Below are 72,089 nucleotides of genomic sequence, written 5' to 3' on the forward strand. Positions count from 1 at the left end.
CCTGACTAGGAGGTGTTGCCTGTCAGGAGCAATGATGTGCGACAGCGGAAAGGTGTAGAGTGATCATTCGTGGTGAGAAGTTTGTTGGGATTAAGGCCAAATGGGAGGATGTGTGATCGGTATGGTGCATAGTTTTGACTTGGAGTGTGGTGTATAAGCATGGTGCGTTAGACAGGATGAGGAAGAAGGTGAATATGTCAGAAGCCTGTCATGAGTTGTCACTGGGTGGCTTGGTTGTGAGTCATAGCTTTTAGTTGGTGATTTAACTCCGTAATTTTCAATACTGAGGAGGGCATCTTGATGAGTTGGATCAGTTTGCTTATTAAGGAATTCTTGTCTGGGCTAGGTCGTGTTGGGTGGCGGGCCAGTTTCCTTTGGAGTCTGGCTTTGGCGGGAATACGCTGCAGCTCAGTGGTTTTGTGGCATAAGATACGTTGTGGGGGCACTTGCCCTCGATGAACCTGGCGAATTTGTCCTGCTCCGCATGGGGGGACCCAGGCGCTTTTGCACGGAAGCATCTCGGATTGGCCCAGTAGGGAAGTGGGACCCTCGCAGCGTTAGTGCGTCTAGAGGGGGGACGTGTCAGTCGTTCCCCGAGTATTTGAGCAAAGTAAAAGCTAGAACTGAGTCTGCAGCGTCTTTGCCACCTTGGTTAGGTTAATTAATTATAAATAAAAGCTGTGACCTTTTTAGCCAAGCTCTTGTTGTCTGTGTCGTTATTTATTAGTTTAAGTTAAGTAAGCTAGACAAGGTTGTTAAGGGTTAGAAGCAATAAAGCAATGTATATCTTAATGTAATCTGATTGCTAAAAATATGTGATAAATGGGGCTTGGAGTAGAATTTTACAAATTCTACTCCAATTGCCCTTTAGTAAATTTAGGTGAAACTATAATAATGTGAAAAGGGTGTGAAAATACCATTTTTCACTTTATTTATTAACATTATTTTTACTAAAATAGAGCCCTTAGAAACTTTCTTTTTTGGAAAGGTGAGCACAGACGGTGTCATGGGTTCAATTCCCACTTTGGCACTAACTGTGGCATTTGTATATTTTTCCTGTGCTTGCGTGGGTTTCCTCTGGGTACTCCGGTTTACTCCCACACTCCAAAAAATACTGGTTGGTCAATTTTGTGGGGAGCCAATTAACCTTAGTGTGTATGTTTGTGAGCATGTGGTAGGGAATATAGATTGTAAGCTCTACTGGGGCAGGGACAGATGTGAATGGTAAAATATTCTCTGTAAAGCGCTGCGGAATATGTGTGCACTATATAAATAACTGGTAGTAATAATAATAATAACAATAAATGCTGAAGCAAGAACCACAAAGGATTTCTTTCTTCTTCAGGGTCCATAGGGATCCACAGGGATACCATGGGGATATTATGGTTGGAGACCAGGCACCAAACAGATAAAGCTTCAGCTCCCAGGATGCCTCGGGGTCCTCCTCCATATATACCACGCCACTAGCCATAGGACTTCAGTTAAAATAATTTAAAATCACGAATACCTGCGCTTGACTTAGTTCTCTGTAGTCAATATAAGTAATGTCAGTTGAAAAAAAAACCTTGCTCATATTGAAATGTGCACTGGTGACCAAGGTGATCATTAAAAATGTATTTATTATGAGTACATATCTGGTAAATAAATATAGCAGATAAATCTCTGGTTCTCAGGATAGTTACAGTGTTACCTTATCTCTAATGTATCTTCAATGTGTGGAATATTGCTGAAGGGGGGAGGGGGGGAGGAATGTAGGGGTATATAGGATTGTGTTTAGGGTTGAATTCCCTAATCGGAAGGTGGTATATTTATCCAGGGGTTAAGTGTTGAACCACTGATGGTGTAAAATGGAATGGAAAGAAACGGTCAGTCACTATGTTCCAAACAAATTCCTAAGCGGAAGATGAATATCTAGAATTCATGTGAGATCTGAAAAAATAAGTAAATACAAATGTTCCGGGTGTTGCGGTCTGGAGAGGCGGCGGCGCGTGCTCTCCGGTCTGGCAACTTACCCTGTCGTCCTGATGCTTGCTTCCCTCTCCGCTGTGTGGCTCCAGATGGATGGATGAATTGCTCTGCTGCCTGCCGGAATCACCATCAGCGGCGGGACAGCTCAATTCCCACTCTCCCATGAGGTCACGTAATCCACCGCCACTGTTTGGTGGCTCTACTCACTCGGGAGGAGACTGGTCCATGTGGAGATGATCTGGGGTGCCTGCCTTGTTACGCCCTCCGTACAGATGCTCAGTGCAAGCTGGGAGCGGTATGCCACATACAGTGGGAGCGGAAGAGGAAATTGGGTATGCTGGGAAATGTAGTCTACTGTATATGCGTCTAACGGGTAGCTGCCTCTTTTACCTTCTAAAGGGAAATATGCAAAGGTGTGCTGGATGATGTTTTACATAGGGTGGTTCTGACATTGTCAATTAGGAACCTTTTTCTGTAGTCTATGGGGGATTTTTGGGATGGTATAACTCTGGGTAGGGGGCAAATTTAGACTTGGGGTTTGTTTTATTAGCTAGCTATTGTGCCAGGGTACGTGCTTTTGGGGTTCAGGTAAATTAGAAAGTCACCATTTTTAAACTATTACCTCAAGAATGCGCCATTATAAAGTTAGGACTTTTCAACTTGTTGCTCAGCAGATGTAGTCATGTGGCTTCACTTGGGTGCAGCAAGATTGCCGTCATTTGCGGGCAAAGCAGCGACGGGGACGCGGATGCGGCAGTGGGGACCTCAGCGGCGGGGGATGTGGGTGTTGGCGGTGAGGGCATTGGCGGCGGGCCTGGACCCGAGAAGATTCAGACCCCGCCAGGCAGCAGCACCCATTTCAAAAATGGCACCTCAGCGCTATTTCTGAAATTCAAAGATGGCCGACGCTAGCCAATCACGGCTCGCGGCGGCCATCTTTGAATTTTAAAATGGGCGCCACTGTCGTACTCGTCAGAATGGCTGGCAGGGACTAGATCCAGGCCCGCCACCGACACCCGAAAGGGTGCCGGTCCCGCAGCTGCCGCTGACTATGATGTCGCAAGCCGTGATTGGCTCGCTGCAGCCATCTTTGATTTTCGAAGATGGCCGGCGCGAACCTATCACGACTCGTGACATCATTGGAGGTGGCGGCCCCTGCAGAGGACCATAGAAGCCCTGGGTCAGTGGCAGCCACCCCCCAGGTGAAGACTCCAGAAGCCCTGGCGGGTTGGCGCCCGCCAGGCAAAGACACCAAAAGTCCTAGTGGGTGGCGGCCATGCAAAAGAGCTGACACAGGCTGCTGCCCACTAGGTGAAAAGCCCGAAGCCCTGGCGGGTTGGCATCCGCCAGGTGAAGATGCCTAAGTCCTGGGGTGGCGGCGGCCACCTTCCCCCAGGTGAAGACCTGTAAAATAAAATATTACAACATTAAAGTGTGTTGTTATTTAAAAAAATTTTTTACAGGTGGCAGTGGGCCTTAATGCCCTTCATGAATGTGCGGCCGCCGTGCTCCAGGTGAAGACTCCGCAGAAGTCCTGGATGTGCGGTGGCCGCGCAAAAGAGCTTACTGGCTGCCGCGCTCCAGGTGAAGGTCCCGGTAAATAAAAGATTTAGAAGACTGCCTGTGTGTTTTATTTGAATATTTCTTTTGCAGGGGTACTATAAGTGTCAGCCGGCCCTTACTACCCTGCCTGCTGGTACTTGTGGTTCTCCAAGTACAAGCATGCGGGGGATGCCTGCTGGGATCTGTAGTACTATTGCAAAGGACAATAATTATATTTTCTTATGCACCACACTATACATAATCAACCCGGCACCCACCGCCCAGGGGTGCCGGGGATAGCCCCGGGCTATCAGCCTGGGGTGCCCTGAGGAGGGTGATCCCTTTATTGGGGGGGTCCCCAACTCCCCAGGGATACCCGGCCTGTGCTGACTAGCGGTCAGGGGTGATGCTGCAGCTGGGGGGCCCGGTGAAAGGGCTCCCCTGGTTGTGGCATCACCCCCCCCTGCTAAACAGAGTCTGGTGCTGGTTTTGGGAAATACAGGGGGAGTCCTATGCATTTTTTTTTCCCCCTGTATTTCCAGAACCAGGACTGGCTAAGAGCCCTGTGCTGGTTGCACCTAATACAGTGAACCCCTATGTCATTTGTCCCCCGTATTTTGGCAACCAGGACAGGTTCTCAAAAGCCTGGTGCTGGTTGTGCTTAATACAGGGGACCCCTACGTCGTTTGTCCCCTGTATTTAGCACAACCAGTACTGGGGCTCCAAACCCGGGGCTGGTTGTTTTCTATTGGGGGTGGCTACGCTTTTTTTTTTTTTAACACATTCAATTTTTAACATAAATGTGTAGATCTCACTGCTGCATTCGTCCATCTGTGACTTATTGATTTTATTTTCTCAGGTGTATACTCACTACCAGTGAGCCCTCTGTCGCCCACTAATGCCCCTTTTGCACTGCACCGCTGCCACTGCTCTGCACCACTGCTGTTGCCGCTACCCCACACGCCTGCAGTCATCTCGCACTCTGCACTTCCCAAACCCATACCTCCCAATATTTAAAGATGTTGAGGAGGTACAGTTCGCGCGCCCAAAAAGTGGGTGTGCCTTACTGTAAATCTGATCCTTGTGGCTTCCCCTGTTTTCGTCACTTTGGGGGCGTGCCCAGCACTCTCCGAGATGCTGGGCAGCCCCCATGCTCTCACTACACAAGAGAACAGATGTGCATGGCATGTTCTCCTCCTGGCTCCCCCCAACTCCCCCCCCCCCCGCCCCCCCCGCCCCACCGCGGGATACTGCGGCCCGCAGGGTGGGACAGTCTCAGAAAAACAGGACTGTCCCGCTGGGAGCGGGACAGTTGGGAGGTATGCAAATCAACCTCCTGTGTGTGGTCCCCTTTTCCACCCTCTGTCGCCCACTGATGCCCCCTTTGCACTGCACCGCTGCCACTGCTCTGCACCACTGCTGCTGCTACCCCACACGCCTAGAGCCGTCTCGCAATCTGCACCTCCCAAACCAACCTCCTGTGTGCTGTCCCCTCTTCCACCTGCGTTAGTGTACCATTTTGTTGCCCTTCTCCCCTGCAGGTAGCCCGGTTTGCTCATCCAAACCCTGATAGTTAATACATTTTAAAAAAGCTATGAAATTCCATAGACAAAAAAACCTTATGGTTTCACATGTCCCATTAAGGCTGCTTAGACATGATCTGAAAATTCACAAAACCTATTGATTTTCTGCTACTCAAACTCCAAAAAGCAATGAAATTACGATCATTAAGGCTGACTCTTTAATGGACGTGTTCCTTGCGCAATACAGATATGGTATGCCATCACACCCTGTGGTTAACGGCAGATTCAGCACTCTCACAGAATGAGATTGCTGTCACACAAAATGGTGGAGCTGCTAATTCACAGAATTGTGTGCTCATTGGAATACACACATGCAGTCTATGCAACTGAGGTTTGAGCAGTTATGTGGCTCCCACATCCCACTCAGTGCCCACAATCTTCCCATTTGATCACCAAAACAATCTCACTGGCTTCCAACATCCTTCTCACTGCATACATTTATCTAATTTAGAATACATACTCTGTCTATGCATGTACACTTTTTTTCTCCTATATGCCTCCATGCTGCTATATATTCCCCAATCCCTACTGCTGTGGTCTCTCAACTGTGATAGTATGTGTTCCCTCATCCCTTAACCACAGGGTGTGATGGCATACCTTATCTGTATTGCGCAAGAAACACGTCCATTAAGGCGTTGGCCTTAATGATTGTAATTTCATTGCTTTTTGGAGTTTGAGTGGCAGAAAATCAATAGGTTTCGTGAATTTTCAGATCATGTATAAGCAACCTTAATGGAACATATGAAACCGTAAGGTTTTTTGTCTATGGAATATATAAAATATATATATATATATACTATGTGTGTGTGAATATATATAATATATGAATGACTCTCACGGTCCACGCCCAGTGCGCCCTGTAGCTGTTGGTCTCAGGAGAGTTTGGGTCAGTCTCCCTGTTTACCTCTCCTTTGGTTAAGGTATTTAGTGCTCTATATCCTACCATTCCTTTGTGCACTTGATTTAGAGTAGATTGTAATTCTATTACATATGCATTATATGTGACTATTTGCTATCTTCTGTATTGACACTGGGCCTGATTCAGAGCCGGACGCTATTTGCGCTCGCTCGTTCAGAAAAAGGGGCTGGCTATTTAAATTGAGCGCTCGCTCTTTGCGGTCTGTTGACGCCTCTATGTCTGAGCAAGCGTCCGAAACATGTGCTCGCTATTTTGTAAAGACGCCACTTGGCCGCTCGCATCATACGTCATCTCCGCTATTTATTTGATTAATCGAGTGCATCGAAAGGCATATGAACTGCTCGCTATTCTTGTGGTAGCATTTTCCTACCGCAATCATGCGAGCAGTTCAGGCTAAAAGTCAACCAAGTGACGTGGTCGATGACGCTGCTTTGTTAATTATGCACACCCTTAAAACGCCCATTTTGACCGTTTGGCATGCCTGCGTTCGGATCTCCACTGCCCGTTTTCAAGCACCTTCCCCTGTTACCACCCACAAACGCCTCATCCTGTCACTCAAATTAGCAGGCACTCGCTATTTTGCGAGCACACTATTTCCAACCGCACTGACTGGTTTGCGCGTGCGCATTACAATCCATGCACAGATGTGCAAACATTGCTCGGAGCGAACGAGTGGCCGCTTACGAGCGGCTCTGAATCAGGCCCACTGTCTTTTATTAATGTCTGACAATTATAACTATCACTGTTATTTTTCTCCATCCTCTTGGGGTAGAGGTTTTTCATTTAGATTTTATGAAGCCTGTCACATAACATTGCAAGTATTGACTTTACTGAACATGTCAAAAGATAAAGGGATACAGGAGGGGGAGCCCTCTGTGCTGGTTTCATGTTAAGCATGTATGACTTTTGTCCTCTCAGGACATTAAGGATGATTTGTGTGTTGTCTGTCATAAAGAGCCACCTTACCAGTCCAGTTTACATGTTCCTGGACAAGAACCTTCTTGGGTAGCCTCTTTTTTCCCAGGCAACAAAGCAGTTTGTGGATCATATGGCTACACCCAATATGCCTCCTTGTATGGGGTGTCCACAGCATGCTATGTTTGCACCACCTATGTATTTTTCCTGGAAGGATGTTGATAGCCATTCTAGTCAGAGTATGGCACCATCTAATGCTCATAGCAGACTGGTAGTTACTAAGGCGCCTAAGCGCAAGTTAGCTGTTTATCAGTCTGCTTAACATATGGATTCAGACGCATCATCAGAGGATTCAGATGATGCGCATAGTTCATTTGCAGGGTCTAGCTTGGGGGAGGAGGACCATCTGTCTACAGTGGATGTTCCTTCTTTAGTTAAGGCAGTTAAATCAATCCTAGACATTCAGGATGATGAACCAGCTCATAGTAAGAAGGCTACAGTGTTTAATCACCACTGGAAGGTGATCAAAACTGAGTTCCCTGTATCTGAACAGCTCACTGAGCTTATGGATGAGGCATGGGGTAACCCTGACAAATGTTTTTATGTGAATAAGAGAATTACATCATTGTATCCTTTCCCGGCTTCTGTATGTACTAAGCGGGAGGTACCTCCTACTGTAGATGCTCATTTGATGCATTTGATCAGAAATGCTACTGTACATTGCCTATTTTGTCGGCATCTTCCCTGAAGGATTCCACGGGTCAAAAGATTGAAGCGTGTCTTAAGACTATCTTTTCATTATCTGGAGCCGTTACTCATCCAGCTATGGCTGGAACCTGGGTAGCCAAAGCTGTTGAAGAATGGATGGGAGCATCCCTACCAAATGCTACCAGAGAGCAAATGATTTCCATTTCCCATATATGGGAAGCGGCTTATTATCTGGGAGGAGCTGCTGTAGATGCTGGAATTTTATCTTCTAAAGCATCAGCAGCTTCAATAGTGGCATGCAGGGCCCTTTGTTGAAGATCCTGGAAAGCTGATACAGGATCAAAGAAGGCGCTGTAAGTTTTACCTTTCTATGGAAAAGTACTTTTTGGAGCAGAGTTGGATAAAATAATAGCTACTCTAGTAGCTTCAAAGTCAGCAGGTCTGCCATCTACGGCGACTATAAAGTCTAGGCAGGTTTCTTTTCGGTCCTTTCATTCTCAGGGAAGAGCAAGGGAACAGCCTTCCTCTAAGACATCTATTTTTCGCAAAATATCAAGGCGACAAACTAAGAGGACTGGCCCAGCAAGACATTCAGCTTCTAAACCGGACCACAAACCCTCTGCCTGAGGGGAAGGACTTCCTCCTGTGGGATCCCATGGTGGGAGGCCGACTTCTTCAGTTTGCGGATTGTTGGGGTCAAACAACAGATGCATGGGTCCGAGAAGTGGTCTCTCTGGGGTATGCCCTCACTTTCAGGAGGCATCCTCCCCAGAACTTTTAGTGCACAGATCCTCAGATGCAGGAAAGGCTTTGGCCCTTCAGGTAGCCATTCACTCTCTGCTGCAGGCAGGGGTAATACCCAGTGGGTAAGTCCCAGTTCCTGTGTCTCAACAAGGAAAGGGTTATTATTCCAACCTGTTTCTGGTTCAAAAACTGTATGGGGCCTATTGCCCTATGCTAAATCTAAAAACCCTCAACAGGTTTATCCATGTACCCAAATATCGTATGGAAACTCTCTAGTCAGTTAGTTTGGCAATGGAGCCAGGGGATTACATGGTTTCCCTGTATATTCAGGATGCATATCTGCATGTTCCTATTATGCCATCCCACCAGCAATTTTTACGGTTTGCTGTCCTTCAGCAGCATTACCAATTTCAGGCACTATCCTTTGGCCTATCTACGGCTCCACGGGTATTTACCAAAATAATGGCAGTCATGACGGCCTATCTCAGGCGTCAGGGAGTCAGAATTCTGCCATATCTGGATGACCTTCTGATAATGACACGGACTCCGGTTGTTTTACAAAACCATCTTCATCTGACCATAGCCTGTTTACAAAAGCACAGCTGGCTCATCATTTGGAAGAAATCATAATTTTCTCTAACACAGCAGATGGTACATCTGGGAGCTCTTCTGGAATCCTGGGCACAGACTGTATCTCTGCCAGAGGACAAGATTGTGGCCCTATCATTGTGAATATGCAAGCGAAGGGTATCCATACTGTTAGCGATGCAGGTCTTGGGATCAATGGTATCCACCTTCGACATGGGGTATGCCCAGTTCCATTCCAGGCCTCTGCAAGCGGGTCCAGACCCAGTTTGAAAATGCGACAACAGTGGCCTACCTCAATCATCAGGGAGGCACAACAAGTTACACAGCAATGAAAGAAATGACAAAGGTTCTGATTTGGGCAGAACGTCCTCTTCAGGCCATATCGACAATATTCATACCGGGAGTACTCAATTGGGAAGCAGACTTCCTAAGTCACCAGGACATACACGCCGGAGAGTGGTCTCTCCATCCGGGAGTGTTTCCGCTCCGGGTAAACAAATAGGGTCTACTAGAGAGAGATCTCATGGCATCATGTCACAACCACAAGGTCCCCAGGTACGGGTCCAGGTCCAGAGACCCATCAGCAGCCATTGTGGATGCACTGGCAGTAAGATGGGACTTTATGCTGGCGTATCTCTTTCCTCCCATCTCCCTCCTCCTAAGAGTTCTCAGGAAATTCAAGCAGGAAGGCGGAACAGTAATACTGGTGGCTCTGACATACAGAATCAATAGACAGTCCGTATCATCTTCTTCTATGGCATGATCTGCTAACACAGGGCCCCTGCCGGCTGTTAGGACTGTGACTATCTCAGTACGTAAAGATAAACTACATTTGCCAAAGTTCCATTGTGGTCATTGGAGGAGTTATCCTGGTTGCTGGCGTTCTCCACATACAGGGGATAGAGAGTTAAAATGATCATCTGTCTCAAAGGTGTTGTCAGGTTGTGGGATTTCTGATTGCTTATTATTTCAAACTTTATTCCATTTGGGTCACATGATCTGAACTTCCTATGGATCACAGACCCATAGTATAAAGCCTGTTACTAACTGTGTCAGTGTCTGTGCAATGTTACTTTCAGATCTTTCTTGGACTCCTGCCAGATCCCTGCTGTGCCTGTGGTTTTCTGTGGACTTTGCTATATCTCTGCCCGTGTTCCGGTTAAACTTCTGATATTGGTTTCCAGCCGCACTACAGAGCTCAGCATTGCCATTGCCTAAATATAGTTATTCTGCTCCATTGCTGCGGTTACATCCCCTGCTGGATTATTTACTCTGCCTGTTGTATTCTACTTCCATGGACATTGAACTCCCCTTGACTACAGTTGTCAACTGCACCATTACAGTTATCGTTGCCGGACCCTTCGTGCATCACGGGGCTCAACCCCGTTCTGGATCCCCGTCATACCGCAGGGCTCAACCCTAATCCGGACCCTTTGTGCATTGCGGGGCTCAACCCTGCTCCGGATCCTCATCACGCTGCAGGGCTCCACCCTGTTCCGGACCTTCACCGCATCACAGGGCTCAACCCTGCTCCGGATCTTTACTACATCACAGAGCTTTACCCTGCTCTGGATCTTCACTGCATTGCAGGGCTCAACCCTGTCACGGATCTTCACTGCATCACAGGGCTCAACCCTGCTTCACATCACAGGGCTTAACCCTGCCTCAGATTTTCACCACGTGCCAGGGCACAACCCTGTTCCGGATCTTCACTACATTGCAAGGCTCAACCCTTTTCCGGATTTTCATCACACTACAGGGCTCAACCCTAGTAACGTCCATCATACCATCCTGAGGTCTTAGCCTCATATTGGACTCGGGGTTCCCTACCACATTAGTATCAGAGACTTTATTTACATATGGGGGTTTACTCCTATATTGATTACTGCATATCTGAACTTCTGTGTTGTTGAGACTTTATGTGAAACGTTGCTTTATATTTTGCCTGTGAATAAATTCTATTTACTTTATTCCGTGTTACTGAGACTTCATAAAGGTCATTCCTAAAACCACCTCAGTTTATAGTACCCAGTAGGCCTAACTCCTTCCAGGAGTCTTAAGTGTCGGCAGCCGTGACACCGACATCCGGACTTGCCTCGTCTGGCTTTGATGGCGTGGCTCTTGAATCTTCCATCCTAAGAGCAAAAGGTTGTTCCAATTCTGTAATTCAAACTATGTTGAGAGCATGGAAGCCTGCCTCTGCCAGCATCTATTACAGAGTTTGGCATTCTTTTGGTCAATGGTGTTCCCACAGAAAGTATGATCCTAAGGTGTATGGAGAAAAGCCAGTATCCTGGAAATCCTACACAAGTTTAGACCATGGTCTCCATCTGGCTACTTCGAGAGTGCAGGTTTCTGCACTGTCAGTCTGGTTCCAGGGGAAGATTGCCTCATTACCAGATGCTCTGTAAATTCAGCCTCCTTTTGTTCCACCGGTAGCACAGTGGGATTTGTCTTTGGTTCTTAAGGGGCTACAAGCTCCCCCATTTGAACCTTTAGGTGGTTGACAGCGAAGACACTTTTTTTTTTTTTCTCGCTATCTCTTATGTCTCTCTGATTTGGTAGCGCTTTCTTGTCGCTCTCCATTTTTTATTTTGCACCAGGATATAGCTGTTATTTGTACAAGGAGGGTTATCTTCCTAAGGTAGTGTCCAATTTTCATTTAAATTAAGAAATTGTAGTTCCAGCTTTTCAGGCTCTAGATCTTTCTTTAGGTGAAGCCTCCCTGGATGTAGTTCGTGCTCTCCGTATCTATGTGGAGCGCACAAACTCTGTTAGAAAATCAGATGCTCTTTTTGTTTTATGTGGTTTTCACAAATGCTGATGGCCAGCTAATAATCAGACTCTGGCAAGATGGCTACGCATGACTATCTCCCAGGTGTACACACAGGCTGATCTCTCTGTTCCAAGCATGGTGACAGCACAGTCTACTCGGTCTGTAGGGCCATCGTGGGCATTTAGTCATGGTGCCTTTGCTGAACAATTGTGCAAGGCAGCCACTTGGACTTCTGTCCACACTTTTTTCTTAGGTTATATCCCTTTGATACTTTTGCCTCTCAGGATGCTTCCTTTGGGTAGCGAGTTCTCCTTTCTGCTCAGGAGCATCCCCCACTCTAGGGGAACTGCTTTAGGACATCCTCTGTGGGTCCCTATGGACCCTGAAGAAAATGAGTTATGGTAGACTTGCCTAGATAACTCCTTTTCTTTGAGGTCCACAGGGCATCCACCCTGATGCACCAGTCTGCATTGGGTATTTTTTTCTTTCAGTCACAGATTTCCTCATTCTGGTGTACGATTGCTCTTCCTTCTCCTCTTTCCTTCTCCTACCTCGAGGCATCCTGGGAGATGAAGCTTTAACTGTTTGGTGCCTGGTCTCCCTGTTCGCTCTACGGACCTCGAAGAAAAGGAGTTATCTAGGTAGGTCTATCATAACTAATTTTTTGGTGTGTGTTTAAAAAAGTAATTGCTTTTAGCTCCGCTTATGGAATTTTTATAAAAGTACACTTTTTTTGGCTATTTTTGATAAATTTAATATGATGTGTTAGTCGGAGCAAAAAGACTAATGGCATTTCTGGAAAATGCAGTATCTTCTGGAGAAATATATATATTTTTTTAATAATTTATGCAGGCAGGGGTTAACAGCACCTAATGTCATGCATAGGGCCTGGGCCACCAGCAACAAGAAATACAGCTGTGCCCAGAGCATCCTCAAGACACTCCGGGCAGCTGCACACACAGCAGGGTGCTCATCTGTAACATCCAAAGGACGTTACAGACGTCACTGCTGCAGCATGACTGGCTTAAGAATGCCATTCCAGGCACCCTGTTAGCCAGTAGTAAGGGCAATGGGGCTGTAATGGTGCTGCTGTTAGAGCCCTGCGCTCTGTGCGGTGGTGCCAGTCACACACCCCTAGCTACAGTCCTGTGTGCAGGTACTTCATGAAGAAATTTCTGATCTTGATGTTGAACTGTGGTTAGCACAAATGGTGAAAAATAGGGGTTAAGTAGCAATTTGCTTAAAACTGCATTAATTGTCTGTCTTCTTTTAAATGGAGATGTGCACCAACTCCCGTGTTTTTGTTCCAATCTGTCGTTGGGTTTTGGTTTTTGATCGGTATTTTTTGCAAAAAATGATAAAAACTGCTAAAATCACATAATTTGGGCCTGTTTTTGTTACTGCAGTATTATTAACCTCATAACCTTTCCAGTCAAATTTGATCAGCTCACAATATTGTTTTCATTCTGTTTAAGTGACAACAATGGGCGGCACAGACACAACTTCCAACATGACACATCTAGAAAACAGTGAGTGGCACTGCAGTGGCAGACAGGATGACAGTGTAATAACCTATATGGCCCCATATTAGAAACAATTTTTTTTTTCTCATTAATCAAAAACTAGATCAGAGGCCCAAGGAAGGTGGAGTATTTATGTAGTTGAAGGCAGGGAAAGGAAGGAGGGATTGATTAATTTGTAATTTGATTGTTGGATTCCAAAGCAAATTTACCAGGGAGGAGAGAGATCAGACAGTATCCTAGCCCAGCTTTGGTATTATTTTTAGTTGTGTTTATTGAGAAAACACACATCGGATATGAACATTAAGCAGGACATAATCTAACTGGGTAGTCATACCAAAAAGAAAAGCACAGGAAATACAACATCATAAAATACATCAGTAGAACCAGGAGATCAAGGATATCTTCTGAAATCAAACATTTAGAGTCGAACAACATCCCAATTTATAACAGGGGAATCTATTAGCAACCACTTCCATGTTATACTATGTAGTCTGATTAACCACTTTCCTAACATGATCCCTAGTAGATAATGGCAAAGTGACCAAATAAGGGAGCCAAAAAGTGAAAAGAAATTTGGACCGAGATTCAATATCTAGAGAACATTCAATCCAGTCAATCTGTTGTAAATAAGTCAGACGGGGTAGATGAGAGAGAGGTATGGGGCCTTTAAGTACCCACTGAGATAAAAATAGTATTCTTTGAAGCAGCTGCTATATGGACAAGTGATCTAACTCCCTTTGATCCAGGAGAGGAAGTCTGAGGAGTATAAGAATTCCAAAATGCCCAGGGCATATGGGCTGTGAAAGGTATACCCAAAACAGTATTAATAAAGTCTTGTACAGGGTTCCAAAATGTTTGTACCACTGGGCAAGTCCACATATAATGAATGTCTGCATCTGCAGTGGCACATTTAAAGCAAAGGAAATTGTCTGAGGCTACCATGAGAAACTGATGTCGAGGGGTGTATTATGATTTATGTAATAATTTATAATGCATATCTGGCATAAGAAGAGGAGACTAATTGTTTGTCGAGTACACCACCCAACCATAGCCTTCAAATCGATCCCATGAAAAGGTATCCCTTTATTTGGCAAGTCCCGTAGTAATTTTAGATGGATCCAGCTGCCGTCTAGTATAAGAAAATATAAGTGACGTGGAATGAGGAGATCTAGGGTGTAATCTTACAGGAGCAAGTTAAGTTAGTTGATGTTAAATGGGACATTAAATGAGTAATATAGCTACGAACTTAAAAATAGGCAAAGAGGGAAATCAAGGAAGGGTATTTCTCTTTAAGCTGTGACAAGGTGAGGACCGAGGAGAAGTCATAATCTATGAATTTGTATACCAACTTGAGTCCCTGAAGGTGCCAAGAACGAATCACCACATGCTTCACCTTCTGGAAGTTTGTGTTGGAAATTAAAGGTGTAAACAAAGAGATGAGAGCAAACCAAGACCTTCTCCAAGTTTGCGCCAGGGTAAACAAGGTGTATATAGAAGGGGATTTGTTTTTAACTCTGGGAAAGAGACTAACTGAAGAGTGTAGCAGACCCACATGATCAGAGTATGTTCTAAAAGCCTGATCATAGGCTGCATTGACAAAGTTATCGCCTGCCCAATCCAATGCATACCTATAGTTAGCAGCCAGAGCATAATCTCACCCCACAAAGTAGCAAAGGCTGTTATATTCTAAACAAAGAATTACAGGGGTGTTTATTCGCCCATATCAGTTTAGTTAGGCCTCTGTAAATAATGGTAATGTCAAGATTCAAAACTATAAAAGGAAGCATCTGGAGTGGATAGAGGACGTGAGGGAAAGATACCATTTCTAGGACGCCGTCATTTGTTGAAAATGGTATCGGACGATGTTTCCATCTAGCAAAATCCTCCAGCATCTGGTTAATAAAATAAGGAAAATGATAGGAGTACAGATTAGAGGGAGAAGGCAGGATGCATAAACCTGATTTCACAAGTTTTGGATTTGGTCTGCATCTGCAGGAAATGGGGCCTATAGGCCTGGATGAGTAGCTGGTGATGGATGGCATTGTAAGATACAAAAGAACATGAACACCCAAGTAAAGTACAGTAATATGCAGTACACTGCCTGTCAAACACACACAATCTTGGCAAAGCCCATAATGAGAAGTGGTGCAAGATGGAATTGACCCTGGGCCCTCCCTCCTACCCTTATGTTGTATATATTAAACAGGACATGCACACTTTACCAAAACAATCGATTCAGCGTCAGGGACTGACTGCCACTTTTGACTGAAGTGATTTGTTTGTTTGGGTCCCCTCAAAACAAGCTACCAAGGGGCACCTGACATTGCTGGCAATGATCTCTATGTACAAACTGTCTCTACAAAGGCAAGATGTCATCACCATTATCATCCTCACCATCATCAGTGTGTACATCATCTTCACACAATATTAATTTGTCCCAGCTGGAATCCACTATTACAGGTGCCTCTAGACTTTGACGTAATTGGCGGTAAAGGTCTTCCTTGTGGAATTTATAGTTCATTTTAATGAACATCATCTTTTCCACATTTTGAGGATGTAGCTACCTACACCAATTGCTGACAAGGTTCCAGCTGTGCTGAAATCTCTTTCTGAGTACACACTGGGAGGTGGGCAGCTTAAGTAAAGCAAAGCCAGTTTGTGCAAGGGCCTTCAGGTTGCTTTTTTTTCCTGCCAGTTGTCAATGGACTGCCTGACATGCCTATTTGGATGCCATAATTAAAATAATCCTCAACCATTCTTTGAATCAGATGGAGATGCGGTAGAGGTGTCACTAATTTTGGGCAATTCTTTTAGACCCAACCACATGTCAAAATGTTGTGTTGACTCATCTGCATCAGCAGTGGGTCTCTTAGGAAAGCAGAGTTTTATTTATTTCCTGGGAGCCACAGTTGCTGGAGTGGTATCACTGGTCACGCTGCCCTACTCAGGCACTCAGTGCTCCCAGGCTTTGTGTATGTACCGGTTACCTCTCTTCCACTGTCTTATAGTGCTCCGCCCACAGCACCACCACCGCTGGGGCCCCCACTCAGTGTTTGGCACCATGGAGTATGGGTGTCCGATGAGAGCGCGGGCCAATGGGGAGTCCCTAAGATGTGGCCATTATGAGCTGGACACCAAATTAATGTATGCGGCTGGGGAGTCTCAGCGGGTGCTTGGGGGACTTGGGCTCAGAGCAACAGATGAGAGAAGCTGTTTTTTCAGGGTATGCTGTGGGGCAAGCCTTGCCTTGGAGCAAGTGTCTGCCAAACAGGAGTCGTGTGGGGATTTGGATGAGAACCGAGGTGATGATTGACAACTGATAACATTGGCCAGGTGTCACCTGTCTCAGGGACAGTGCCTGTGTTTGTAGCCGTGTTTCTGTAGTGTCAATATAGTGATTGCTATACTGTATATAGGGTGTAATCCTTTCCTTATGCTCTGGCTATATAATGCTCACAGAGGTTTTACACTGCAGTGTCATTTGAGGGCACTTTGTGGCATATAATTTGATTTGGGGCACAGTGTGGGATGGGGCTCCCAAAAATAAGTGTACCGGGCCCCAAGATTTCTGTTGCCGGCACTAACGCTCAAGGATTCTTCTCAGGAATCCTGGATAGGGGAGGACTCTGTCTTATTAAATTGGATGCAGGACTACTTCTGAGCATGATTAAGAATAGTGATGATAGGTGTTGGAGGTGGAGATTGCAGTTGCTTGGATCTAGCAGAGTGAAGAGAGTTAGCTGACGCTGGACTGCTTGTTACTTTTTTAGCATAAGTTTCTGATTTTAACAAACTTTTCATGCACACGCTGCAAATTATGTAACAGGGAGGAAGTTCCTAGATGGTTCAAGTCCATACCTCTACTTACTGTGTCTTTACAAATGCTACAGATCGCAAGACAATTGTTGCTCGAATTTGGGTAAAAATAATTCCAGTTCATCTTATGTCCAGGCATGACAATGGCCTTTTTATCACTGGCAAGAACTGCTTCCATGGGTGCTTCACTTACACAAACATCCTCATCCTTCTCATCAACATCCTCAATAGCGCCAGAGTCAGGTACACAAATATCCCCCTCATCCTATTGCGCTTCCACCATATCATCCTCAAGTCTAGGTCAGCATCTTCTTGATTTGTGCTACTCATCCCCACATTGGCAGAGGGTGCAGAAATGGAGGAAGGAGACTTCTCTACGAGTACAGTATCAGAAAGGTCAGGCTCACACATAGCACTCACGGACACATTTAGACTCTCCTCAGGAATATGTGACATTTCTGAACAACAGACAGTTTGTTCTACTGCTTTTAGTGTTTTTTTTTTCACCACTGATATTCTGGTTTTAATTTCTTTGAGACCTCTTCTAGAGTTAGACGTGCTTCCATCGTCATGTCAGTTAGGAGATGCCTGACTGACAGCAGTTGCAGAACCACCACTCAGAAATAAAGGACAAGGCCTGAGCCTTTCCTTGCCACTGCGTGTGGTGTATGGCATGTTGGAAAGTTTCAGGCAGAAAAACAGAAAATTTGCCCTTTTATTAAATGTTTTTCTTACAAATTTTTTTTTTTTACTACATTATTTTTTTTATCTTAGATGCCCTGACTGAAAGCCTCTATACCCTTGAGCATTGGCTTTAGTAGAGGATGTTGAAGTTGTATAGTCATGACTGTTTTTGGCAGCAGCTGCAGTGCTAGTACTTGGTTGCTGCTCCTGCTGTTCTATTGATCGTCGTGTTCCATATTGACACCTGAATTTTTTCCCAAAAAGTACCCTCTGACTGCGACACACTGCATAGATAGTATAAATGGTGGTCCTTGACCTACTGAAGTTTTTAGCAAAAAAAAATGTTTTTTTAGAGAGAGAATCTCCTTTCCTTATTTCAGGGTTTGCAAAAAAAAAAATCCAGACGCTCTCTACATATTACAGATAGGTTTTAATTTTAAGTGATAAAATAAAATCATTACAGAAGATTCAATATCTATGTAATTGACAGTTTCAATGCATTTAGCTGATCCATGGGTTATGGTTTGTATTGTTTTTTTTGTGAGGAAGGTAAACAAGTGAGAGAGGTAAGTAAGTAGTGGACAGGTTTTAGTTCCAGCTATACAGAAAAGGAGCTAGTAGCTGAATATTTAGTGTGTAATATAGAGATTATTAAAAAAAAAGTAGTACTGTGAAAATAGCTGCAAAAAATCCCAGTGGGACTGTGTAAAAATATTATCCCAATCAACACTAGAAACAATTCACCAAGGGTATCTGCGCAGATAGATATATCTGATGATTTTGTATGTCAGAAAAAGAGCAGATCACACTTGGTATAAATTAAAAAAATCTATATGGTCTATATAACACTTTTTTTTTTTAACGCAACAATAAAATTTTAACATAATTAAATGTATCAACAGGTGTATAAAGAGTTGTTAAATGTTTAAGGACATAGTACCTAATTAGATAAAAAGAAAAGAAAAAATGGGCATTATAAAAGAATAAACATAGTAGTATTATCCTATTGAAATATATAATAATCTTCAGATAATTAACTGAAGTAAAAATTCTTGAAAACTAAAATTGACTCCTTGTGGAAGGTAGTAGTATTACAAACAGTAGTTTTAATCCTAATAGGTACTTAAGGTGGATTTAATATGCAAATGTACAAGCTCATCTGACATTGTGAGCATCTACTGTATGTTCCAAATAATAGCTGTCCCAATTGGGGTACAAATGTTTTAAAAAGTTTAATTATTCACATACATATGTAATATTAGTACACATAATAAAAAAAAATATATATCCTTGTACGCCCATGGAGTGATTTCTATTAGAACTAAAATAATATATTGCAACAATACTGGTATAAATAACTACAATATCCTTTTAATTGAAGCAAATCTCTAGTTGTGATATATTATCAAAAGTAGCTGTTGTGGTAAGGGATCCTTAAATAGTATAAACTTAGAGCACTATAACTGTAGGGAATCGGTATGATTTACTGCCGGACCCATGCCCGGCGGTTGGAATCCCGACAGTGGAATTCTGGCAGAGGAGGAAATCCCGATCGTCAAAGGTATCTACTAACCTATTTCTACCCCCTAACCCTCCCTTAGGTGCCTAACCCAAACCATCCCCCCCCACCAAGTGCCTAACCCCAATCCCCTCTCTAAGTGCCTAAACCTAACCCCCCCTTCGCCGCCTAAACCTAAGTCCCCCCTGGGGGTGCCTAATGCTAACCCCCCCCCTTCCCCTAGCCTAAACCTAACCTCCCAGAGGGGTGCCTAACCCTAAGTCCCCCCGGGAACCCTAAAACCTAACCCAAGTGTAAGAGTAATATACCTTGATGCATTCACAGTTTACAGATAATCGTTCAACTCTGTAAACATCAGAATAAGCTATAACTGAATCAATCTTGAGAGAGTCCCAATTGTGTTGGATGAAACGCGTTGACATCATCACCTCCATTCCACTTGGTTCCTGTTGGTATCCTGGATATATGCTGCTAGAGAGAACAGCCGTCCACTACCCCAGCAGCCGCTTGAATTCACACTGGTGGTGAGAGCAGCCGCACTTCATGGAGAAGCCGGTATTATACCTCTTGCTGCTATCCCGTGGTAGGGAAGCAGCGTCTGGATTGCGCACCCCGGAGTGGCCAATATACCTTGAGGGGTTGAATATTCTATACTATAAGACTGAGGTAATATACATTTTGACGGTACAGTTTGTCTAACTGACTAGTGAACTGCTGGGACGCCAGTGTTCACGGATTGCAATATACATCTTTCAGCTATTTTAACAGGCTTGCTGTGAGGCTATTAAAAAGTGGAAACAAATTGATACAATCTATTAAACTGATACCTATCTATGAACCAAGTGATACTTAGAATGTTATATTTCAAACAGCATTTGATACTAAGGATTACTGTATATGAACACTTACAGTACATTCTCTTATATTTTAAAGGTCTCTGAGCATTGTTCACATTATAAGTAAATTGCATTAGGCTGATTAGATTTTATATTTATTACTATTGTAATTGGTGTATGTATAAATGTTATATGTGTTGTGATTGTTTTATAATTAAATATTTTTTTGTGATAATCAAACAAGCCTTTTTGTATACGTAATAGAGCATTATATTTTATTTTTATTGAGTAATACTGTACATCTAGGGCAGTAATTCTTCTTTCACTTTCTGTATAGCAATATGTTTTGGGGGTCCTAACTAGACCTCTATTTTCTAGCACCAGGTATTGCAGTTATTTACTGCTTAATTTTTGCAATCACACTGTGAGTAAATAGTCGCGAGTGTAAGAGTACTATACCTTGATGCATTCGCAGTTAACAGATAATCGCTCAACTCTGTAAACATCAAAATAGCATATAACTGAATCAGGTCCACAGTTCAGATTTCATATTTTGATTATATATATATATATATATATATATATATATATATATATATATATATATAGAATTTTATTTTTAGTAAATTGTTTGATACTGTCCGAGATGTACTGCACGTGTCTTGATGGTTACCGATGCAGGATGTAGACCGAAATTTCATAGAGATCCATGCAATTATAATGGGCTAATGGGGAAAGGGCGGACTGTGGCCTCAGAGGTGGGATCGTAGTGGTGATTCTGAATCCAGGAAACAAATCAAGCACTGTGCAAATTATTCACTAGTAATTGCTGATATTCACAAGAAATACCTTTTTAAAATACTGAGGAATAAGTTTAATATAGTTCTGGCTACCCTAATCCATCCAGGCTGATAGGCCCCAGACAACACCTGGTGAGCCACTAATCTATTCCATACTACTCCTTTTTTGTCAGGATCTGATTTGTTTCTGAATCTAGGCTTGGGTTATGAACTGTACGAGCGTCAGAGTGCGTGAAGCTGGCTGACTTGAGATGTGATCTACGCATATACAGAAATCTCTGGACCGAAATGCTGGATCACCAGAATGGGACCGGATGCTGGATAGCTGGAATGGAACCGGATTAGCTTGAACACCGGACTGGGACCAGATTGCTGAATTTCGGACTGGAGCCGATGGAATCCAATATCGGACTTGAACCGATGGTGCTAGTTATTAGACTGGAATCAATGATGCAGGATATTGGACTGAAATCCATGATGCAGGATATTTGACTGAAACCAATGGAATCAGGTATAGAACTGGAACCGATGATGCAGGATATTGTATTGTAACCGATGATACAGGATATCTGACTGGAACCTATGGTGCTGGTTATCGGATTACGACCGTTGATACAGGATGATAAAGATGGTAAACCGCAGTAACAAAAATCTGCAAGAGCTCACTGGGAAGCACACAGCTAGGTTGTGAACAACATTGTGCAGGGACAGTCCTTATATACCCCTGGCTTGTAAGGGTTGGCTGCAGGCATCATGTGACTGCATTCTGGTCTCCTGTTGGAGGATGAACAGTCACCTGATTCAGACTGTCATGGCTGCGCCCAGAAGCCAGCACTGTAGGGAATGTTGCTTGTGGAAGCCAGAGAGACTTCCGGAAATGCCGCAGCTGGAGGGAGTCTGCCACAAAGCCAGATCATGGAGCAGGAAACCAGATAAGTAACCCAGTGGCTGCAGCACATTGTGTGTTTTCTCACCTGCAGAAATGCAGCGTTCTCTCCCTGCACCGCTGTTCTGGCCAGCTCCACATGCTCCCCTCCCCCGGCAGCTTTTGCTCCCCTGGCTGGCTTGCACTACCCTGCTTTCCCCGGCTGGCTTCCCGATCGCTGTTGGGCTGATCTCACCGATGCTGATTGTTGCATGCGCAGAGTGTTTTTAAAAAAAATGCCAAAGATGTTTGATATCTCTTCGTCGGGACAGCACTTCAAAATATATATATATTATGTAAATTACAAAGCGAAAACTGCTGCAGTAACTACAGTTTGGATTAAGAAGTCACCAAGGACCTTTTGTTTATAAGTTATAACCCAGATATCAACAGATAGGACTCGGAAACCTGCGGCTGGCTGCTCCCAGCCGAAAAGTTTGTAAGATATAGGGGCCCATTTATCAAACTGCATTTGAGGTAAATTCCCCGAAAACACCTGTTTTCGGGGGTTTACCTCAAATACGAAGTATCCCCTGAATGTATGAAGGAGGGACCGCAGCAGGTATCTCCGATACCTGCTGCGATCCTTCCATTGCCGCCGGCAGCCGCCTCCCCCATAGGTTTCTATGGGGGATGCGATGCTGCCAAATGTATCAATATCGGGAATGCGAGGCATTCCCGATATTGACCCCAGCAGCTAACGCTATCTGAAGATAGCGTTAGCTGTTGTCCCCTATGGGCACTTACCGCATTTCAGCCGGCGGAGGGATCTTCCAGATCCCTCCGCCGGCAATGGGCGCCGCTCATGTGCAGTCCACGGGACTGCGCATGCGCAGCATCCGGAATGCGCTCCGGACACATCGCAGGGACGGGCTCTTTTCGGAGCCCGTCTCCCTGCATGTGTCTGGTCATACATTCGGCCGGTATGATCGCATTTTGCAATGCGGTCATGGGCGGTACTGCATGCCCTGATCGCATTGCAAAATGTGATCCTTAATAAATGGGCCCCATATTGGCTTAACATTGATTGATTTATTTACATCACTTGATCCTGAACTGGCAAAAGCAGTTTTACATACTGTATACCTGCATTTTGGAGAAATAGAAGATATTTTTCACTGCACCAGCTAGGACACAAATGACGGCTTATTGACTTTATAATGAGTAGGAGGAATGTTATGGCTATTTAGCCTTTTATGTGTTTTCATTGCATTTTATTGATTGATCTATTGAATACATTTTGTATTTATTATGAGGCAATTTGAGAATGCTCAGGTTTTCTTTTCCATTTAGACTCTATGACCACTGGATGGCACTGTTGCCTTAGAAACTAATGCATGTAAGAAAGTCTCTTAGTAATAGCTAAGGAAGATGGGTCTGGGGGTTAACATTGTGGATTAGAAATGTCACCTTGTTTAATATACTGTAATAGAATAGTGTATCGCAAAAATAAATTCAAATACTACTTATTAGTAAGTGGTTATTAAAATGCATGCTGTTTTACTGTCATCTGGTACTGTAATTAATAAATTTGTCTAGCAAAGCAAGATTTTTCCACACGGGATCAGATTGTCTTGATTCTAGAACATGTTCTCTGGTTCCCTCCTGAATGTGACTGCATGATGAATGGAACTGGACAGATGTCACCAATGATATTGGCTTCTTTTGTTAATACTGTTGGCCAATGCAGAGTGAGATCTACTCCAGTTTGTGTAGCACATAGGGCCTGATTCAGAAAGGATCGCTACTGCGTTTACGTATGCAATCGGACGATTGTTGCATTCTGCGCATGTTTATGCATCGCAGAGTACGTGCGCGAACACACCACTGCGATTGAGACTGTGATCGCAGTGACTACACAGACCCATTGCAAAGTGATTGACAGGAAGTATCGTTTGGGGGGTGGTAAGTGAAATGCAGGTGTACCTATCCGTTTGCAGGGGTGTGCATAAATTAGCCACTGCGATGCCATACGCAGCTTGTGTACTCACTGTGTGCGATGAGGTTAGCAATTCCTGAGTAAGGTCAGACCTTGTGCAAGTGTGCATGAGGCTGCGATTGTACTCTGTTACCGATGGTTTCACAGTCTTACTAAGTATTACAGATTTGTGTAAGGTAAGGTGGGCGTCCATATGTTATGCTGCGACTGCATAACTGTCACAGAGGATTAGCACAGTGAGACTGCATGCGTAATCGCTATTTCAATCGCAGGCCCATACTTGCTTAGATTGTCCAGGAGACTCCCGAATTTCAGGTGGCTCTCTTGGGCTCCGGCAACAGTAGGCAAGTCTACTTTAATCCATTGTTTGCCACCCACTGTATGAGTGAAGTGGGTGGTCAGGGTGGGTTGATGACGTGATTTGCGGTGAATCATGTCATCTTGGCCCTGCCCCCACTTTTTAAGGCTGGAAATTGTGGTTTGTATAGCTGAGCTGAAGCCTTGATGACTTGATCGTGGCACCCAGTCCCCACACTTTCCAAATGCCGCCTACCTCCTGTCGGAGGAAACAGTACAAACGTAAGAAAGTATGGTGTAGTATAAAATCATTCTGCACCACTAGCGTATCTGCTATGGGTGAAGGTTGTGCTCACGCCCTGCACCCAGTATTGACCAATGTGCAGGAACGGTGCAAGGTTTATAGGTGCCCTAGGCAAAATTTTAACCCATTACCCACCTCCCCCCAAATACTCGCTTCCTAGTGCCTCACGTGATTTTTGGTATATGAAAATAATAATTCTTACTTGCTGTTGGCTGACAATGATGAAGTCTAAATACAAAGACATCTGAAACAAAACACTGCCCAGACTTCACAGCTGCTGTAAGATTTCTAGATGGGTGTGGGGCACCCTTGCCTACTCTCCTGATATGGTCGGGAGCCTCCCGAAAATATCGGGTGCCGCTCCTGACCCCCCGGAAAGGCAGGCAAGCCTCCCGGCTGCTGCCTGCCCCCCATTACTCATAGAGAAACCCCTGCTGCTTGGGGGCCAGTGATGCGATTTGTGCTAAATCGCGTCATCGTGGCCCGCCCCCTTCACAATGCCAATATTTTTGGCATTGTGAAGAGGGGGTGGAGGCACAATGACTCGATTGTGCGTCTCCGTCCCCAATGCCACATCATTACCCGGCCACACCCCCCGCTGTGTGCAGACATTCAGTTCCCTCCCGGAAGGAGGGAGCTGAATGTCGGCAAGTATGGTGTGGGGCAGGACTGATTCAGACCCGTTTGCTATCTGCGTACGCTCGCTAGATGCGTATGCAAATTTTTCAAAGTAACGCCACGGGGAACGATCGCTTGTCAAGGCATAAGCACGCCCACCATGTCTTAGCTAGCAGCCGCTTTGTGTATGCGTATGCCCAATCGCACAGGCAGAGCTGCCCACCAGCATCAGGTCATCTTCAGGAAGTGTATTAAAACATTGGTACATCGAGCACCATCGGATGTGAATGCAGTGCTTGAGGTAGCTTTACCCTACCGCAAGCATTGCGAGTAAATAAGTGTAAAAAAAATTGCAAGTGACGTGTACAATGAAGCTGCCTGTTAATTATGCACGCCTCTAAAACGGCGTTGAAACACCCAGGCATGCCTGCGTTCGCATCTCCAACCCCACATTATTAGCGTCCGGCCCCTGTTACCACCCACAAAAGGCCTCTCCTGTCACTCATTATCCTGGGCTGCTTTTGCTGGGTGAGCGAGAGGGTTGAGATCGCATCGTGTAGTTCGCGCTTGCGCAGAATGAAACGTGCACATACGCAGAACATCGGGCCGCTTGCGAATGCACAGCACAAGCGAGAGGCTCTGAATCAGGCCCAAAATGTTAGCACTACATGGCAGGCAGCAATAAGACTAGACTCCCCACATCGCTGGTCAGTCATAGCCATTCTGTGCATGCATGACCCAGTATTGCCAGGTCACACAAGCTTACTGCACTGGAAGCCCAGTCTGGTCTGGGGTTTCTAGATGCAGTTTCAATGAAAACGTGTGTGTCTGTCTGTGTCTGTGTCTGTGTATATTCGAGATGAGCGGTTCGGATTCTGTGGAATCCGAACCGCTCAGAACAGTGGGGATCCGAGTCCACCCAAGCCGAGGCTCTGGTGTTCCCGCTGACTCTAATCCCCACTGCGAGCCGAACAGCGGCTTCCTGACATCGGATATCGCGATAGGCGAGCGTTCGCCTCTACAGAAGGCGCCAAGTCCCGCGACTCTGCACCATTTCTAATGCACGCTCCGTACTGTGCGCTGTTCTGCAACTGGGCTTCTGACTAAGGGGAGATGCTGATCGCTGGCTGGCTGAGTGCTGTATAGGGCGACACACTGCACACTGATCACTGGCTGGCTGAGTGGTTGTATAAGGGGACACACTGCACGTTGATCACTGGCTGGCTGAGTGGTTGTATATGGGGACACACTGCACGCTGATCACTGCCTGGCTGAGTGGTTGTATATGGGGACACACTGCACACTGATCACTGGCTGGCTGAGTGGTTGTATATGGGGACACACTGCACACTGATCACTGGCTGGCTGAGTGGTTGTATAAGGGGACACACTGCACGCTGATCACTGGCTGGCTGAGTGGTTGTATATGGGGACACACTGCACGCTGATCACTGGCTGGCTGAGTGGTTGTATAAGGGGACACACTGCACGTTGATCACTGGCTGGCTGAGTGGTTGTATATGGGGACACACTGCACACTGATCACTGGCTGGCTGAGTGGTTGTATATGGGGACACACTGCACGCTGATCACTGGCTGGCTGAGTGGTTGTATATGGGGACACACTGCACGCTGATCACTGGCTGGCTGAGTGGTTGTATAAGGGGACACACTGCACGCTGATCACTGGCTGGCTGAGTGGTTGTATAAGGGGACACACTGCACGCTGATCACTGGCTGGCTGAGTGGTTGTAAATGGAGACACACTGCACGCTGATCACTGGCTGGCTGAGTGGTTGTAAATGGAGACACACTGCACGCTGATCACTGGCTGGCTGAGTGGTTGTAAATGGAGACACACTGCACGCTGATCACTGGCTGGCTGAGTGGTTGTATATGGGGAAACACTGCATGCTGATGCTGAGCTATACTCTCCTAATTAAATTGCTGTGTCAAGAGACTTATAAGTGGCTGCGCTGGCAAAAGTGACTATGTAAGGACTGCACGCTGACACTGCGCTAGACTCTGCTAATTAAGTGCTGTGTGGGAGAACACTGACTGCGAGTGGCTGTGTTTAAAAAAAAAAAGAGATTTTTTTGGTGCTGTACCCCACTGTGCAGGGGTGTATACAAGCACCGTGACTTTGTGGGCCTTAGCCCTCTGTGTATAAAATACAAGCACAGGTGACTGTTCCACAGTCTCACCATTCCTGGCCACGCCCAACTAGTTTAGTCAGAGACCATCTAGGGGTGTTGACACTGATGAAAGTAGTTGGGCGTGGCCAGGAATGGTGAGACTGTGGAACAGTCATCTGTCTACTTCCAGACGCAGTGCGGTGTACGGCTGGTCGCTGAGTACGGAAGATGGTCGGCTAAGTTTACAGACCTACTAGATCACGCGTGAAACTTCCAACTTTGTATATGAGCAAATTTTTTTTTTTTTTTTAATTTTTTTTACTATTCTCATGTTGTGTTTTCCCTCTGTGATTGCGTGTATGTGTGGGTGTGTATATATATATATATATATATATATATATATATACACACAAACACGCTAGGGATGGCCACTGACCATCCATGTTTTGCAAAACATTGCCGGTCTAAAAAAAAAACACACTGCTGACAGGCACCGATGCTGCACATCGATGGCAGCCCCACCGATGTTATAGCAACTGGGGGCAAATGGTGACATGGTCTGTGAGGAAGGTGATGGGGGCTTCTGGGCTGATGATGGTGATGAGTGGCTGAATTTGAGGAAGGTGATAAGGGACTGAGAATGGCTGGCTGCAGACACCATCCATCCTACCCCTGAGCAGGGCCGCCATCAGGGGGGGACTGCCGGAACTATAGTCCCGGGCCCGGACTGAAAGGGGGCCCGGGTAGCAGCGGAAGCAGCGTAGTGGACAAAGTGCCGGCGGTATTTTCAATTTGGAGCTTGCAGCAAGTTGATTGGAGCTTGAGGACCGGCAGCCAATCAGGAGCGTCCGCAGCTGCAGCTCCTAATTGGCTGTCGGTCTGCAAGCTGATTGGCTTGCGACCAATGCTATATTCAAAATGCGTTGCCTGCATGGCTGGAGCAGGAGCAGCATGAGAGGCTGTGCAAGGAAGGCAGCAGCTGGGGAGAGAGGGAGCAGCAGCTGTGGGGCGGTGAAGCTATTTACAGCCACCGCATGTGGTGCAGAGGAAGGACGGCAGGAGCAGGAGAGGCTGGAGACTAATCAGGTACATAAACTCCAGCTCTCACACCCTCACCCTGCTCTCACACTCACACCCTCACCCTGCTCTCACACCCTCACCCTGCTCTCACACTCACACCCTCACCCTGCTCTCACACCCTCACCCTGCTCTCACACTCACACCCTCACCCTGCTCTCACACCCTCACCCTGCTCTCACACTCACACCCTCACCCTGCTCTCACACTCACCCTGCTCTCACACTCACACCCTCACCCTGCTCTCACACTCTCACCCTGCTCTCACACCCTCACCCTGCTCTCACACCCTCACCCTGCTCTCACACACCCTCACCCTGCTCTCACACTCACACCCTGCTCTCATACACCCTCACCCTGCTCTCACACCCTCACCCTGCTCTCTCACTCACACCCTCACCCTGCTCTCACACTCACACCCTCACCCTGCTCTCACACTCACACCCTCACCCTGCTTTCACACCCTCACCCTGCTTTCACACCCTCACCCTGCTTTCACACTCACACCCTCACCCTGCTCTCACACCCTCACCCTGCTCTCACACCCTCACCCTGCTCTCACACTCACACTCTCACCCTGCTCTCATACTCACACCCTCACCCTGCTCTCACACACTCACCCTCACCCTGCTCTCACACACTCACCCTGCTCTCACACTCACACCCTGCTCTCATACTCACACCCTCACCCTGCTCTCACACCCTCACCCTCACCCTGCTCTCACACTCACACCCTGCTCTCATACTCACACCCTCACCCTGCTCTCACACTCACACCCTGCTCTCATACTCACTCACACCCTCACCCTGCTCTCACACACTCACCCTCACCCTGCTCTCACACTCACACCCTGCTCTCATGCTCACCCTGCTCTCACACACTCACCCTCACCCTGCTCTCACCCTGACCCTGCTCTCACACACTCACCCTCACCCTGCTCTCACACTCACACCCTGCTCTCACACACTCACCCTCACCCTGCTCACACACACTCACCCTCACCCTGCTCACACTCACACCCTGCTCTCATACTCACACCCTCACCCTGCTCTCACACACCCTCACCCTGCTCTCACACACTCACACCCTGCTCTCACACACTCACACTCTGCTCTCACACACTCACCCTCACCCTGCTCTCACACTCTCACCCTGCTCTCACACGCTCACCCTCACCCTGCTCTCACACTCACACCCTGCTCTCACACTCACACCCTGCTCTCACACACTCACCCTCACCCTGCTCACACACACTCACCCTCACCCTGCTCACACTCACACCCTGCTCTCATACTCAAACCCTCACCCTGCTCTCACAAACCCTCACCCTGCTCTCACACACTCACACCCTGCTCTCACACCCTCACCCTGCTCTCACACCTTTACCCTCACCATCATGCTGTTCACCCACATTATCCACAGCGACGCCCCCTCTGACAAACTGCCACCCCCCACCTAAGGGAAGGGGCCATGCCTATTTTGTCAGTCCCGGGCCCCATCATTACTGATGGCAGTCCTGCCCCTGAGGCATCCACAGCACTGTCATCAAGAAGACCTTGCAAGAGACGGTAGACAAGAATTACAGCCTGCATCATCAGTGACTGAGAGACAGTGTGGTAAGTCATAGTGTATTTTTACTCTATTTGAAGGCTGGCATATCTTTCAGTTAACATTCTCATGCTTCACATATCACACATGCAGGGGAGGGATGTGCGGGATCAGGGGTGGTGGTGAGAAGGTAGGGCCCCCAGAGACATCTGTTGCCGGCCCAGGCCCCAAAGCAGCCGTACCCCTTGCACCTACGGTAGTTAAGCCAGTGTGTATATGTGTGTGTGTGTATATATATATATATATATATATATATATTTCATATTCTCATTTAGCAATGAAGGCACTAAAAAGGGACTTTAAAATAAAACTTAACTTATTGAAAACTAGAGGTGAGCAGGTCCACCGAACTTCGCGATCCGGGTCGGGATCCGAGTCCTGCTCTGGTTTTCCCGCCTGATTCCAAAACAAGGCAAAACGTCATCCTCCCGCTGTCTGATTCTTTTGGGATTTGGACACTATAAAGGTACCCGGTCATTGGTGCCATTTCACGCCGGCTGTAGAGTGTAGTGAGCAGATGGGTGGCTGCTGTGTCTATTTTGGGGCTGCTGTGTCCATTTAGGGGATCCTGTGTCAATTCAGAGTCAGGGGATGCTGTGTCCATTCAGGGGTGCTCTGTCCATCCAAGGGTGCCCAGTGTAAAAAAAAAAAAGAAAATGCTAATATATAATTTAAAAAAATAATAATTTTTTTTTGTGCTGTACCAGTGTACTATATATATATATATATATATATATATATATATATATATAACTTTTTTTTTACCGTGATTCTGCAGGTCAGACCGCAGTGTAATATTCATACACTTATTGTGCGTTGTGACACTAAGTGGTACTGCAGTGTAATATACACGTATTGTGACACTAAGTGGTACCGCAGTGTATTCATAAAAAATGTTGTGACACTTGACATCAAGGATGCTTGTGGAAGTGCACCAGGATGAGGAGCTGAAACGAAGCGATTCCGCTAAGTATGTCAGACTTGTAGATCAAGTACTTTATTTGCTTCGCCAGGATCCAAGGGTTGTCAGGATCTTAGTCAGATAAATACATTTTTGGCGACAGTGCTGGATCCTAGGTTTAAGTAATACGTTGTGTCTTTCTTCCCAGCGGACACAGATCTGAAGAGCTGCAAAGAGCTGTTGGTAAGGAAATTGGCAGCTCAAGTGGCATGTGATGCAGTGATGGCTCCTCCTTCGGTTTCTCCAGCAAGTGCGGCTTCCAGAAAAAAAACTAAACTTTCCCAAAAAAAGACCCACTGGTGGTCATGCAGATCAGTCCACACAACCAAGTTTTGACATCTGGTTGGGTCTAAATGAATTGCCTACAATTAATGAGACCTCTGCTGTGACTCCATCTGAAATGGTCACCATTCAAAGAATGGTTGAGGACTATGTTAATGATAGTGTTCAAATTGGCATGTCAGACAGTGCATTTGACTATTGACAGGAAAAAAAGGCAATTTGGAGGCCTTTGCACAAATTGGCTTTGCTTTACTTGAGCTGCTGACTCTCCAGTGTGTACTCTGAAAGATTTTTCAGCACAGCTGGGAACCTTGTCAGTGATCGGCGTAGGAGGCTACTTCCCCAAAATATGAAAAAGATGATGTACATCAAAATGAACTACAAATTCCATGAGGAAGATTTTTTCTGCCAATTACATCCAAAAATTAGAGGCACCTGAGGATGCAATGGTGGATTCCAGCGAGGACAAATTAATATTGTGTGAAGCTGATGAGGGTGAGGAATCGGATGATGTTGGTAACAACATTTTGCCTCTGTAAAGCCAGTTTGTGCACGGAGGGATCATTGCCATCAATGTCAGCTGCCTGTTGGTAGCTTGTTTTGTGGGGGCCCAAACAAACCAATCACTTCTGCCACAATTGGCAGTCCCTGTCGGTGATTGATTTGTTAAACTGTGCATGTCCTGTTTCATATATACAACATAAATATGGGTGGAAGGACCCAAGAACAATTCCATCTTGCACCTCTTTTCTTTGCATTGCTGCCTGACATTTTTAATTCTATAGTTTATTAAACTGCCACCCTGTCTGCCACTTCAGTGCCACTCTGTGCCATGTTGGAAGCTGAACTGCAACATGTTGGTGCCGCCCACTGCTGTTGCTTAACTTAGTCAGCCAGCTAGCTGGATGCAACCTTTTGGCCTAAACTGGATGAAATCAATATTTTGAGCTGTGAGATGGTAAAACTTGACTGGAAATAAATGTTATTGAGGTTTATAATACGGTAGGAACAAAAACAGGTGCACATTGTGTGATTTCAGCTGTTTTTTTATGATTATTTTTTTTTAAAACCTACAAAATCCAAAATATTTAAGTTTGTGTCAAACCAGGCACTGATTACACCACATTCACGCAAATCCTTTTAAAATGCCTCGGATGATTTTCTTCTGTCACTCAAGCACAGTTTTTTCATTCTTCTATCACAGCATAGTGTTGTGGATCTTTTCCTACCTTTACCAGTTTAGTTTTGAATCAACTGAGTCTGTTGATACTTATTCCACAGTTTCGAAATGCCTCCTTTGGTTACCCTCTTCACGTAAAATAATTATTTTGTATCTTTCTATAACTTTTTATGCAATAAAGATAATTATTGTAGTGAACTGCATTATATACCTTCATAAGGATTTTCTTTAAAAATAATGCAGTTATACGCAATTAAATCCTAAAAACACACATTTTCCAAAAGGTTACCACAATTTTGGCCACGTGTGTGTGTGTGTGTGTGTGTGTGTGTGTGTGTGTGTGTGTGTGTGTGTGTGTGTGTGTGTATAATATATGCATGTTGTGACTGATTTTGGGGTCGTGTTACATCCTCAGTTTCTGGCGTCTCAGTTCCTATGGCCATTTTGCGGGATCATAAGCTTACTCAGGATTTCAGCAATCGAATGATCTGTGGCTGCTGCGCCTTTGTACACAGTTGCTGCAACACTTACGTAGCTGCTTGGATTTGCAAAGCCGCAGGTGGGCAAAGGAGTCGCCAGGTCTGGTCTGCCGCAATCCACAACCCCGCTCACGCGGCAGAGCCGTGCGTTCCCCAAAAGTGGGTGTGCCCTATCATAAGAGGGCGTGGTCTATTGAAAAATCCCAATCCCAAAAATCCCAATCCCAAACGCAGTCCGCACATCCACAAAGATGCTGGGCTGGGCTGCCCTCGGAGACTAGTCCTTACTACACTGTCAGCTCCCCCTCTGTGACAGGAGCCGAGTGCTGTCACGCTGCAGCACCCGGCGCCTGTCACTGAGGCGTTTTGGTGTCACCCCCTCTGAGGGTGACACCCAGGTGCGGTCTGCACCTCCATAATGGCGCCACTGCAAGTGGGCATCTCATTATATCTCCTGGAGGCTGCAATATTTGCATATTTTTGCATAGCAGGGGGGGCATTGTAGTACATTTATGAATCAAGCCCCATGTTCATGGTGCCTATAAAGCGCTAATAATAATATATTATTATTATTATATGCTATTTATCTTTTCGATTTTCATGGTATACTATATCTTTCAAACAGCCAAATGTACAGGTTTTTGCAGATCTGTACTCGGTGTAACATAAGAGAACATTATATAATATATTTGCATGACAATCTAATTTTGCCGACTTGTAGTGACTATCAGATGTGCACAGGTATAATTTGCAAAGAACATTTATTTGTGTCCTAGTTCACAGGAGGATATTATAAAAGCAAAGCCATAACAGACTGTTATTCCAAGTAAGGTTGTCATAGTTACGGTGTGCAATTTATTAGATTGTACTGTTCTGCGTATGATACATGAAGGATTATGTGTTTGAGTCAATGCACAATTTAAATTGAGTTATTTTCACACCTTATTTAATAATACATTCCATACACTGTGATTAATACAGGTTGAGTCTCCAATATCCAAATATTCCAAAATACGGAATATTCTGAAATATGGATTATTAATAGTGAAACCTTTGATTTTTGATAGTTCAATGTACACAAACTTTGTTTAAGGCACAAAATTATAAAAAAAATATAGTATAAAATTACCTTAAGGCTTTGTGTATAATGTTGTATATGAAACTTAAATGAATTTCATGTATATACAGTACATAAACTTTGTTTGAGCCACAAAATGACTGAAAATATTGTATAAAATTACCTGCAGGCTGTATGTATAAGGTGTATATAAAAGCATTCTGTGTTTAGATTTGCATCCTATTCCCAAGATATTTCATAATGGTATTCAAATATTCCAAAATACGGAATGTTCCGATATCCAAAATACCTCTGGTCCCAAGCATTTTGGATATGGGAGACTCAACCTGTAATGTGATAATCCTACAGAATATAGAGCTGTTTGTATACAAAATTAAAATAAGGGTGCTAATAAACAGCTGCTGGTTTGAAAAAAAAATATATAAATGTTTTATTTAAAATTTCAATAATAGCAATTAAAATAATATATCACATTCAGTATATACAGATCGATGAGGATTCTTTTTCTCAACAATATATAAACAATACCGTGGCCACAGATTACTATAAAATAGTTAAACTCAGGTCCAGCCACGTTCAATATACTTTTTTGGATAGGAGGAAGACTATTAAAGTCACGTTCAACGAATGTTGAAAAAGTAAATGGTAAGAGTATTTAGTAGCAAAGCAGGAAAAGGTTAATATGGCACATGGTATATTAAAACATAGTCACCATATCCTGCTGTGTTGCTCAGTGCTGCACTCGGGGCCTTATTCAGAGATGTATGCTAGCCCCATGGTTAGCGCACATCGCCGATGGTGAGTGGTCTGCAAATATGCATTATACATTCTGCGCATGTGCAGAATGGGTTCTGCGATCTCGTCCGCAGACCCTCCCATACCGCAGCATGATTGACATGCTGTGACGTTTAGAGGACGGAGCGGACCGGGGGCGTTTCTGGACTGTGTTCCTGGAAATGGGGGCGTGACGCCCCCGTTTTCCGTGAGGGACGAGGTCAGGGCCTGTGTCGTCGGACGGATTTCCTGGCCTCGCAGCTGCCAGGACCTGGCCAGGTTGCGGGAAGCTTCAGCACTGGGCTAGCAGATGCAGCAAGGATGTGTCTGTTTCCTAGAGACACCACCTGCTGCATTTGAATTATAGATGGACAGAGTTGTACAGCCGCTTGTGTGTGGCTCTGCAATTTCCTCCATCTCTGAATCAGGCCCTCAGTCTCTAATTACTCCGGCTTGGATGGTAACACAGTGCAGAGCTAATTTCTCATGCCACTCCTGCACAGCCCTCAGCTGATGGACCAAGGGACTAATCGACTACGCAATCCTGAAAGGTTGCTATAGCTGTTGTTTTGAATGGATTGGGTAGGATTTCCCGGTGGTCAGGATGCCGCTCATCAGAAAGGACGGCAGCATCCTCAAAGTGAAAATCCCGACAGCGGTAGGTAAGTATACTATCACTAATCCAATGCGAATGCAAGCATTTGCATATCACCGCTGATACTAGCAACTGCGTCACGTGCGTATAAGCAGAATAACTATCCTTGCTAAATCAGACCCTCACCATGCTGTTATAATTCCAAAATCTCTTCTTACAGAAGAAGCACATATGGTCGTATTTGCAACCAAACCTATTTTTTCTGTTCCTGGAAGCCTTGTACTAACAGTTCTGCTTTTCCAAACATTGGACAAAAGGGTGTTCAGAAAATCATGCAAGTGGAAACTAGCCAATAGCAGGTACAGTTGCCTTAAATCACTTCATAACGGAGAGTCTTACTGGTGTTCAAACATAGAAATGCTTCATTCCGCTGTCAAATTAATCACTAGTTTCACAGATTTACGCAGAGAAGCTAGACATTATATATTTGAGGGATATTTTGTGCTCAGGCTATACCTGATTTAAAGTATAAATGCCATTTAAAATTTTCCACTACATTAAACGACATGAAATCAGCTGTATGCTGTGTTGATTTCCTTCAAATAGCAGTTATGATTTATGAAAAAGCCACCTTCTGTCAGGATCTAATGTCTCTGGGAAATTCGCACATTCCTGACGAGAGTTTGGCATGTGCAGAACAATTTGAACAGATACGCAAACAATGAGTAACTCGTGCACAGTGACAGAAGAATTTTGGGGTGTACAAAAGATTCTGGGGCTCATGCACAGATTTATATATAAGTATTTTAGGTGGTTTGTAAAATATGGATTTGTGTATTGCTCATGGGCAGGATAAAGACGAAGAGGGGAATTCAATATGAAACGTAAACTTTGCTGTCGAAGTGTACGTTTCATATCGGAGCTTTTACCTGGGATAATCGGGCGCGCGCCCGCTTATCCCCGTATTCAATATGAAACTAACGAAACGGGACCTGGCGAAGTGGGATTTGCGTAAAGTTACGAAATTTTCCTTAAAAATTGTAAAGTTGTAAAAACATGGGGGATCACTATGGGTACCCCCGTTTTAGCATGTAAATGAAAGTCGGGGATTTAAATAGCCGCAGCAGGTGTTTTTTTCCTGACATTGAAGAAGTGTTGCAGAAGAGCACTTAGGTTTTTTTTTTAGTTTTTTATAAGTGGTCCCATCAAATTTGGGGTACATGAAAATGGGTACTAGCATATTTTGATGTCCCTAAAGTAAGTTTTTAAAAATTCTGTATTTGTGCACCTGCCGCTATAAATCTATTCTATAAAACACCTGCCGCATACTTGCAGAACAGCCCTGAACCTATTTCCCTATTGTTAAACAATTTTTTCCCATTTTTTTTTTTCACCCCAATTTTTAAAATTATTTTTTGGGGTGTCCCTATTTTTTTTGTAACTTTTTTTGACACAGTTATTATTTAAATGTCATTCCCAGGGGTGCAGGCTATTTTTTTTAAGCCTGCACCCCTAAACCCCAATTCTGCACTTTTTTTCGCCACCTATTCAGTGGTGAAAAGTTATCCCCGTTTTTTTTCAAAGACTTTTCGAACCTGCGAAAAGTCTTTGAAATTGAATACAGTGTAAAACTAAAACCTGCGATAATGACGTCATAGGTGCGATATTAACGCAAAAAACAGAGTTTTCGCTCCATATTGAATTCCCCTATATGGATTGTAGCTGTATGCAGGTTCGTTTTAAGAATTCATCTAGCTCTTTCTGTCTCATGTCACATCAACAATAAACACCCAGTGACATTGGAAGCCATGCTTGCCCATGCCATCACACTGCCTCCACTCTGTATTATAGAATATGTGCTATGCTTTGGATCATGAGCCATTCCAAGCATTCTCCATACTTTTTTTCTTCCTATCATTCTGGTACAGTTCATCTTAGTTTCATCTGTCTAAAGAATGCTGCTCCGGAACTGGGCTGGCTTATTTAGATGTTTTATTTTGGCAAAGTCTAATCGGGCCTTTCTATTTTTGAGGCTTATGAATGTTTTGAACCATGTGGTGAACCCTCTCTATTTGCTCTCATGAAGTCTTCTCTTTATGGTAGACTTGGATAATGATATGCCTACTTCCAGGAGAGTGTTTTACACTTGGTTGAATGTTGTGAATGGGGTTTTTCTATACTATGGAAAGGATCCTGCAATCTTTTAACCACTGTTGTATTTTGTGGACGTCGAGGCATTTTTGCTGGCAATGGGAACCCCATCGCTTTTGCCATCTACAGGAGATGTAGGCAGTACAGTGACAAACAGTAAACTAAGATTACCGCTATTTGTTAAATACTGAAAGGGGAACATTACCCCTTTAGCAAGAGGTAAACGGATTATGTCTTTCTGTCAAATGGGGGCCCTTATTGTCAGTTTTATTCTTAAATGGCACCGTGGAACCTAATAAATAAAAGATAATTATACAGATGCCTATTAATTAAAAATATGGTCCTACCCTGTTAATTACACAAAATGTGGTAATAAGGGATGATTTGTTTTGTTGCCATTATTGGCAAGATCTCTTGCTAGTACTGCAGCTCAGACAAGAGGGTTTCTCAGTGAAACTATCACTATTACTTCACTGATTATATTGAATAAAAAATTGCTACTTTGTTCAAAGTCTGGACAAGGTTTGTTTAAAGGTTATTACTTGTTGAAACAAATAAGATATTCTACTATATTTTATGATAATTTAAATAAGTCAACTGTTTCTTCTAGTCTAGAGAAACCAGTATGACATCTCCCACACTTATCTTGTATATAAAATTAATTGGTCTGTTTGTCTGCTTATTCATTTGGACACCCCTGCACCGATTGGGATGCAACCAACGTGAAGTGGTCCAGTTGGATCCTGACCAGGTTTTAGGGGGGTTAAGGTACCAGTAGGACCTCCCAGGGAGCCTGTTCTGAGCCTTCCACTGGATGGATTTGGACAAAAACTTCAGAGTAGTAACATTGGATCCCAGAAGACATACTAGGGGGTTGAGGTCTCGGGGTTGGTGCACGCTGGGTAGAACTTTGACCCGGGGAGCCTGTTCTTGGCCTTTCACTGGATAGATTTGGAGGAAAACTTCAGAGGGAGGGGTGTCAATTGGTCTGGGATGCCTAATACCGCTTTTATACCAAAGTTCTGGGTCTGACTCGAAGGTTGGAACAGAGGGGTGGAAATTGGTCTCGGATGCCTAATACCGCTCTTACACGAAAGTGCAAGAACATGCTTCCCCGCCTCCCGTCCCGTGTGTGTATCCTGATGAAGGGAATGTAACCCCGAAACGTTGAACATAAAACGTTTGTTCACGGAGGTAGAAGTCTCTGGAGTGCCGCCTATTTACATATATATATATATATATATATATATATAAACTGAAATATATGCCAGCCTTTAAATAAAGTAAAAATACGCTATGGCTTACCACATTGTCTCTCAGTCTGTAGTTCTTGTCTTCTGTCTTTTGTGCAAGGTCTTCTTGATGACAGTACTGTGGATGCCTCAGGGGTAGGAGGAATGGTGTCAGCCAGCAATCCTTAGTCATCAGCCCCACATCATTTTCCTCAAATTCAGCCTCTCATCACCATCCTCAACCCAGAATCCTCCTGTCACCTTCCTCCGTCCCCAGCCCCCATCACCAGGAACCATCACCTTTCTCTGCTTCCAGCCCGTCACCTCCTGCCCCCATCACCTTCCTCTGCCCCCTTCACCTTCCTCCATCCCCAGGCACCATCTGCTTCCAGCCCGTCACCTTTCTACCCTAGCCCCCATCACCTTCCTCTGCCCCAGCCTCCTTCATCTGCTTCTACCCCTTCACCTTCCTCTGCTTCCAGCCCCTGTCACCTCCTACTCCCACCTCTTCCTCTGCCTCTCTCATCATCCTCTGCCTCTCTCATCATCCTCTGCCCCCTTCACTTGCCTCTGCTTCCTGCCCCCATCACCTTCCTCTGCCTCCAGCCTCCTTCATTATCCTCTGCCTCTGTGACCTGTCACCTTCTGCCCCCCAGTCCTCAATACCTTCCTCTGGCCCAGCCTCCATCTTCTTCTGCCCCCTTAACCTTCCTGTACATCCAGTACATCCAGACTCCCGCAGCCCTGTCATCACTTCATACCGCCGGGGCCCACCCGCTCCTATCGCTACTCCCTCCAGCGGCGCGTGACGTTATCCAAAACAAACTTTGGGCAGAATTCAATTGTATTTGCGGCCCGCATCTCCCGTCTAAAGTGACAGGAGATCGCGGGCCAAGATGTTTGCGCTGATCGCGCCCATAGAGGTCAGGTTTAGACGCGTAAAGCATTGTGATGCCGGCTGCGCCCTTACAGTTTGGCGCCGTACGCAGCTGCATACTTGGCGTAATGGGAAGGCTGGCCCTGCTCACCCATTTAAATTAATTTCTGACAAGGCTGGGTTACATGTGGTATGATGAAACATAGCCAGGGTCCAGAATTTATTATTTTAATACCATAAATTAGGACTCACTGCATATGCAGTATCTCCAGCACACTTTGCTAATCGCTATGCTAAGTTACATTGCTGAAATGTGAGAGCTATTAATAAAGGAGATGAACAGCCCATAATCCTGCTTTCTGTATTGTGAACAATAGCTGATTTAGAAAACCATTTACTGCCATGGATACTGGGAGCAGCGGCACCATCCTCTAATGACCAGCAAAACGGGCTGCAGTTTTTTTAGCATTGCAGTTTGGCAAGCAGCCTGTGAGCTCTGTTGTGAAAGGCGGCTCGTGTTATGTAGGCTGCTTTCAGGAAGCAGACAAAAATATGTTGCTATGTGACCACTCCTGGGAAAGCAATCGAGGCCTATGAAGAATTCTAAAGATTTATTCAGTCCAAGTAATCTGGCTAATATTAGCATCTGCAAAGTTATACCAACAATTTCAGTGCCACCACATGGGCTACATGGATTTATTTTTTCTAGGACGCTTAGAACAATTATATACTTCAAAATCGATTATTTAGAAAATAGATGCAGCTTTCAGATCTTACACCATGTTGTGTTGTTCGAAAGGAAAGTATCTTTATACTTAGCTAGAACTGTATTCTTTTAACTGCAGTCTATTTTAGTGAGTGTATGCTAATTTGTTTATAGGGAAATGTTATCTCCCTACTATTACTTTCTACCATCCCTTCCCAACATTAGCATACATATAATGATAATATCTGTCTAACTGTGCCATAGAAATCACCGGGAAAATGAAGCGGGCACCATTTTCCCTTAGATCTGTGCAGGCACAGTAGAGTGATTACTAGGAAAATTGTGCGGGCAGGGCCGGATTAAGGGGGGGCAACAGGGGCAGTTGTCCTAGGGCCCCCACACACAGAGGGGCCCACACACTAGAGCACACAAGGGGGGGTTTCTGTGTACCTAAAATCCCCCCCGGCGGACCAATTCCCCCGTTAACTAGCCGTAATGGGGGCGGAGTCAATACAACAAGCCCCACCCCACATCACCCGCAAATCATGGTATTACGCTGTGAGGGGGCGGGGCCTAATGGTGTGAAGTGCCCGTCCCCATTCGCAACCTGCAGCTGCTGCATACAAATGTAAGTGTGTCTGTGTACTGTTTTATTGTGTATATATGTGTTTGTGTGTATACTGTGTGTAAGTGTGTTTGTGTATGTATACTCTATATATGTGTGTTAGTATGTTATAATATATAAGTTTGCTATATATAAATAATGTGTGTGCATGTTTAACACACATGTGTGGGGTGGTAGGCTCCGTGTGGTTGGTAGGGTGGGAGGAGTAGGCTCCGTGTGGCTTGGTGGGGGCCCCCACAACTTAGTTGCCCCAGGGCCCCCACAAGCCTATGGTGATGTAGGCCCCTCTTCAAACCATGGCCTGCTAAAGTTACTTCAGTAATGTATTGGTCATCTTCATGCTACAGCATATTCCCTCATTGGGCCTTCCAAGCCCTCAACACTTGCCATGCTCAAAGTGAGGCGACATTGGTGTGCCCCTGTGACACCAACATAATACTTCAAGACGCAGCCTGACATACGGGACCTCTACGAGACATCTTCAGCACCAGTGTGAGGTGTGCAGTTTGCAATCAAATCTCTACTCCTGTCATCCAGATATCTTAATGATTCGCAGTGTTACAATGATAACCACCTTTTGGCACGTATCTCTTCCAAGCCCAGCAAAAATATCCGCCGCACACAGAGGAAAATATTAGCCCTCCTCAGTGACTCTGTAATGACAAGAAGGCCCCTAGCTGCTAAGGGGCAATGATGGGGCAATTGTCCTCAACATTTTTGATGTGCAGTATATGCAAGTGATGTGTCCCATTCATCTTTAGCACTGAAGTGGTTTAATACATGTAATGGTTTGTTTTCTTTCTGTGTATAAAAATTGGAATTATGGTTTAAAATAAATGTGCTTTGATTTGCCCTTTTCATAAATTGCATGATTTACACTATAGGCTAAATACGCCTGAGAAGTGTGTAATGTTTGTCCAGATCAAAAAGCTAAACTGATTCTTACATTTTTATGACAAACTGATTTTACATATCTCCCCCAACATATATAATGAAACAAATTCTCCTCTGCCACCAGGTCACTATCTTAATTGCAGCAATATCCCATTGTGGGCTAGCATGAGCATTCGGTCAAGTTATTCTAACTGTGACACCGTTATATGTACTGAATAGAAATATGCACGCAGCATTCCAAAGCAGCAGGAGTGTGATTGTGGCAGGTAACTTATAAACCCCAAGCTGGACAGGTCACCTCATTTTACATACTTCTCATCATCATCCAAAACCAGGAATATTCAGCATTGCTTAAATAGCATGGCCTATAAAGTTCTTGGAGAACAAAAGACAGCCAGAGATTACACTCAATACTAAAGCCCTCATAGAATAGACTCCAAAACAAACTATGTATTCATTGCTTGAATCAGATACTTCTAGAAACAGGTACACCCATCCCCTAGTCTGACTATGCAACCACCTTAATTGATTTGGACCTCCACACGTGCTCCCTGCTTGAGCCCAAGCTGGAGGCTTGATGATGACTTGCTAGTTAATCATTCTTCTATTAAAGAGATCAGATTCAAAGAATTCAAAGGTAGACTGTCCAATCTAACTGAAGCTATCCCCTCACTACATGATGGTGGGCCCAAAAGCTAAATCATTCTGGGGAAACTGAACAGCATCCATGCAATGCAATACAACACAATGCAAATGAAACAGATAGAATTGCAGAGTTACAGTAGTTGCATATTCTGGAAGTGTCTTCCAAGCATAAACTGCATCCAATCTCTCTTACAGAGTAGTTGATTGTGCTTTCATAGTTCAGCCCAGATGTTATCTCACTTTCATAAAGAGCAAATCAGTGCAAAACCCCCAAAGCTAGTACTGCAGAGTATAAGTATTAGCCTCAGACTGCTCACACTGCACTGTCCCCTCATAATCCTCACACTCTCTACCGGGGTCAGATTAAGACTCCTCTGGCCCTCCCTCTCTTGTCAGCACCACCCCTGCTCATCATCTGGCCCACCCCCAATTGTCATCTGGCCCGCCCCCTCTCATCACCAGGACCGTACCACTCATCCAGCCCTTTGAAAATGCACTGTATAGCACAGTGCAGCAGTGTGCTGAGGTGGGAAGGGGGGGGGGGTTCTTTAATTTTATCCCACAGTATCTTGAAGAGAATTGGGTGGTGCTATCCTAGTATCAATCCTGAATTGGGTGGTGCTATCCTAATACAGCTGCACCCATGGTGATTATGGATTTAATAACTTGATGCCTTTTCCTTCACCCAGTTTAACTTATAACAGGACCTCTCTTTCATGGGCTACCTAATAATGTGTCTGTGGAGGGTGGCAGTGACCAGTTTCCAATGGTACAGGGATACAACATTCCATTATACAGTGTTATATGTAGGTAGAGGTGATTCTTGGCTAATTTAGGGATACTGGCACAGTAATACATCAATACAAGAAACAATTGGGGAACATGGGTATATTAGAACTACTGGATCCAGAACAAGTAGGATACTAGTTATATATATAATATGACAATAGTATGCAGGGCTGCCGTCAGAAATTGTGGGGCCCGGGACTGTCATTATAAGCAGGGCCCCCCTCAACCTTCACAAACCCCCACCACTTCCCACAACCGCCCTTCCCCCGCTACCGTATCTATACACAATAATATATATATATATATATATATATATATACTGTGCATGTTTTAGTTAAGTCAGAGTCCACACACACTTTACCTTACCTTGCTCGCTCCATACTTCCTCTGCCAGTATCAAGCTTCGGGCGGCTCCTCAGTCCTCGCATCACTCGCTCTCTGCAGCTCCTCTGTCATTAGCGTTGCGCAGCGTGATGTCACGCACGCCGACTTCAGGGAAATTTGAAAAACTTTATTGACTGCTGTTTGGGCAATCCAGTAAGGTGGGAGGCGGAGCGGGAGGACGGCTGCTGGGCCCGGCTGGTTGAGGTGACTGACAAGTCACTTAACTCTGACTAATGTGCGGCGGCGGGGCCAGGTGTATTGTAGAGGATGCCGCCAGGCCTGTCACTGTGCCACTTGCGGCCAGGGGGTTAGTAGCGGTGGGCAGTATGTAGCAGGCGCTGGGCGGGCCCCCCGAGTGTCTGGGCCTGGTACTCCAGTGCCGGCAGTCCCCCCCTGATGGCGGCCCTGATAGTATGCCTCACTGTGTGATATATACCACTGTAAATACATGCACACAAATTGCTCTTAAACTGCTATAAGTCCGTAGAACTATTGTTGGGAGTCGTCATGACTGCTCATATCTGCTGCAGGTTCTGGCCAAAGCGAAGAGGGTGACAGGCAAAGACACAGTGAGGTTTGTTGAGGCTGATCACTCCCAGCTGAGAAGCCTCTGTGAACATGCAGCACTCCGCTGCATACAGAAAAGAAAAAATGTGTTCTCTTCGCACCTAAATGGGAAATAATGAATAGGTTTTCCAAACAGAAAGTTTCTTAATCTGTTAGTAGTGCTCTTGAGTCAATGTGTGGTGTTTTATTACACCACTAAATCAATCCCAGTCAAATATTCCTGTATTCATTTCACTGTGTCCTTAAAGAAAAATAATCTCCAATAGTTCACCGTAACTCCAATAATATCAAGTCGTCACTCCGATAACAATCCTCCATCCACGGCCAACCTCTTCTGTACGAACTTCTAAAATATGCATTCATGCAAGACAAAAGAGGGTTGCCGCAATAGTGTAAAATCTTTTACAGTTTTATTAAATTTTAAAACACATAAATGAATGCGTACCATGTAGGACCTTTAAAGTAAGGCACACTGTTGGACATATAGGGGTATTAATTTGTACATAGATCTAGTACTTACTTAAGTAAAACAGAGCTGTCTCTGAAATCCTAGGTGCTGAGACACTGGCTCTGAAGTGTATCACGTGATCGCTACTGGGGCCCGGAAATAATGCATTCCAAGACTGTCCCACATGATGCGGTCCATCTATTTGTAGCGCACCATCGGCCAGTGTGTATCACATGACCACTATTGGGACCCGGAAGCAAGGCACTCCTAATTGTCCCACATGGTGCGACTCACACTCCGGAGCGTGCAGCACTCAGCTGCTCATAGTGATAAATACCAGGGGCTGGTCTTGTTTGCTCACAGGGGATTGGCTCTGACTTCTGTTATAGGGCAGCCAGAAATAGTTTTTTGTCGAAGTCGTGCTATCCGGTCCCTAAAGGTGTATTAAGAGAAGAGGGGGCCATGTGTATTCCCTATCCAGGGCCCCCTCCTCTCTCTCTGGCGGCTGGCCATGTTTTGACCACAGCAGTAGACTCTGGGCACTAGTCTGTGCCCAGAATCTACTGCGCATGCGCAGGTCACCGGGAGAATGGCCATGGCGGCCATTTCCAGGTGTTTTATGCAGCACTACAGCCGAATCGGAGGGGTAAGTATTAAAAAATATTGGTGCAGGGTGTGGTCCAGGGCCTGTGTGCACCGCACACCCTGCTGCACCCATTATAGATACGCCCCTGCTGATCCCTGTTCTGCTGTTTGGTATTCCTGGTTCCTGTCCTGGCTCTGCCTTGCATTACCTGTTGTAAGTATACCTGGAACATTGGTTGTGCTGCAAATCCTCTCTGCAAGCCATTCATATTGTATACTTTTGCTATTCCATCCTGCTATATATGTACATATATCTTGCTGCTATTATACGCTGCAAGACACATGCTTGCTAATATATTGCTATTTCATTCTGCATTATATGTTATGCTGCAATTCCATGCTGCCATCTGCAAGTGTATCTGAGTTTACTGCTAAACCATCTTGCAATATATCTGTTTGTGATTGACACTATTTTATGTAGTTGTTTTTATATGCAATCATATTTTTTAATTATCTGCAGTGCATGCTGCTCTGTGGTAATTACCCTGCGGTATTATTACATAGTATTGCTTATATTTACGCTACCTGTTTATTAGTGTGCATTCTATCTTGCTTGTGTCCATAGCTGCTGACTGCTCCGTGGTTAATATTACCTTTGTATTACTACTCCAGGTTTAACTTGCAAACTCCCGTTGTTTGTATATGCCCCTACAGTCCGGAGGTTAAGACCTGGCGGCATCGTAAGTACCGGTGAGTGTCGGACTCTATAGGAACAACGGGTGGTTGTTATAGACAGAAGACCTCCCTAGAGTGACTCTAGGGGACTTCTACAAATACAGGGGAGATTCATTACAGCTATTTTATATATATATTTACATTATTGTATATTTGTTTAATCTGTCCATCCCACCATTGCCAAAAGACTATCAGGTACCAAAAACTAGAAACTGGAAGTGCCTGTTAGAAACTGAAAGTGTCAATAACTGGAATCAACAAAACTTTAAGTGCCAAACACTGGAAGTGGTGAAAACATGATGTGCCACACCAATAACCGGCAGTGACAAAACCGGAAGTGCCACATCGCAACTGGAAGTGACAAAACCGGAAATGTTGTTCTGGATACTGGAAGTACCAAAAGGAAACATCGTAAAAGAAGGGGTTGAGAGGACTATGCATATTTTATTATTCAAAGCCAACCCAAGTGTGAAATGCATGGAAAGCACAAAAGGAAACAAGCAGCACACTAGATCAATAAGCACTATAGTGACTCTCACAAGTGAGCATCATTTTGTCTGCAAACCCCTTTCAACCCTATAAGCCGACTACGCCTGAAGTCTCTATGCACGCAGTTGGGACTCTAGAGCAGTTTAAAGCTGCACAATCTATCACATACTCCAAGAATCTAAACAACTTGATGCTTAAAAAGCTACACAGCCACACCTGGTATTGGGCAAGTATTGCACTCTATTTGGGATATCATACTACAGCAGGAAGATACAGTGCCACAAACCTGTACAGTGCAACTTTACTGGAACTTATCCTCCACATTCTTTGGACATTTATGTTTGATCTTGTAATTACCATTTTATGTAGCGTACTGCCGTACCAGAACTAGGTTTTTAAGAGCAAACATATTTGGATGCATTTTAATTATGATTTTATACTGTTCCTCTCAATATTTGTATTCCTGTTTACAATATATGTAACCTTTTATGTCTATTAAAAGATTATATTTATCTACTCTGTGATGTTGTCAGGTTATTGTTATATCTGTCATTCCGCACCAAGATGTCTCTGAGGTTTTTACCTCTGCGATAACAGGACATTATAGAGGAATTAGTGAGTGGTTTTAATTCCTTATCTGTACTGGATGTATATAGGGAAGATGTATATAGGGAAGACGGAATGTACCCTTAGAGTTCGTATGACCCAGCATCGATCGGCTATTAGGGCAGCGATAGCCACTAGTGTTAGTGAACAGCCAGTGGCGAGGCATTTTGCTGAGGCAAAACATAACATCGCCACCCTTCGTTATCGCATCATCGATCATGTGCCTCCCTTGATTAGAGGTGGTGATCGTGGGAAAAAACGATTACAATGCGAAGCGAATTGGATTATGAGATTAGATACATTGTCCCCTCGTGGCCCTAATGAAACATTAGGGTTACATTGTTTTGTTTAGTTCTGGGTTCGCCTATGTGACATTATTTATATGTATAATATTAGGGAGATGGCTTATAATTTACTGTTTTGACAGTCGTTTCTGATGTCATTTTATGTTGTGTACAGGTAACTAGGTCATTGAAGTTCATGATTGAAGCTTTAGATAGGTATTACAGTGAAGAATGATTAATAGCTTTGACTTTTGGTACCATTGTTATCATTCAAATGTGATATATATTGCTTCTATCTCCGTTTATTGTTGATTGTTCTTGTATTTGTTTGTTTAGATGTTATGTGTAGTATAATATGTTTGTATTTGTATATGTAGTAAGTATGTGTATTGGTTCCTTTTTTTATATATCTTCACATTGGTACCGTTATTGTACCCATTTATAGGTGTGTCACTTTGTCTTTATGTGCTGCTATTTTCATGTTTTATATGCATTCAATTGCTCTTAGTAAGCGAGAGCTTACGCGCTGTTTTTTAACAATGTCATATATAGTATTGCAGCTTTGTTATTGTTATCACCATGGTTACACAGGGTTGAGCATGACGTGGTTTCCTGTGCGACTGCTGTCTGGCCGCGCACATGAGGCACACCGGAGGTTTGGCCTGTATGGGGTAAGCTATTTAAGATGTGTAACTGTAATTCACTTTGTATTATAAGCTTGATAAAAGCGCTTATTAAAGGCGCTGAAACGTCGCTATTATAGCTATAAGTATTTTTTATACGGAGTGACACCGTGTGTTGGAATAATATATATATATATATATATATATATATATACATACACACATGTTATTCTATTTACGTGATTTATGCCAGTTATTACTGTGCACAGTGTATAAAGCCATTAAATTTGAATTGAGTGAGTGCTGGGAGACCCAAAAAGATTATTTGCAGGCCAGCACCTTGGGAACCAGAGTATCTCTACACACCCGAAGCAGCATACCTCATATATCCATGTCTCCCTCCCTTCGTCAGCGCAGTCCCTACACTACGCTACGTCTTACTTCCCAAACGCTATGTACTAATTGTAACTCACATTAACTGTCCCTAAAAGTTACATCCTCTGCATTTCAGAGGAGTCTTTCACATTTTTTAAAGACTCTTCTTGAGAATCTGGCACTGGGCATGTGCACAATGTTAGATTCCGGAAACGGCCAGTGGATGAGGAAGAGGGATCTTAAGATCCTTCTCCTGCGAGTATGCCTCCAGTCCATATAGATATAAAGTGATTTATGTAATCTTCGGATGACATTAACATACGAGGCCAAACACCAAAAAGCTTTGTTTTCAGAGTTTGATACATAGGGGTCAGGCCGTAGTCCCCATTCATAATAAAGGGGACTGCAGTCTGTAGTGCTCATTAGCATTTTGTAGGAGATTTCTTTGAAATGTCCTGCATAGACTGTTAATACATAATGGAAACACATAATTATGGAGAAACTGCTGTTTCTGCATAATTTTATGAAATATGGGCTTGATAAATAGGCCCCCAATTATGTGAATGTACACAGAATATAAATATACTTAATTTTATAACAGCAAATATTACAGATTTTATTACATTTGGTAAAGGTTGCAGTAGACATGGATAAAAGCCTCATAAAAGTGTTATTATTTTCCAAATTCCTTTTATATCATTTTGGTAAATGTCATCAAAGATGCTTCAAACATGTTTCTAACTGGTTCATTAAAAGCAGAAAATTAGTGCAGTTTTAGGAGTTTTCCAGTAAGAATCATCTGCTACTACATCTGTTGTTTGCACATACCTATTTTAAGAATCTAAAGGGAACATAATTCTCAGGATCATTATTATGCAGCGTTCTGCATAAATAATACATCATACATTGCTATGAAAAACAGCTTACAATCATAACTTACATTGCAGTGTAGAAGCATTATTGTGATGTTATTAAGGGATCTTTGAACAATCTTATTTTACACTGGAGAACAGCTAATCCAAATGTTTTATTGGTATAATAACTTTTCTTATACCATTTATTGTACTTATGGGAAATTTGACAAATAAAAAAAACATTATTACTTATGTGAAGGTTACAGTTGTTTCATTCATGGAGATAAAGTGATGAGAAGGGTAATAATTAGAGATGTACACGGACCCCTCTGTTTGGTTATGGTTCAAATTCATCGCCATGTTTTGGTTTTGTTTTGCCGTAATCACAGTCAAGTGTTTTGGTATTGGATCTGGATTTTTTTAATTGATAAAAACAGCTAAAATAATGTAATTTGGGCCTATTTGTGTTCATACAGTATTATTAATCTCAATAACATTATTTTCCGGTCAAATTTGACCACCTCAAAATTTACAGTATTGCTTTCACCCATATTGGCCAAAGGCTGTAACGAGCTGGCTGGCTAAACTAAGCGACAGAGCAGCAGCACAAACAAATGGCTGTTTAAAAAAGAATATAGCACATCTAGGAAACAAAGTGGCACTGAAGTGGCAGACAGGATGGTTATTTAATATAAACTATACAATGCTAAGCTATAAAATGTTTTCATTAATCAAGAACTAGCTCAGAGGCACGAGAGTAGTACAAGAAAATGGAGGTGGAGTAAAAAATAAAATAGAGGCCTTGCGAGAGCTGTTTTGCAGCAACTGTGAAAAGAAGTCAGGTTGCACACACCTATCTTTATCTAATTAATAGAGTCAGGTGTATAAAATTAAAACAGACATTTATTACTCACATACATATATACTTATACGGTATTAAAATATCTAGCAAGCTTGCATATTTTAACAAATTCACCAATAATGCTAATGAAAATAAAATTAAAAACAAAATTTCTTCGTAAAAAATGTATTAAAATAAGAGTGTTCCCGCTGATCGGTGACCAGTATTTCCATAGATTTTGGTTTGCAGTGTTATCCAGGCTTAATAATCACTTTTAAACAAATGAATAAGATTACTGCCACTTTTTCAATTTCCAATTCTCATATAGCTGTGCCAGATTTGACAAGCTGAGGATATCCAAGCAAGCAGAATTGAATCAGTGGGCTTGAACTTGTTAATAGTAGAGACGAGCGGGTTCGGATTTCAGAGATCCGAACCCACCCGAATTTAGCAGAACAGAGTCTGATCGCGCCTGACTCTGAAACCAAGTCAAAACCATAGAATTGGAAATTTTGCGGTTTGCGAGCATTCGTCTCTATAATCAATGTAGTATATAAGGGACCACGCGACGGACACCATTTCACTTCGGCTGTGGAGACTGAACAGGGAGGGTGGGTGGTGTAGGGCTGGGAGAGGTGCTGGTGCTATCTGCTGTGTCCTGGGCTGGTGACTGCTGATCCATTCTGGGCTGGTGCTGTCACTGTGCTGTCTGCTGTGTCCATCTGGGCTGTTGCTGATCCATCTGGGCTGTCTGTGCTGTCTGCTGTGTCCTGGGCTGGTACTGCTGATCCATTCTGTGCTGGTGTCTTTCATGTCTGCTTTGTCCATCTTGGCTGGTGCTGTGTCCATCTGGGCCCAAGTTCTGGACTCATAAATAAATAAATATATATATATAATATATATATATATATATATATATATATAATAAAAATGTTCCAACGGTAGCATTCCCAACGAGCAAACACAAAACACTGTCCGGTGCCCTCCTAGGTGTCCCACAGCGGGGATCCAACATGCACTGAATGGAAGGCGGCACTCGTAATAATACACCAGATCACAGCCGGTAAGTAAGCTTTCAACGTTTCGAGATCTTTATTGTCTCGTCATCCTGCTGTGTGTATATCAGGAAAAAAAAATCAATCGAAGTGTCTTTTATATTTTTCTGTGTGTGTGTGCGTGTTAGGCTTAACCGCAGTACCGCACAAGATCCAGCCAGCAACGCAAGTTGCAGACTGCTGCTGCCCACTCCTGTCGTGATCAATCTGTGCTCTGGGCCCAAGTTCTGGAGCATAAAAAAAATAAAAATCAATTGTCTTTTTTTCTAATAATTGTCTGTGTATCGGTGCTTGTTAGGCTTAGCCACAAAAAAGCAGCAAGATGGCAACGCAACCTAGTGCTGCCCGACTCCAGTCATGATCAATCTGGGCTCTGGGCTCTGGGCCCAAGTTCTGGAGCTGAAAAAACATAAAAATCATTTGTCTTTTTTTTTTTTTTATCTTTTACTGTCTGTGTGTGTGCCTGCGTGTTAGGCTTAACCGCACAAGATCCAACCAGCAACGCAAGTTGCAACCTAGTGCTGCCCCACTCCAGTCGTGATCAATCACTGCTCTGGGCCCAAGTTCTTGAGCATAAAAAAATTGAAAATCAATTATCTTTTTTTTGTCTAATATTTTTGTGTGTGTGTGCACGACTGCACGTATGTGAATTTTGTAACCGCACCTTGGCTACACTATTGGTGCTTGTGACACTGCTTCAAGACCGCAGAAAATATGGAGGGCTCTCACATGACAGAAGAGCAAGGCCAAGTACCACATGTTGTAGATGCCGCCAGCAGTGTAAGGCCGTCAACTTTCTCGTCCTCTATGAAGGTCCATGCCCCAGGGCTTAAGTCACGCCATCGATATGGTAAAGCTACTTGTACTGAAGTTAAGAAAAAAAAATGTAAAGGAAATTTGCCTTTAGATAAACAAAAAATTGGCAATATGCCCTTCACTACACAAAGTGGCCAGGAAAGGATAAGGCCTTGGCCTTTCTTTAGGAAGACTGCTGATTCTGATAGCCCTTCGGAAAAAACAACTGTGTGTTCTGAGAAATCGACAAAAGACAAAAAAAATCTACTTCTCACGTGTGGAATTATTTCCATCCCGACAGTTGTCAAGCCATATGTGACCATTGCCATGCAAGAGTTAGTATAGGGAGGGACCTAAACTACCTAGGAGCCTCCTCCTTGTTACGTCACTTGGAGTGCATTCATCAAATATCAAAGTGTACGTCGCCAAGTTCCAAAACTCAAAACGTAACAAGCCCAGTGTCACCTACCTGCTCCCTCTCTGTGAGATCCAAGGTCCTGATTCAGAGCTGGACACTCTGACACAGAGCACTCGCTCTGAATCAGGGCCGGTCTTTTTTTTTTTTTTTTTTTTAGAACGGCCTCCTGGTTGCTCGCATAACTGTGGGTAACCACCCACAGCTATAGCGAGCGGCCATGATGATGGTCGCGATGGTCAAGACCATGGCGACCATCGGGCTTGCGACGAGACCCTTGTGGTAGGGTTTCGTGGCCGCAAGCCCCAGAGAGTTTCGGCTCAAACAGAGCCGGAAGCTCTCCCACTGACATCACTTGGGAATGCCTCCATCTGGGCAGCCACCCCCCAGGCCCGCCCACCAAAGGGGGCGTGCTGTCACTCAACATCGACAGCACGCCCCCTTTGGTACGAGACCCGGAGCGACATATTGCCCGTCGCTATCCGGGTCTCGCGCATGCGCGCGACTGAGCCAGCTCCGTTGTGCGCATGCGCTCTGGGCCACCACCGACCCGGTTGTGAGCGCTCAGCGCTTGCAACCGGGTCTGAATCAGGTACCAAGCGTCTTCGATCTTTACTATGCCTGTTGCTGCCCCTGGTGCTGTCAGTGGATCTTCATCCCAGTAGGGGACCAGGAGAAAGACTATTTGTAGCATATCCTCCAAAAACAATTAACTATTAAACAATTGTTTGCAAGGGCAAACAAGTATGACAGCAATCACCCATTTGCACAGCAGATTACTGACGCCATAACCGCTATGCTGGTATTAGATGTGCATCCAGTATCAACCAATACTACAGTGGGTTTTCAACAGTTAATGAAGGACCTGTGTCCTCGCTACCAGATCCCATCTAGATTCCACTTCGCTAGAGCAGCAATTCCATGTCTGTACAAGGACATTAAAAAAACCTTTTTAATGTCCTCAGAAATGCCATAGTACCCACTGTCCACTTGACCACTGATGTGTGGACAAGTGTGACAGAGCAAACTAAGGATTAAATGACTGTGACAGCCTACTGGGTAGGTGTATTGCCTACAACAGCAACAGCAGCAGCAACATCTACTAAAAGACAACTGATACAGAGGCAGGCTACTCTTTGTATAACTGGTTTCATAAGAGGCATACCGCTGTGAACCTCTTAGAAAAACTCGCTAAATGGCTTACCCCACTTGGACTCTCCTCGGGATTTGTGATTTTGGATAATGCCACCAATATTGTGAGAGCATTACATCTGGGCGAGTTCCAACACGTCCCATGTTTTGCTCACACAATTAAGTTGGTGGTGCAACGTTTTTTAAAAACTGACACTGTTGTGCAGGAGATGCTCCCGGTGGCATACAAAATATCCGGACATTTTAGACATTCGGCGACTGTTTGTCGAAGATTGCATGACCAGCAAGTACTGTTAAATTTGCCCTTCCATCAGCTGAAGCAAGAGGTAGTAACTCGATGATGGAATTCTACCCTCTATATGCTTCAGCGGATGGAGGAACAGCAAAAGGCCATCCAGGCCTGTACAACGGACTATGACATAGGCCGTGGAGGGGGAATGCACCTTACTCAAGTGCAGTGGAGAATAATTTCCGTGTTGTGCAAGGTTCTCAAACCCTTTGAACTTGCCACACGTGAAGTTAGTTTAGACACTGCCAGCTTGAGTCAGGTCATTCCCCTCATCAGACGTTTGCAAAAACAGCTGGAGAAACTGAAGGAGGAGGTGAAACTGAGCGATTGCGCAAAGTATGTCGGACTGGTCAATCAAGCCCTTGATTCACTTCACCAGGATCCAAGAGTCGTCAATCAATTGAAATCTGAAAAATATATTTTGGTGACCATTCTGGATCCTAGGTTTAAGTCCTACCCTGTGAGTTTTTTTCCAACAGGCAAAAATCTAAAACTGTGCAAAGAGATGTTAGTGAAAAAATAGTCAGCTGCCGCTTGTGAAACGCCATCATCTCCTCCTTCAGTTTCTGCAGCTGCCAGGGAAAGACTCAATTTTCCTTACAGAATGCCTGCTGGTCATACAGATCGTTCACCAAAAAATTACATCTGGTCGGGCCTGAGAGGACTGCCTACTAGTGACATGTCTTCTACCGTGACTGTGTGATATGGTCTCCATTCACAGAATGGTGGAGGACTATTTCAGAGATAACATCCTAATAGGCATGTCAGACAGTCCCTTCCAGTACTGGCAGGAAAAAGAGGCAATTTGGAGTCCCATACACAAACTGGCTTTGCATTACTTAAGTTGCCCACCCTCCAGTTTTTACTCCGAAAGACTTTTCAGTGCAGCTGGCAACCTTGTCAGTGATCGGCGTAGGAGGTTACGTCCTCAAAATGTGGAAAAGATGATGTTCATTAAAATGAATTACAAATTCCACGAGGAAGACCTCGACCAACAATTACATGAAAAAATTACAGAGGCGCCTATGGTGGATTCCAGCAGAGAAGAGGATGTACACACTGATTGGGATGACGAGGACGACGACAACTAGTAATGTAAAGCCAGTTTGTGTATTGGATCATTTTAATTTCCATGTCCTTATCACATTGGCAGCTTGTTTTATGGGGGTCCAAACAAACCAATAATTTCAGCCACAATTGACAGTCCTTGTCGTTGAAAAGATTGGTTTGTTAAACTGTCCTGTTTCGTATACAACATAAGGGTGGGTGAGAGGGCCCAAGGACTATTCCATCTTGCACCTTTTTCCTTTCCATTATGTGCTGGTTAGGGCATTGCTGCCTGACATTTGAAATTAATGTTATGGTTGGTTTAGGAACCAATGATTTATTTTTAAATTCATTTATTATCAATTTTACAGCCAGGGGCTGTACCAATGAATTTCTTTTTACTAATTATTCAGCCAGGGGCTGCACCCAATGAATTATTTTTTAATTTAATTTAGCAATTTTACAGCCAGGGGCTGTACCAACTATCAACTATCAATTCTTCAATCCTCAATGGTATCCCAACCATCATCTTTGCACAGTCCTCAACTCTATTAATAATTATATCAATCAGTTTTGAGCCAGCAAGCTGGATGCAACCTTTTGGCCCTATATTAGATTTAAAAAATCAATATTGTGAGGTGGTCAAAATTTACTGGAAACAAGTGGAAATAAATGTTATTGAGGTTATTAATACTGTAGGAACAAAAAAGGCCCATTTTATGTGATTGTAGTTTTTTATTTTTTATTTTTTTTTAAGAAAAAATCCAGATCCAAAACCAAAACACGAAAACAAAACACGGAGGTGAGGATTTGGCAAACCCAATCCAGATCCAAAAACAAAATCAAAACACAGGGGTCGGCGCACATCTCTAGTTAATAGCCAAGTCTGCTTTCAAGGATAATAGGCAGTTCTTTTCAATCATATATATTACAGTTTTGTAACCAGTCTATACAGCTCTCACCTGCCAGAAATCAACTGTTCCACTGTATAGGTCGTCCTGCAAAACCACCTGCTGTGTGTCAGGTTTAGAATTGCATGGTCTCTGTGGCATACCCACAGCTCACAAATGCTGCCAACCACCAAAGTGAATTGCACCCCTTTTGTTTGTATTGTATTAGTGGCTCACACCTGCTGGGTGCCAGACTATACATCAGCAGATGTCTGTGCATTATATCAGCCGAATGGCCAATAGCTGTAAATTCAAAATAACACGCAGCCTGTGTATATTGTATTAGCATCTCGCACCTGCTCAGTGCCCAGCTACGTATCAACGGACCTCTGTGCAGAACGCCGGTGGCTGTAACCAGAAGAAAGGTGCTTGTAGGGAGAATATTAACTTGAGGTCTGCAATCCACACAGCTCACAAGTCCTAACGAATTTCCCAATACTACGTATCGGTTCATCAGAGCTTGACACCGGAATCAGTTTAAATAGTATCCAATAAATGAGTAACAGCTGTGCTACATTGAAATCATTAATTAAATAAATGTATTAGAAATTAAAACTAAATATATATTATAAAATGAATATTGTTATGAACCTGCTATAGAGTTACTCCATTTCTACTTAAAAGGGTTTGTACTAATCTTAACCATCAATATATTATTTTATATGTAATATAATATATGCGTGGCCAGTCCAGTAATAATAGAGAAATGGAAAAATTAAAACATACAGTAGAAACCATCCCACCAAGAGAGTACATATAATCAACCCACCCAAAACTTAGATGGTGACATTATATTGCTAAAATTCCAAACCTTCAAAAATAGATAGGTCTTTACATTTCTTTTTAAATAATATTACTAACCTAATAATAAAACCCATTGCTGAATTACTCCATCTCTAGTCAAGAGTATACTTATCTTTATAATGTTTAAGTGTGCTGCCCTGAACACACACAAACTCCCTCAAAGCGACCCTAGTACAGTATATGCTGAGTGGCACCCTAATAATTACATTATTTCTTCAGGGCCATAGGGATCCACAGGGATATCATGGGGGGGGGGGATATTATGGTTGGATGCCAGGCACCAAACAGTTAAAGCTTTAGGCTCCCAGGATGCCCTCGGGGTCCTCCTCCATATATACCCCACCCCAGCCATAGGACTTCAGTTGTTCGTTTGGTGCGGCAGGATCGAGACACACCTTTGTAACAGGGGACTGCTCTGGCAGTCCTAGGCTTTTATTGTATTTATGTTTTTATGTTGGCAGTACTAAGCATCTGTATTAAGACACATATACTGCGACTCCATCTACCTCCGCCGGGCCACACCACCAGTAACTGGACTGGTGATTTCAGCGGGTCGCGGCTAACCTTGCTAGCCACAATGCTGCCAGGAGGCCAGTGTACCCGGCTGGTTAATGCAGCTTAGGGGAGGTAGGGGCTCCCCCCCGACAGCTCCTCCCCTGACCCAGATGCAGTCCCTACGAAGGGTTTTGCGCATCTGGGTTGCTCCTCCTGCACTCCATGTGTACATGAGTATACACGCAGGGGCAGCACAGATGGTGTAATGGTTAGCATTACTGCTTCACAGCACTGAGGTTGTGGGTTGAATTCCCACCATGGCCCTGACTCTGTGGAGTTTGTATTTTCTCCCGGTGTTTGCGTGGGTTTACTCCAGTTTCCTCCCACACTCCAAAAAATATACTGGTTGGCTAATTGGCTCCTGTGTCTGTGTGTGTGTGTGAGCATGTGATAGGGAATATAGAGTGCAAGCTCCACTGGGGCAGGGACTGATGTGAATAGCTAATTATTCTCTGTAAAGTGCTGCAGAATATGTGTGCGCTCTATAAATAACTGGTAATAAATAAATAAATGAGATGCTCAATGTCCACGCTCAGTGCGCCCTGTAGCTGTTGGTCTCAGGAGGATTTGGGCCAGTCTCCCTGTATTCCTATCCCTTAGTTAAGGTATATAGGCCCTGATTCAGAGCCGGACGCTCTGACCAGAGCGTTCGCTCTGAATCAGGGCCCACCTCCATTAATATGGAGCGTCCTCCTGGACGCTCGTATAGTTGTGGGTCACCACCCACAGCATATACGAGCGTGCAGGATGATGGTCGCGATGGTCTTGACCATCGCGACCATCGAAACTGTGAGCAAAAGCCTGCGGTTGAGTTTTTCAACCGCAAGGCCAGGAGTGATTTTGGCTCTATCAGAGTCAGTCCCACTGACTAGTGATGTCAGTGGGACCGGCTTCAGACGGTAGGCGTTCCCTTGGGAACACCTCCGTCTGGCAGGCATGCCCCCGGCACGGCCACCAAAGGGGGTGTGCTGTCAGTCAACATCGACAGCACACCCCCTTTGATGAGACACTCCGAGTGAAGGAAAGTCCTTCGCTCGTCGCGTCTCGTGCATGCGCACGACGGAGCTCCCTCCGTCGTGCGCATGCGCAGTGCAGACCATCAACCCACTTGCGAGCGGACAGCCGCTCGCGAGTGGGTCTGAATGAGGGCCATAGTGCCCTATATCCTACCATTCCTTTGTGTTTGTGTAGTTGATTTAGAGTCGATTGTAATTTTATTACATATACATTGTATGTGACTGTTTGCTAGCTGCTGTATTGACACTGTCTTTTATTTCTGTCTGTCAATTATAACTATCACTGTTATTTCTCTCCATCCATAACATTGCAATTATTGCCTTTACTGAACATGTCAAAAGATAAAGATATACAGGAGTGGGAGCCCTCTGTGCTGGTTTCATGTAAATCATGTATGGCCTATTTGTCCCCTTAGGACCTTAAGGAGGGTTTGTGAGTTGTATGTCATAAAGAGCCACCTTACCAGTCCAGTTTTCCTGTTCCTGGACAAGAGCCTTCTTGGGTATCCACTTTGTCCCAGATAAAGAAGCATTTTGTGGATCATATGGCTGCTCCCACTATGCCTCCTTGGATGGGGTGTCCACAGCATGCTATGTTTGCACCTCCTATGCATTTTTCCTGGAAGGATGTTGATGGCCATTCTAGTCAGTATGGCACCATCTAATGTTGATAGCAGACTGGTAGTTACTAAGGCGTCTAAGCGCAAGATAGCTTTTTATCAGTCTGCTCAACATATGGATTCAGACCATCACCAGAGGATTCAGATGATGTGCAAAGTTCCTCTCCAGGGTCTAGCTCTGGGGAGGATGTTCCTTCTTTGGTGAAGGCAGTTAAATCAATCCTAGACATTCAGGATGATGAACCAGCTCATAGTAAGAAGGCTCCAGTGTTTAATTACCACTGGAAGGTGGTCAAAACTGAGTTTCCTGCATCTGAACAGCTCACTGAGCTTATGGATGAGGCATGGGGTAACCCTGAAAAAACATTGTTACTGTATGTGAATAAGAGAATAACATTGTTGTATCCTTTCCCGGCTTCTTTATGTACTAAGCGGGAGGTACCTCCTACTGTGGATGCTCATGTGATGCATTTAATCAGAAATGCTAGATTGCTTATTTTGTCGGCATCTTCCCTGAAGGATTCCATGGATAAAAAGTTTGAAGCATGTCTTAAAACAATCTTTTCACCATCTGGAGCTGTTACTCGTCCAGCTATGGCTGGAGCCTGGGTAGCCAAAGCTGTTGAAGAATGGATGGGAGCATTGGAAAATGCTCTGCCAAATGCTACCAGAGAGAAGCTGATGTATATTTCCCATATACGGGAAGCGGCTTCCTATCTGGGAGGAGCAGCTGTAGATGCTGGAATTTTAGCTTCTAAAGCATCAGCAGCTCCAATAGTGGCACACAGGGCCCTTTGGTTAAGATCCTGGAAAGCTGATGCAGGATCAAAGAAGGCACTGGAAGTTTTACCATTCTATGGAAAAGTACTTTTTGGAACAGAGGGCCTGATTCAGACCCGCTCGCGAGCGCTCGCAAGCGGGTCGATGGTGCCCTAGTGCGCATGCGCACGATGGAGGGAGCTCCGTCGTGCGCATGCGTGAGACCCGCATAGCGACGGCCAAGCCGTTGCTATGGGTCTCGCACCAAAGGGGGCATGCTGTCGATGGTGAGTGACAGCATGCCCCCTTTGGTGGGCGTGCCGGGCGCGTTGCTGCCCAGACGGAGGCGTTCCCATGGGAATGCCTACCGTCTGGGGCCGGCCCCACTGACATCACTAGTGATGTCAGTGGGAGTGCTTTTGGCTCTGATAGAGCCAAAAGCACTCCTGGGCTTGCGGCAGCGAGACCCTACCGCAGGGTCTCGTCGCAAGCACGATGGTTTTGGCCGCTCGCATAAGCTGTGGGTGGTCACCCACAGCTATGCGAGCGGCCAGGAGGCCGCTACAATTTTAGGTAGGAGGGCCCTGATTCAGAGCAAGCGCTCTTGTCAGAGCGTCCGACTCTGAATCAGGCCCAGACTTGGATAAAATAATAGCTACTCTGGCAGCTTCAAAGTCGTCAGGTATGCCATTTCATTTCGGTCCTTCCATTCTCAGGGACAAGCAAGAGAGCAGCCTTTTTCTAAGATGTCTATATCAAGGTGACAAACTAAGAGTTCTAGCCCAGCAAGACGTCCAGCTTCTAAACTGGATGACAAACCCTCTGCCTATTGCGACGGGCCACCTCCTGGGAGATCCCAGGGTAGGAGGCCAACTGCTTCAGTTTGCGGATTGTTGGCGCCAAACAACAACAGATGCCTGGGTCCGAGAAGTGGTCTCTCAGGGATATGCCCTCACTTTCAGGAGGCATCCTCCCCTGAAGTTTTTTTTTGCACAGATCCTCCAGCAGATGCGGTAAAGGCTTTGGCCCTTCAGAAAGCCATTCACTCCTTGCTGCAGGTGGGGGTAATAGTCCCGGTTCCTGTGTCTCAACAGGGAAGGGGTTATTATTCCAATTTAGACCCATCAGCAACTTTTGTGGCTGCACTGGCAGTAGGATGGGACTTCAAGCTGGCGTTTTTCTTTCCTCCGACCTCCCTCCTCCCAAGAGTTCTCAGGAAATTGAAGCAGGAAGGTGGAACAGTAATACTGGTGGCTCCAACATACAGAATCTGACAATAGACAGTCTGTATCCTCTTCCTCTATGGCAGGATCTGCTAATGTAGGGCCCCTGCCAGCATCCAGACTTACCTCATCTGGCTTTGATGGCGTGGCTCTTGAAAGGTTTGCCCAATTCTGTAATTCAAATGATGTTGAGAGCATGGAAGCCTGCCTCTGCCAGCATATATTTGGAGTTTGCCATTCTTTTGGTCAATGGTGTTCCCACAGAAAGCATGATCCTAAGGTGTTTAGGATTTCCAGGACTTTGAGAGTGCAGGTTTCACAGTCAGTCTGGTTCCAGAGGAAGATTGCCACTTTACCAGATGTTAGAATTTTTTTCCAAGGAGTTCTGCATGTTCAGCCTCCTTTTTGTTCTACCGGCAGCACCATGGAATTTGTCTTTGATTCTTAAAGGGCTACAAGCTCCCCCATTTGAAGTTGAACCTCTAGACTGTAGATTTAAAGTGGTTGACAGTGAAGACATTTTCTCTTCTCGCTATCTCTTCTGCTCGCAGAGTCTCTGATTTGGCAGCGCTATTTTTGATTTTTCACCAGAATAAAGCTGTTCTTCGTACAAGGGAGGGTTACCTCCGTAGGTAGTATCCGATTTTCATTTAAATGAAGAAATTACAGTCCAAGTTTTTCAGGCTCCAGATCTTTTTGTAGGTAAAGCCTACCTGGATGTAGTTCGTGCTCCCCGTATCTATGTGGAGCGCACAAACTCTGTTAGAAAATCAGATGCTCTTTTTGTATTATATGGTTTTCACAAATGAGGATGGCCAACTAATAAGCAGACTCTGGTGAGATGGATATGCAAGACTATCTCTCAGGTGTACACACAGGCTGATCTCCTTGTTCCAAGCACAGTGTCAGGACATTCTACTTGGTCTGTAGGGCCATCGTGGGCATTTAGTCATGGTGCTTCTGCTGAACAATTGTGCAAGGCAGCCACTTGGTTTTCTGTCCACACTTTTCTTAGGTTCTATGCCTTTGATACTTTTGCCTCTCAGGATGCTTCCTTTGGGCAGCCAGTTCTCCTTTCTGCTCAGCAGCAACACCCACCCTAGGGGAACTGCTTTAGGACATCCCCATGGCATCCCTGTGGATCTCTATGGATCCTGAAGAAGAAAATCAGAGTTATGGTAGAATTACCTAGATAACTCCTTTTCTTCAAGGTCAATAGGGTCCACAGGGCACCCACCCTGACGCACCTGGCTGCATGGGTAATTTTTTCTTTCAGTCACAGATTCCCTCATCTTGTGTAAAGAGTGTTTCTGGTGTATGATTGCTCTTCCTTCTCATCTTTCCTTCTCCTGCCTTGAGGCTTGTTAACTAAACTGAAGTCCAATGGCTAGTGGCGGGGTATATATGTATTAGGACCCGAGGCATCCTTGGAGCTGAAGCTTTAACTGTTTGGTGCCTGATCTCTCCAACCATAATATCCCCATGGCATCCCTGTAGACCCTATGGATCTCGAAGAAAATGAGTTATCTAGGTAAGTCTACCATAACTCTGATTATCTGACCTCCCTAACTCTCACCTCTCTCCACTACAATCTGTCTCAATGCTGCTGCTCAGCTCATCTTCCACTCCAAATGTTCTACATCTGCCTCCCCTCTCCTACAAGCCCTACACTGGCTCTCCTTTCCCTTCAGAACCCAATTCTAGGTTCTTACACTCACTTACAAAGCTCTCACCCAATCCTCTTCCATTTACATCTCTGATCTCAACTCACTTCACACTCCTGCCTGCCCACTTTGCTCAACAAATGCATGCCAACTGACGTCTTCCTACCACTTCCTTCTCCAAGATTTTGCCGCTGCTGCTCCCTACCTCTGGAACTCTCTCCCTCTCCGACTCGCCATCTCTCTACAAATCTTTAAACGGGCTCTCAAGATCCACTACTTCATCAAAGTCTTTCAGCCATCATCCTAACTCGCTGCTACATGCTCCTTCCTCCCTGTCTACCCAATCTGTGTCACACCTGTTAGTCTGCACCTCCCTTTTAGAATGTAAGCTCTTATGAGCAGGGCCCCTCTACCCTCTTGTGCTTCACCCTATTTAACTTCTACTTTTCACTCACCACTAGGGTACCTAACACTTGGTTGCTTATGCTCGGCTTCTTATGTGGGTGTTTGTGGGTGTTATGGTTGCTAATGTAGCTAAGTATATTATGCATGTCCTTGTCCTGTATTGTATTGTATTGTTTTGTAAGTCGCTGATCAATTATTTGTACTTTGTAAGGTGCTGTGGAACACTTGTGGCGCCATATAAATAAATGATGATCATAATAATTATATAATATATAAAAAACCTCATATATATATATTTATTGATTTAGTATGGTCTTTAACGCTTAACCGGGGTTATAACTTTATCATGTCTGCTTGTATTTTCTGTTTTGTCTAGGATCACTATTTATTTATTATTCTTACATACTGCTGTTAGCTGTGGTGGATTATTATAAATGGCCTCTAACCAGATGAACAATTTCAGAACTGCAATCTTTGTACTACTGTAATCTTATTAGTCTAATTATTGTTACTATGGCAATCATAATCTTATGGGGATTAGGTGACATTTAATGTATTTGTTATGATGTATGACATACACAGAAAAAGGAGATTGGTCTCCTTAGAGGCATTTTGTACCTTCCAGATGCATTTCTCCAGAAAAGCCTTTTTCACTTCCAGTAATTTAAAAAAACCTGCAAATACACCAAAAAAACTACATGTAATAAAGACAATCCACATACTATCTCATTCTAATAATTTAGCACATAAATTGAGTTGTTACCCTAGGTAGTCATTTAAGACAAAAACGGAAAAATTACTTTACAGAAGTCAGGTTGCCACCAGGAAGTTTTTTTAGATTTCAGCCAACCATAAATGTAGACACAGACTTTACAGAGTTGTTCCCAAAGACCATGAAGTAGAATGGCACCTTCCTAGTGAAGTGGGCAGAATAGGGAGAATTTCCGAGGTGATCGCGGGTCCCTGTGTAGGGGCGGGGCTTAATGATGAGATTCTTAATGAATTGTGCCATTTAGCCCCGCCCCCTATGTAAATGTGCGCCAATCTCAGTAATTTATGGCAAAGGGGGCGGGGCTTAATGGTTGCGAACCATCAGGCCCCGCCCACATTGCAACTCACTCCGGTCACCCAGGTCGCGACGTGACGTCACTAGAGGGCGCCGTAGCTGCGATCCTCTAAAACTCCGGTCTCTGCATGTGGTGAGGCTTGTGGAACACCCTATAAAGCTTGGTAAATTACATCTTTTAATTGTTGTAGGTGATATATTGATTTTGTACATCCTGACGATGGTGCTGTGGGCACTGAAACGTTGATGTTTTATATGGAGATGTGATTAAGAGTTTTATACAAAATCCGAGTGCCGTCCTGCTCCTTTACTGTATTAAGTGCTTACTTGGCATTTTGGACTGTGGACACCGGGGTTATAGCATACTGGATTATTGAGTGCCGGACGTGTGTTATACACATTCTCCAAAAATGAGACACGGCACTTGTATTCTCTATTCAAAGATGCAATATCCAAATGTATTAACACATTCTGTCAACGTTTCAGGGCCTCCGCCCTTTCGTCAGGACATACTTTACACATAAATCTCAGGATATGTGTAAAGTGTGTCCTGATAAAAGGGCGGAGGCCATGAAATGTTGACAGATTGGGGGCGATTCAAATGTTTTTTAGGTCATGATCATTAACGAGCGCCCAGTTTCATATTCAATTGTTCTGGGCGCTCATTAATTATCGCCGTCTGAGATGAGGTTAAGCCTTGTAAAATGGCTATACCCCTCTAAAATTCTGGTAAGGGCGCGCTAACTGCGTGCCCTGACAGTGCAACAATTGAATTGCTCTGTCGGGCGTCTTAAAAAAAAAAAAGCCCCCGGCAGAACATTTGAATTGCCCCCAATTTGTTAATACACTTGGATATTGCATCTTTGTATAGAGAACACGAATGTCGTGTCTTTTTTGGAGCATGTGTATGCAGCTAATTTCACAGAGGCATCGGGGCTAGTATATTGGTTCTCATACCATCCGAGGGCACCCAGGGAAGTACGTTAATATAAAGCATGCAAAAATAGTGGCACTTGCAGGCAGGGGCGCCGAGAGGGGGGGGAGCGGGTACAGATTACCGGGGCCCGGGCTTCATGAGGGGCCCGGCGGGGGCCCGGGTCCGGCGCCGCTCCCCCTCCCTCACAGCAGCCCAGCACACAGCGTGTGCTGAGCTGCAGTGGAGACTGCTCGTGGCTTCTGAGCAGCAGCCACAGCAGTCTCCTATGCCTGTGGGGGGAGCGATCACACTGATCACGCCCCCCCTGGCTTTGAACAGGGCTGAGGGGGCTCAGAGTGCATGCAGATTTTTTTTTGATAAATTAACAAAGGATGACAGTTATGTTATTCTGCAGGGAATGGGTATGTAATGCCGGTTGTCGGGATGCTTTCTGTCAGGATACCAACCATTGCTACTGTTGGTATTCTAACAGGGGTCAGGTAAGTATATTTACCCTCCCCCTTCCCCTCCCTTCTTGTAGCCTAACTCTAACTCTCCCCACCCACACTCTAATCCTCCCCTTTGTGCCTAAACCTAACTCTCCCCCCTAAAGGTGCCTAAACCTATCCCTCCCGCCTTAGTGCCTAACCCTCCCCCTAAAGGTGCCTAACCCTAACCTCCCCCCAATAAACCTAACCCCGCTACACTCCCTAAACCTAACCCTTCCTCCCACGGCTAACACTAAGGGTGCCCTGGACTTACCTCATTTGGGCTGGCATCCTTCAGCGTTCCGGCATTGGAATTAAGATAGACATCAGTATTTCGATGCCTATCTTAAGTACCTTGTCGGGATTTCCCTGTTGGTATTGTATCACTGCCGCCGGTCTCACAACTACATCCCATTCTGCAGTAATGGATCTTATAATAAATGCCACTTATCCCTAATTTATTTTTTTCTACTGTATTAAAATGTGGGCCATATTGGGGAAACAAAGGCCCATTCAAAATATTGTGGGATTGTGTATCCTTGGCTCTCAGTAGATGGCACCTATCTATATCTCTAATATCATGTTTAGCTTTACTAATATTACTCTCAGATCTTAGTCATTTCATCCATTTGTTCCTTAAAAATTATTCCTTCTAGCCAATTTTTTTGATGTTGGCTTTCACACCTGATATAAGAATTTGAGTCTGTTGGTTTTCTATAATTACATGTTTTAAATTGACCATTTTTAATGTACAAATTAAGGTCTAGGAAAGTGAGTTGTACTTTTCTTTGTATATGTTAACTAAATGTTTAACTTGATGACATTCAGAATGTTACAGAAGCTGTCTAGGTTTTCTTCAGCTCCACTCCATATAACATAAATATTGTCAATGAATCTATACCAACAAACCAGGTTTGCCCCTGCTGGTTTGGTAGTTCAGATAGCATTCTCCTCCCAGTATGCCATAAACAAATTCACATAGCTTGGGACAACATGGTCCCCATCACCATCCCTACAGTCTGAACTTATTAAAAGCCATTGTAATAAAACTAACTGTTTTTTAGAATAAAGGAAATGCCCACTAAAATCAAGTATATTAACCTGATTCAATTTTGTATTTTTAAGAAAAGAGGAAACTGCCTCCAGCCCTTGTTCTGGATGTGTTATAGTGTATAGAGTGCTCATATCAGCACTAGCCATAATACAGATAGAGTCCCACTAAATATTAATATTTAGAATTTTCATCAAGATGTCTCCCATATCTTTGGAGAAAATACTCTGTCACTGCTTATAAATTAGATATACAGTAACACTGTTGGTCCCTGATAATTGGGTGGCCAGGGGATTTTTAGGATGTTTATACACTTTTAGATAGGACATAAATTGTAGGAGTAGATGGGTTAGTTATATTTATAAAATCTAGCTCCTCTTTGGTAATGATATCTTTCTCCATTGCTTTTGTAGTCAACTCCAATAATGGTTTGATTCTATTTAGAGGATCAATTTTAAGTTTCTTTAAAGTTTGCCCTTATTTAATTGCCTCTGTTTCTTTTCTGTAGCCATTCTTATCCAATAAAACTACAACTCCCCCTTATCCACTAGTTTAATGATTAACTCAGAGGTTCCCAAACTCTGTCTTCAATGCACCTTAACAGTCAAGGATTTAAGGATATCCATGCTTGGCCACAGGTGACTTAATTAGTACCTCAGTCAATTTGATTTAACCACCTGTGCTCAACCATGGATATCTCTACAATCTGGACTGTTGGGCTGCCTTGAGGACCCGCATTTTGGAACATTTTGGAGTAACTCCCTATCATTTGGTAATGCTTTCAAGGCCAACCTCTCCTCCTTAGTCATATTAATTTTGGTAATTTTTTCCAACAATATTTCCACTCCGCACCCTATTCCCCTATTACCTTTATCCCATAGTCTCTATTTTCCTGAAAAGCATCTGGGATCTGAAAACACCTTCACACAAAAGGATTGTTAACTTTATTAATGACATGTTAAATGGTATTACACTATAGGGGTGGGATGCAACAACGGGAGAATTGCGGTCAAATCCTCAAATGCGGGTTTCATATGCACCAAGTCCCGAAATGTGATGCATGGTAGGTAATTCCAAGCCCCGAAATACGGTGGGTAATGCCATCTTCTGATGAGCTTCTATTTGGAGAGTGCTGTGAGAGGGATCCAATTGGATTCCTCCCAGCACCCCCCACGGCATGCACGTCCTTCATTCGCAAAGGACAGCTCTTACAGAGACAGCTGTCCTTTGTGATTTTGTTCATAAATTACACGTAACTAACGCGGGCATGCATGCAAAGAGTAGCGGGATGCATCGCATCTCTAATGCGATGCATCATGCATCCCGCCCTAGCTGTCTTTCTTTATCTCTGTGACTTATGTATCTCCACCGGGTGGGGTATGGGGTCCCGGTGGTCGGGATGCCGCTGGTCAGAATACCGACAGTGGCATCCTGATACCTTTAGGTAAGTAAGGTAACACTAACTGTCATGCTGGGAGGCGGTTTTTTGGAAGCTGAGGCCTGAGGCTGCGGGAGGAAACGGAGGCGAGGGGCCTGAATGTACGACCTCCGCATCCACGGGTCTTGGTCGTTGGCGAGACCTAGTCAAAGGTGCGGAATCTAACCCACGAGATGGTGTTCGCCAGTGACCCCACCAATCGGGATATGGGCTTGAGCTGCACCTCGTAAGCAGGTCGCGGTCCTTTGACTAGGTGACCAAAGCCTGCGGGAAAAAGGAGAGATGAACACTCGTGGCCCAAAGGGTCTGTGCCAGTAAGGGGCACGTAGGGACACTGTACTTGAGGTACAAGGAAGTGTGCACTGCGGACACACTCTACCGGGTTGCCGGTTAGAAAGCGTGCACCATGGTGCAATACTGTAACACGTAGGTAGGGACCACAGAGTCCAGTAACGAGGTGGGTAGTGGTACTGGAGCCAGCCAGAGATTATGACTCTGGAGAGGTGGGTACGTATAACTACACTCAGGCTGTGATGGTAAAGCACTGGGGAAATGGATAGTATACTGCACACAGGTGGCGGTGGTAACGCACTGGTGGAATGGAGGTATACTGCACACAGGCGAGGTGGTAACGCACTGGTGAGATGAATGATATAGCTGCACACAGGCTGAGGTGGTAAAGCACTGGTGAGATGAATGATATAGCTGTACACAGGCTGAGATGGTAAAGCACTGATGAGATGAATGATATAGCTGCACACAGGCTGAGATGGTAAAGCACTGGTGAGGATGATATAGCTGTACACAGTAATAGATCACTGAAAGCAAGGGAACCTGGAACGAGAGACCACTAGTAACACTAGCAGCGACAATGGTTGTTCAGGCAACTACCTGATACACAGGAGCCGGATATATACCCCTGGAAGCCCACTGATTGGTCCACAGCGTCAGCTGACCGGCCAGACTGTCAGGGAAGGAAGGATAGTCAGAGAAGGAAGTGTCATGGCGGTGCCTAACCCTAACCTCCCCCCTTAGTGCCTAACTCTAACCTCCTCCTGCCCAGTGCCTAACCCTAACCCACCCCCTAACCCCTGATACTTACCCTCAGGAGGCCAGCGGTCAGGATTCCGTAGCTGGTATTTCGACCTTCGGCATCCCGCACGCCAGGATGCTGACTACATCTTTCTTCACCACCAGTACATATATAAGAGAACTTGTTATCAGGGGAAGTGCTCTAAGGTGAGGATTTACCATAGACTCAGGTGCAGATTATCCGAGTATGGGCTCCAGTGTGAGTGGAGACGCGTCTGTGTATGCAAACACTTTAGTGACATAGCCGTGACATTCCCATAACACGCCCATAACACGGATCATCTCTGTGTGTCTGTTTTAACCGCCTGCCAGTCACCGCCCAGGAACGCCCCGTACTTTCCCAAGACATGTCCGATACTGTGCATCTCAATCGCTACTGTGCCTTTGTGCGCACACTCTGTGTAATGCAGGCGCCGTATGAGTATTTAGGGATTGTGCGTGCACAGTAGCAAAAAAAACTATCAAATCCCTTGATTATCGGCCTCTGCATCAGACCCTTTGTGTGCTTCCTAAATTACCATATTTTATATTACAAATAAATACAAATTGTATTTAGAATGGAAAAAAAATATAATGTAGAGCATGATAAGTTACAATCATTGTGAGCCATAGACAAGGAGCTGAGAGCTAGGTACATGCTGTAAATATCATTGTAGCTATGTGTGTGTGACCTTGTGGGTCTGCTCCTGGTATAAAAGCAATGCTCATCCTCCTCTCCCACAGCGTCACAATGTGATTATGCTAGTGAAATTGATATGCTGTGCTGCTAACGGCACTTGTCCTTGTGGGACTCTTGCAGAGAAGGTAATTACAGGGATGCGTGCACACAAATGGAAGTCATTATTCCTGTGACGAGTAAACATGTTTGTGAGAAATAAATATTCTCATTTTTGTTACCCCACAACTGTGATACATATCAGATTTCTATTGTATATCTTATTTCATATCTATGGCCTGTGTTATGGGGAAAATTAGAAGGGCACCACAATTGTAAGATCAGTTGCATCAAAGACAGCCTTTCCATTGGTGCTTTTAGACTATTTATTAGGTTATGTAATATTGGGCACCTACGGACATGTTGCCTAGATCCAAGGGCAATGCCCTTTGAGATGATAAGACCCCTAGAATAACCTAATGAGGTCTTCCCCTATAGCAAGTCACCTTTCCTGTAGAGCACATCGTGCTTACATATACCTGGATGCCTGTGAGACTTCAAGCTCCAAGTGATAGGGGCTTATTAACTGCAGATATAGGAGCAATGTGGTTAGGCACAGAGTACAAGTACAGACAGAAATCAGGATTAGGCACTGGAAGAACAAAGTAACCAGGCTGATGTCAGCAGCAGAATCCTAGTATTAATCCAGTGTCACAGTAGAACAGTACACACTGACAAAAAAAACATAGGCTAAGCACAAAATATGGTACTTCCGTATATTTGCAGCTTCCTGGTTACGCTACTTGCGTATCTTCACTGAATAGTGAAGATACATAAGTAGCGTAACCAGGAAATACTATTCGGCCCCTTGCAGGCTCGCTGTGCTCGCCTCGCTGCGGGCACGATGGCTCGCTTCGCTCGCCACATGGATTTATTCCCCCCCCATGCCCACTTGGATGATAGGGAACGACGTTGGATGGTAGGAAATGACATTGGACATTAGCGTAAAGATGAGCCAGTGTCCAACGTCATTCCCTACCATCCAACGTCATTCCCTACCATCCAACGTCATTCCCTACCATCCAACATCATTCCCTACCATCCAAGTGGGCATGGAGGGGGAATAAATCCATGTGGCGAGCGAAGCAAGCCACCGTGCCCGCAGTGTGGCGAGCGCAGTGAGCCCGCAAGGGGCCAAATAGTATTTGTTGGTTATGCTACTTACGTAGCGCATACCTCCCAACATGACCCTCTCCAGGAGGGACACAATGCTCTGGTCCTGGACTTCCCTGGTAATTTATGATTGGTGGCGACTCCAGAGGTGGGGCTGCAGTACAGTCCAAAATTCAAATAGGGGAGTCACACCAACTGCCAGTGAGTCCCAGCCAGTGATGTTTGGCAACGTTTGAAAAGACAGTTGGTGTGACTCCCCTATTTGAATTTTGAACTGCGCTGCAGCCCCACCTCTTACCAGGGAAGTCCAGGACCAGAGCATTGTGTCCCTCCTGGAGAGGGTCATGTTGGGAGGTATGGTAGCGATGAACAGGGGGCCGCAAAGATACGAAAGTACCCAAAATATCACTACCAAAAGTGCACAAGACTAACCTATTATTATTGTTATTATTATAATTTATTTTTATTGCGCCAATTCAGGCAGCGCTGTATAAATTCTATTTTTTCAATCACATCAATCCTTGCCCCATTAAAGCTTACAGTTTAAATTCACTAAAACATAGTACACACACATACCTGCACACCCGCACCCTCTAGGGTCCATTTTAGTCAGAAGACAATGAACCTTTTTGTGTTTTTGGAGTCTGTAAAGAAATTGGAGCACCTGGAAGAAACTCATTCAAAGATAAGAACATACAAGTTCTGCACCAATAAAGCCATGGTAGGGAATCAAGTTAATTACACTGGTGCCGTGAATTAACCATGGTAACCACTGTGTCACTGTGCTGCCATAAAAATGCGCATCTAACTACAGCAGCAGTTGCATATGAGAGCAGTACCAATGAGAAAAGGGAGCAGCACCTTGCAGGCTGCTGTCACATAGCAACCGACACTGACGGCCGGAACAGTGGAGGCGCTGAGCTGAATGACGCCAGTACCTGTTGCTATGCACTGACCATGAGCACAGCTGTACCCACACTGTATCATAATATACTGGAATTAATTCAGTTTATATGGAAAGGTGAGTGGCTTACCAAGTCTATTTGACAGAGACTCCTCTCTCTCACAGCTAGCGGGCTCCAAGGTGTAGCTGTAATGAGGCCTTAAAAACATTGGCCCTCATTCAGAGCCACTCGCTAGCGGCAGTACGCTCGTTCTGAGCGATGTTCGCACATCTGCGCATGCGTACGGTTTTTAGTACGCATGCGCGAACCAGTCAGTGCGGCCGAAAATCGTTGGTACGCAATATAGCGAGGGCCTGCTATTTTGAGTGACAGAATGAGGCGTATGTGGGTGGTAACAGGGGAAGGTGCTTGAAAACGGGGAGTGGAGATCCGAACGCAGGCGTGCTTAAAGGTCAAAACGGGCGTTTTAAGGGAGTGCATAATTAATACAGCAGCGTCATTGACCACGTCACTTGGTTTTTTTTAACTCAGAACTGCTCGCAAAATAGCGGTTGAAAACACCAACCACAGAATAGCGAGCAGTTCATACACTGTACGATGTACTCGATTAATCTAATAAATAGCGGACATGACGTATGGTGCGTGCGGCCAGGGGGTGTTTTTATCAAATAA

Source organism: Taudactylus pleione, unplaced genomic scaffold (genome assembly GCF_031769625.1).
Source record: "Taudactylus pleione unplaced genomic scaffold, aTauple2 ptg000282l, whole genome shotgun sequence".
Classification (NCBI taxonomy): Eukaryota; Metazoa; Chordata; class Amphibia; order Anura; family Myobatrachidae; genus Taudactylus; species Taudactylus pleione.